The 70,262-nt window shown below is 51.5% G+C and overlaps 1 protein-coding gene across 1 annotated transcript; it reads right to left on the minus strand.

The window, feature by feature from the left end:
* Window positions 1-8,530: 8,530 nt before the first annotated feature.
* On the minus strand, window positions 8,531-45,007 carry TMPRSS4 (transmembrane serine protease 4). The gene is made up of 13 exons (XM_087868406.1): window positions 44,823-45,007; window positions 28,665-28,698; window positions 25,158-25,271; window positions 22,310-22,462; window positions 21,115-21,244; window positions 18,655-18,756; window positions 17,420-17,460; window positions 15,116-15,275; window positions 13,880-14,046; window positions 12,992-13,090; window positions 12,681-12,823; window positions 11,319-11,468; window positions 8,531-10,921 (listed from the first exon to the last, which is right to left on the minus strand). Exons 1-13 carry the CDS (start codon window positions 44,823-44,825, stop codon window positions 10,910-10,912), a joined length of 1,308 nt encoding a protein of 435 aa, XP_087724532.1. The 5' UTR covers window positions 44,826-45,007; the 3' UTR covers window positions 8,531-10,909.
* Window positions 45,008-70,262: the final 25,255 nt, after the last annotated feature.

The following is a 70,262-nucleotide window of genomic DNA, read 5'->3' on the forward strand; positions in this document are numbered from 1 at the left end:
ATTATGAATTTTGTACGTAAAGGACATCTTAAAAAATTACAAAAAAAATTGTACTTTTATTGCTCAGAACCTTTCAGTTTACCTTATTCCTCATAATTGCCCAGAAGGCTCTATTGTTCTGACCCTGTTGCCTTTTTTTTTTTTTTGAAGATTTTATTTATTTATTTCAAAAAGAGAGAGAGAGAGAGAGACTGCGAGCAGGGGTAGGGAGGCAGAGGGAGAGGGAGAAGCAGACTCCCAGCTGAGCCAGGAGCCTGATGTAGGGCTGGATCCCAGGACCCTGGGATCATGACCTGAGCTGAAGGCAGATGCTTAACTGACTGAGCCATCCAGGCACCCCCCTGTTGCCCCTTTGATATCTTCTTTTTCCTGCTAATGCAGCCTCGTTGTTCTCCTTGCTGAGCCTCAAACATCAGCCTCCTTTTGTCTCAGGACCTTTGCACGTGCTCTTCCCTTGGATACTCACAGGAATCATTCTTGTATTCTAATCACGTCTCTGCTCAAATGTCGTCTCCCCAGAGAAGATTTCCTTGGCTATCATATCTACAATAACATCTCCCACCAGTGCAGATACTTTTTCCTTATCCTGCTTTATTTCAAAGCATTTATCTCTAGCAGACATATATCTGTTTACTTATTTATCGTGTGTCTTCTGTAGGATGTAAATTTCATGGGAACAAGGGCTGTGTCTATTCTCTGGGGAAATCTAGATCCCACCCCCCCTTTCTTTGAAGGGATGGGATCTGCAGAGGCCTGGGGTCTCTAAGGATGTGCCAGTCCTGCCCAGAGGGAGGGCAGCCCCTTGGGGCCAGAGTGGACTTCGAGTTCAGTTGTCTGAGCCCTTGACAAGACAGAGCATCTGTGGATGGCTTTCAGGTGGGCCCTGGCTTCTTCAAGTGTGGTCTGCGGACCAGCAGCATGAGCAGTCCCAGTCAGCTTGTTAGAAAGGATTTCAGGTCCCACCTCCCATCTACTGAAGCAGAATTTGCTCTGTAGCAAGTTTCTCCGGTGATTTGTGTGCGCGTTCTACAAGTACGTCTCAAACTAGAGGCAGCTGTGGGTCCCTGGCCTGAACCAGCTTCTCTCCCTGGCTTTGCCTGCAGGAGGGTTAGAAAAGCAGGGCTTTGTCTTGCCATTGTTCTCCCTCGTCTTTGGCCCGAACCAGGAAGTGTGGAGGCCTCTGGGAGCAGGCAGGAGAGCCCCTAACGCTGTATAGTAATGACGCAGGCAAACATGAATTGAATCCCTAGCGTCCCAAGTCACCTTCCTGTAACATATCGAAGTCTCATTCTATTCCTGGAAGGCAAGTATAATTGTCCCCATTTTACTCGTGATAAAAGCAAAGCACTGAGAAGTTAAAAAAAAAAACACCCCAAAAAACAAAAAAAACCCCAAAAAACCTGAAACAGCTTCCTAAAGATGTAACTTAGGCAGCAGAGCTAGAATTTAAACCCCGTGCATTTTGTGAAACAAGTAAACAACCATTTATGGATGTTTGTAGATGCTAATATGCTAGTCGCTACCGTACACTGAGTGCTTGCTGGACTGGGCCCTTCTCCGAATATGTCACATGTATTCAGTCATTTAGCCCTCAGGGCACCCCTGCGGGGGATGAACTGTTATTGTTAGTCCCATTTTACAGATGAGGAAATGGAGACCCAGAGATGTTCAGTATTTGTAAAGAGTCTGGAAAGATACACATCCAGCTGAGATCAGTGGTTGCCTCTAGGAGGGAGGCTGGGGATTGAAGGGGGGATCGTTGACTCTGAATCTCCAGCATTGTTTAATTTATGTAATCCATTCACAGTAAACACACAGTTTTGAGTCGAGGTGTGCCTGCCTCTAAAGCCCAGATCCTCTTTGCTGCCAAGCCATCTTATAGCTCCTCTCGACTTCTTATTCTGTCCCCTCTCACTGTCCTTGGAGCATGGGGCTTCTCCCTGCCCTGCCTTTGTTGCCGCTGTCCCCCCCCCCCCCGCCCCTGCTGGATTCACCTAATTTGGCCGCTAGTTCTGTTTCAGATGCCGCTGTCCGTGGCATTTACACACACCTGGATTACAGTGCTCTGCACATCATGTGTGAATTCTCCCCTGAGCTCCCGCTACTGCACTGATGCTCTGGGCTGCCCCCCCCTTACCCGGCCCAGGGCGCAGGTTCACACTCTGGGCTCTGTCACGATCCCTGGGATGACTTGCTTTCACGGAGGGCTCTCTCGTGGAGATAGCTCTGGACCCGGAGCTGCGAGAGCCAAGCCCCTGCTCTGGCTTCAGGCTCATCTCTCTGGGATTCAGCTGGCTTCCTTCCTTGTGGAAGAGGAAGGAATCTTCTCTACCCACCAACTTCCTCTCCACACCCTCCCTTCCAGAGATGAGGAGGCTCTGCTGTGAGAGTCTCTGTGTTAGCCATGGTGTAATTCCCGGCTCCCTCTTGGCCTTCGCAATTGAATCACTTATGCTCTGACTCTGGAATGCAAAAGTAGGCCTGGCTCTGCACATGCCCAGGTTAGCTGCTGAATGTCACCCTAGAACATTCCGTGAATATATGCACATGGATAGCTATATCTGTCTATATATGTATATAATAGATGATATATTTTTGATCTATTTTAAGTAAACTTTAGAACTTTTTTGACCTATGAATTATTTAGAAGTCTTTTAAACATCACATTTGTATTTTATATTTTTATTTATTTATTTATTTATTTACTTATTTTTTAAAGATTTTACTTATTTATTTGACAGAGACAGAGACAGCCAGTGAGAGAGGGAACACAAGCAGGGGGAGTGGGAGAGGAAGAAGCAGGCTTATAACGGAGGAGCCTGATGTGGGGCTCGATCCCAGAATGCCGGGATCACGCCCTGAGCCGAAGGCAGACGCTTAACCGCTGTGCCACCCAGGCGCCCCTATATTTTTATTTATTTAAAGATTTTATTTATTTATTTGACAGAGAGAGACAGCCAGTTAGAGAGGGAACACAAGCAGGGGAAGTGGGAGAGGAAGATAGCGGGCTCCCAGTGGAGGAGCCTGATGTGGGGCTCGATCCCAGAATGCCGGGATCACGCCCTGAGCTGAAGGCAGACGCTTAACGACTGAGCCACCCAGGCGCCCCTATATATATTTATATATATTTTAAGATTTTATTTATTTATTTGAGAGAGAGAGCATATACGCGTTTGTGTGACTGAGTGTGGGGGGGAGGGAGGGGCAGAGGCGGAGGGACAAACGGTCGCCCCCCTGAGCGGGGAGCCTGACATAGGGCTCTATCCCAGGACCCTGAGATCGATACCTGAGCTGAAGTTGGACACTTAACTGACTGAGCCACCCAGGTGTTGTTTGCTCTTGCTTTAATAGCATACAGTCAGAGCGCTGAGTCTTAGCCTAGGTTTCTTAGAAAACTTGTCTAAATTAAAGGCACAACTTAACACTTTCTCATGGGGTTCCATCGCAGGGAAGCAGGAGTTGGGGGGAAAGGGCTGTGAGGCAGGGAGAGGGAGAAAGCCAGCACAAGGTGAGGTGTTCCTGAGCTGACCACAGCTCCATCAGCTGAATCACAGGACTGTCCCTGGGGAACTAGGGCTTCTCCGAATAGTTCCATCCTGGGAAGAAGGATGAGTAATTTATCTGCCGGCTCCGTCCTGTCTCCTGTCTTCCATTATTCAATGTTTGTCCTGTAGATAATAATTTCCATCTTATGTTACTCAGCCTATTCAGGCAGCCCTGGGGAAGCCAGAGCTCTGTGGGTGCAGTCTGCTGGCTCTGGGTGCCGGAGCTACTGTGGCTTCCAGCATGGTGGGTGAGATGAAGACCACCTAAGCCAAAGCCCAGCCCTGGCCCCAGGTGGGGAGGGTGGGACTGGTGTGGTGTTAGAAATGATGGCAGTTACCAGGGCTTTAGAACCATGGAAATGAAAGGGGCCAGAGCTGGGTCCATGCAAGGCAGGAAGCCAGGCTTAGAGGTGGGAGGATGGGGGACGTAGGCAAGGCTGGGTTGGAGATTGATGGGAGCACAAAACTGGGTCTGGTGGGTGCCCATACTACTTTGGAAATGTGTTGAGACTTACCTTACGGCCTAGTATATAGTCTAATTTTTACAAATGTGCTTGAGAAGGATATTTATTTTCTAAGTGTTTAGTGCAAGATTCTACAGCTATTAAGCACGCTAATCATATTATTCCATCTTCTCTACTGATATTTTACCTGCTCGACCTAAATCAATAATTGAGAGAAGTATGCTGCAGTCTTCCTCTGTGATGGTGGTTTTATCAGTTTCTCCTCGTAGTTCTGTTCGTTCTTTTAGGGCTATTGTATATTCTGTTTCTAGGAGTAAGAAAAACCTATTCACTGAGAAACATTTCAAATATATAGAAAAGTAGAAAGAATAGTAAACATCACTTCAATTTCATACTTGATGACATTTTGTCATATCTGCTTAACTGTTGTGTTTTTCCTGAAGTAAATTACAACTTCATGTCAGTTTGTCCCAAATATTTCTGCATGCATGTCTAAAATTAAGGATATTTTTATGAAGTATAATAAAATTGTCGGGGCGCCTGGGTGGCACAGCGGTTAAGCGTCTGCCTTCGGTGTGTGGGTGTGGATCCCGGCATTATGGGATCGAGCCCCACATCAGGCTCCTCCGCTATGAGCCTGCTTCTTCCTCTCCCACTCCCCCTGCTTGTGTTCCCTCTCTCGCTGGCTGTCTCTATCTCTGTCAAATAAATAAATAAAATCTTAAAAAATAAATAAATAAAATTGTCACGCATAATGAACGGTTCCTTACTCTCATTTAATCCCCAGATCCTACTCACATTTCCCCAGTTGCCCCTTTGCCCAGATGTCTTCTGCGGCTAATCTTTTCAATTCAAGACCCAATCAGAGAGCTGGTATTTTGTTACTATGCCTCTTAAGAGTATTTCGTGACTTTGACTTATGGAAGAGATTGGGTCACCTGTGTGGTTGAGTGTCTCACCTTCTGGATTTATCTGCTCGCTTCCAAGTGATGTCATTTAACTCCTTCTTCTAACTTATATATTTCCTATAAGCTGGAAATTAGATGTAAAGGTGTAGATTAAGCATTTTCGATAAGGGGTCTTGAAGTGGTGCAGAAGTCATACTTTATATTCACCTCGGGAGGCACACAGTATCTCATTATTCCACTGTTAGTGGCCAGAATGATGGCAACCTGATTCCTTGATTTTATTTTATTTTTTTTTTATTTTTATTTTTTTTAAAGATTTTATTTATTTATTCGACAGAGATAGAGACAGCCAGCGAGAGAGGGAACACAAGCAGGGGGAGTGGGAGAGGAAGAAGCAGGCTCACAGCGGAGGAGCCTGATGTGGGGCTCGATCCCATAACTCCGGGATCATGCCCTGAGCCGAAGGCAGACGCTTAACCGCTGTGCCACCCAGGCGCCCCTGATTCCTTGATTTTAAAGTTAGATTTTTCTCTTGAGATTAGAAAAGAATCTGGAGGGTGATACTCGGGCATTTAAGCAACTCTCCAGTTCTCCATAAACCTTTCGCTTAATGCTTTTCACCTCCAGTGATGATTCTTGCCTGAATCCATTATTTCATCAGAGGTTGCAAATTTTCTATCATTCACCCATCTTGATCAGCTATATTTTTTGTGTAAAGAAGAGCTTCTTCTCAATACCTTGAGCCACCTTGTTACCTGGAGGTAGATTTCTGTGGTGAAGCAGAATGTTGCTTATTCCCCCCCTCCCCCGCCCCATCTTTGAATGCTATTTCAGAGTAAGGACCTGGTATGACAGCCAACTCCAGTGGTGACAAAGGGATTGTGGTTTTTTTCCTTTCTTTTTTCTTTTTGTTTACAGGTTTTAACTTACTCTATCTTCCTGGTGAATTGATCCTTTTATGACTATCTAATGACTCTCTTTATCCTAAAGTCAGTTTTGTCTTTTTGTCCTAAATCCCTATTTTTAAAAAATGTTATATAGCTTTTCCAGCTTAAATTTGGTAAAGTGCTTGTGTTCTAGAACTTTTTCAATCTTTTTTATTTTTAATGGTCCCATAACCTAATGTTTTGGGTGTGTCTCTTACAGATAGCCATAGCTTGATTTTACATTTTTATCTCACTTGATTCACTCTATATATTAGTTGGTGAGTTTAACATTTATTGTGATTATTGATAACTCTTATTTTTACCATCTTACTTTGTACATTTTGTTCCATTTTTCTGTGCTTTCTCTCTTTTTCAGTCTTTTTGTCTTTCCTCCGAGATTATATTTTCTGTTTGCTTTTCCTTAAAATATTTCTTGTTTTTATTATCTTGGAAGCTAAACACTTTATTTCCATTCTTCTGGTGGTTTCTCTTCTGACCCCTTAAAATATAGTACACACACTTTCTGTAACATAACTTTATTCAATATTTAAACTTCTTGAACAATTTTAGAACTTTAGAATATTTTAACTCCCAGCTCTCTTGTCCTGACTTACCTGGTATTGTTATCCTGTATTTTAGTTAGGTTTAAAAAAATTAACCCACAAACTAGATGCTATTTTACGTAGACAAAGCTCGTTTAGATTTATGTACATTTTTACCAGGTGCTTCACTATGTCTTCTTGTATCTCCCTTCTTCCTAGGAGGATCGTTTTTCTTCTTTCTAAAGTACATACTTGAATTTACCCAAAGGACACAAAAATACTAATTTGAAGGAATACATGCACCCTGAGGTTTATAGCAGCATTATTTATGATAGCCAACATATGGAAACAGCCCAGTGTCCATCGATAAAGAAGATGTGTGTGTGTGTGTGTGTGTGTGTGTGTGTGTGTGTGTGTGTGTATAATGGAATATTAGCCATGAAAAAGAATGAAATCCTGCCATTTGCAACAACATGGGTGGAGCTAGAGAGTATTGTGCTAAGTGAAATAAGTTATTCAGAGAAAGACAAATACCATATGATTTCACTTATATGAGGAATTTAAGAAATGAGACAGATGAACAAAGGGGAAAAAGAGAGGCAAACGAAGCAACAGACTCTTAACTAGGGAGAACAAACTGATGGTTACCAGAGGGGAGGTGGGTGGAGGGATGGGTGAACTAGGTGATGGGGATTAAGGAGGACACTTGTGATGAGCACAGGGTGATATATGGAAGTGTTGAATCACTATATTGTACACCTGGAACTAATATCACACTCGATGTTAACTAACTGGAATTTGGAAAAAAGGTACATACTTGAGATTTTCCTTTAGAGAAGACCTGTTGGTAGTAAACGCTATTGTTTTCCTGAAAATGCCTTAAATCTAAAAGGCAGTTTTGTAGGATTCACAGTTCTCTATTATCTCGGCTCATGGAGATAGAGTCTTTTGGTTCCTTTACTGCTGTGGGGGAGTCTGCTGGCAGTCTAACTGTGGTGTCTTTTAATTTTTATTTATTTTTTTGTTTTGAGAGAGAGAGAGCAAGTGAGAGAGAGCACGAGTGGAGGGGCAGAGGGAGAGGAGAGAGAGAATCTCAAGCAAGCTCCATGCTCAGTGCAGAGCCTGATGAGGGGCTTGATCCCATGACCCCTAGACCACGACCGGAGCCAAAGCCAAGAGACGGATGCTCAACTGACTGAGCCACCCAGGTGCCCCTGACTATGGTATCTTTATGGTTGGAGGCAGTCTGGGTGGTTTCTCTGGCTGCTTTAAAGAGTTTCTGTTCATTTCTGGTGTTCTGAAGCTTCTCAGTCACGTGCCTAGGTGAGGATTTATTCGAATGTTTCCCCGTTGGTTGTATGCGTGTATACACTATAGTGGCAAATACTCTATGTGAGGAGTCACGCATCTAATGAGTTCTGGACATTCTCAGCTGTTATGTCTTTAGATGTTGTTTTTCCTTCATATTTCTCTTTTCTCCCTCTGAGGCTTTAACTGGATACGTTAGACCTTTTTATTCTAGCCTCCACTGTCCATAGCCTTGATTTTGTATATATATATTTAGAGATTTTATTTATTTGAGAGAGAGTGGGCGCACGTGAGTGCACACAGAGGGAGAGGGAGAAGCAGACTCCCTGCTGAGCAGGGAGCCCGATGCAGGGCTGGATCCCAGGACCCTGGGATCATGATCTGTGCCGAAGGCAGACCTTAACCAACTGAGCCACCCAGGCGCCCCCCTCTATACGTGTATTTTATCCCCTTATCTCTTTCTGCAGCAAACTTAGTAACTTCTTCAATCTACCTTACCTTTCTTAATCTATGTCTGAAATGCTATTTACTGCAAACATTCAGTTTTTTATTTTAATAATTATAGTTCTTGTTTCTAAGAGCTCTATTTGGTTCATTTTCAAATCTACCTGTCACATTTGCTTGATTATTAAAATACTTGTTTTTTTTTTTTTAACAGAAAATAAGCACTGGTGAGAATGTGGAGAAATTGGAACTGTTGTGCACTGTTGGTGGGACTGTAAAATGGTGTGATCCTTATGGAAAACAATAAAAAATTAAAAACAGATACCATGTGATCCAGCAATTCTACTTCTGGGTATACACCCAAAGGATCGAAAGCAGGGTCTTGAAGAGCTGTTTTTTTTTTTTTTTGTTTTTTTTTTTTTAAAGATTTTATTTATTTATTTGACAGAGAGAGAGACAGCCAGCGAGAGAGGGAACACAAGCAGGGGGAGTGGGAGAGGAAGAAGCAGGCTCATAGCAGAAGAGCCTGATGTGGGGCTCGATCCCAGATCGCCGGGATCACGCCCTGAGCCAAAGGCAGACGCTTAACCGCTGTGCCACCCAGGCGCCCCTTGAAGAGCTGTTTGTACAGTCACGCTCACAGCAGCATTATTCACAATAGCCAAAAGGTAGAAGCAACCCAGATGTCAGTTGATGGATGAATGAATAAACAAAATGTGGTATAAATAATGGAATATTATTCAGCCTTAAAAAGGAAGGAAAATCTGACACAAGCTACAACCGTGGATGAACCTTGAAGACACTATGCTAGGTGAAATAAGCCAGGCACAAAAAAGGCAAACACTATATGATTCCACTTAGAGGAGGTACCTAGAGTAGTCAGCTTCATAGAGACAGAAGGTAGACAGGTGGCTTCCAGTATTTCAGGGTAGGAAGAAATGGAGAGTTATTGTTTAATGGGTACAGAGTTCTGGAAGGGAAAAACAGCCTTGGAGATGGATGGTGGTGTTGGTTGCATAACAGTGTGAATGTCCTTAATACCATTGAACCGTATACTTATAAATGGTTGATAGTAAATTTTATGTGGGTTTTTAAATTAAAAGTATTTAAGAATATCTTAAAATGTGGAAAAGTACCCATTTCAAATTTATTTGAAGATTCGTAAATTACTGGCGGTCCTATAGTGTGATCGTTTATAGCGTGAACATTGGAGTCAGAATGCTCATGTTCACCTTACCCATATGTAACCTCAGGCAAGATACTTAGCCTCGTTGAGCCTTTGTTTTCTTACCCCGGAAATGGGGTTGGGGTATGAACGGCACCGCTCTTGTAGGTTTGTGTGAGTCTTAAATGACTCAGTCAGTACACTGTGAAGCACTTGGAATAGCGTCTGGCACATAGAAATATTCTACAGTATCAGTTTTTCTGATAATCTGATAATTCTAACGTCTAAGGTCCGTGGAGTTCTAAATTTGCCACTTTTGATGATTCCCACTCCTGGGGTTTTCTTTTTAAAAAATCTTGGCTGATCTTTGATGGTGAGCCCTGGGTCTGGGTTTAGTTCTGATCTCAACTTTCAAAAAGGTCTTGGTCCCTCGGACAACCCAAGATTTTAGTTTAGCTGTTGCTCCCAGATCTCTACTTTTATTTCAGCTCACGATTCTGATAGTTTTGTTTTGGTTATTTGCTTGTTTATTCATATTTTTATTTGGTCTTTGAGGATTTCTGTTATTTCCTGAGAACCTAGTAAAGCATTATCACGTATATTTAAGATCTGACCGAGTGTCCTCAGAATATCTGGGCCCCCATACAGTGGCCAGAGAAGTTCATGGGGCTTAATTCTGTGACCGTTTGAGTGCAGGACTTATGCTTATGTCCTCAGAACCCCACTTAGGGACCACGTCAGACTTCGCAGGTGATAAATGTCTTTTTTTTTTTTTTTTAAAGAATGAAAGCAACAACTCTTGGGCTCTCTAGGTGGAAGGGCTCAGAGGTGCAGTATCTCTTTCCAGCCACTGGGGGAGCCATGACTTACTGTCATCCTTGAGTACCTAAATCCTTTCCCTCCAGAGTCATAGGTGTACTCTCTGGACTTTGGGTCTCCTTTTCCCTTGTTTAAGAATCAGTCGTCTCCCCAAGATCTTTTCATAACCAGGCTCAAGAATGATACAGTAGGTCCTAGCTCAGTTCTTAGCATACAGCCCAGTCCTCCTGTGTCAAAGACTTCACACACCCGTTTAATAGCAGCAGCCATAGAGCTAATAGTCATAACAGCAAGTAATAGCAGTTGTGCCAATAGCAGGACAGTGCATTTTACATTACAACTGGTTTCTTGCTTGGGTGGGCTTGGGGATGGGTGGAGGAGAGGACTGGCTCAGACCCTTTTCTCCTTCCACTCCAGCCCTTGGTCATCTGGGTTCTCACTGGAGAGTCACCTTCCATTCAGCAGAGTAGGAAGTTGCTTCTTGGCTTAGCAATGTCTTCTGAGACCTTGGCTGGAAGTCTGGCCTGTTCAGTGGGCTGTGTCTTTCTCCTTGGGACGCCAGGAGCCCCAAGGGTGGTGGAGCTGGGGCTGCTGACTTCCTTTTGGGTGCCTGTGGGCTGTGAGGTCTTTTACAGGAACAGAGGCCCTTTGCTGCACCAAGAAATGCTGATGCTGTGGGCAGAGAGGTGTGCCCAAGGGGGCTCTTGCTCTGACTTCTGCAGGATCCCCAGGTAGGCAGGACAGGGGGAGGCAGTTTCCAGCAGTATGGAGGGGGCGGCAGCTATGAGTCACGGCTCAGACTACGACAAGAGACCAACAAAGAGATGATTTGAAAGTGGACAAGGTGGTGATGTGTGCAAAATTAGCCTGCCTTTCCTGAGGCTCTTTGCTCCTCCCTCTCTTCTCCGGGGAAGTTTCTTAAGCCTTTCTACCCTCCTTAACGGAGTCTGGAAACTGTGTGCCGGAGAACAGAGAATGATAAAGCTGGGTGTGTTCTATACTCTAAGGCGCTTGCATGGATTTGGAATCTCAGATCTAAGGAATTTCCCCTCTTCCTGTGGAATCTCAGGTTGTCACTGGTGGGGAAAATTATTTAGGAGGTAAGGGGTCATCTCAGAGCCATTTAAGTCAAAGCTAAGGATGGTTTGGTACCTTTAGGGTAGAGGAAGGGAGGGAGGGCACACAGGTGGGGCTTACCTTCCGGACACTGTAGATCCAATTAAGATAGGCTGTGACCTTGGTGTATACTCCTGGGGTACTGGGGCTCCCACAGCCGTGGCCCCAGCTCACGATGCCCACCACTTGCCACTGGTCAGAGTGATACATGAGGGGCCCACCGCTGTCACCCTGTGAGACACCAGAACGGGCTGCTGGGGAGGGCAGTCAGGGGTGGGGTGGGGGAGTGTGCTTCTCTCTCTTCCCTCCCTCGCATTGGCCAGTCAGTTCCTCTGTGCTCCCCCACTGCTCCCCAGTGCTCTGTGCTGTTCTGCCCTCACGGCCTCTGCTCATGCTGTCCCTGCAGCCTGGAAGGCCCTTCCATCTGGGGCAAAAGGGTTCTGTTTGTGGTCAAGTAAGTTGTTGGTGTGCCTTCCCTCAGATTCACAGGGCACGCTAGCAAACTGAAGGCTCTAAGGGGTTCTGCAGTGAGAAGCCTGATTATCTTTCTTTAATCCAGTACTTTCCAAATTTATTTAGCTGCTCACGGGATGCCTGTTGCATGTCAGGTACTGTTCTAGACAACTAGGGATTTGATCAATAAAAAAGAACAAAGATCCCTACCCTCGGGGAGCTTAGAGTTAAATGGAGAAGAGAGAGACGATAAACAGCACAGCAGACCAGAACGCGTCATCGTGAGAAGTGCACTTCTTTGGGTGTCAGTCCCAGCTCCTGTAGCCCCTGAGACTTCCTCCCTCAGAACCCAGTAACACCATAGCCTAACTGCCCCCTCGCCTGCCACCGTGAGCTCCCTGAGGGAAGACACTGTCCCCCAAACCTAGTATTTACCTGGCATTCAAGAGATGGCCAAGAGCTACCTCTTGAGTGGAGGAATTTAATGACTGAGAATGGGGGCAGAGGTAGGGTTAGGGACTTTAGTGAAAATGGCTCGGAAGATCCTCTGGGGGTGGAGGGAATGAAAATGTATTCAGGGACTGGTCAGTGGGGTTGAGGAGGGGAGGCATTGCACCAGGGCTCATCAGGCACGAGGTGGGTTTTCTCTAGTGTAGTTCAGCATCTTGGCAGTTCTAGAAAAAATAGACCTGGCGTTCCTGCCCGCACGTGACTCCTACTCCTGTGAGTGAGGGGAAGAGCGAGCAGGCAGGGTGGGTAGCACCATCGTTGTAGGTGAAATACACATTTGAAATCTTTCTGCTTGTCTCTGTCTAGCCTTCCATCCTTATCTGACTGTAATCCTTCTTTCCCTCCTTCTCTCCCTTCTTCCCTTCACCGCACATTGAGTGCCCACCATATGCAAGACTTCACATGAGGCCGTCGGCCTCTGTATCTACTTGTCTCTCCAGGACTAACATCCCTATCCAAGGAACTCCCTCATGATCCCACCTGGCAGGTGTCCACGCCGCCCTCCATGATGCCAGCGCACAGCATCTGCTCAGTAACTTCCCCCTGGTAGGCATCCTCCGCGTTGCACCGAGTGTGGTCAATGACCTGGACTGACGCCTGCCGCAGGGTGTCGGATATCTTTCCTGGGAATTTGAAAACACACGCATATTCCCGTGCTTGCCTCCTACCCCAGCCCACGATAATTCCCCTGGGTGCTTGGACTTCCAGGATGGGTTTTTCTCAAGGATGGTCCCTCCCATCACCTCAAAGAGCTGCTCCCTCAGCCCTGTGGTCCTGAGCCCAGGAGTTACCTCCATCCTGCTCCGTAAAGCCCCATCCGATGACCCAGAGTGGGGTGGCTGGAGTGAGCTCCTCATCAAAAAAGGGCAGGCAGATGGGCCTGACTGTGCCTGCCGGGAGCAGAGAGAAAGAGGGGAGAGCCTGGTGGCTAAGTGCTCTGAAAAGGTTGACACCAGGGTTTCTATGGCCTGTGTTCCTGGGGATGTTAACAAAAGTGGCATGAGAAAGTTCTGTGGTCAAATAAGTTGAGGAGATATGGTTTAAACATAATAAAAGCAAATTAAAAATTAAAAGTCTTGTCATAATTTTATATACTAATGTGCCCCAAGAAGAGAGCTCTAGTATAAAAATGTTTCCCAAACTTATTTGAGAATAGAACCCTTTTTTTCTCCAAGGGACCAGTATCCTGTGAAACTGACAGTTGGAATTGCTGATGTAAATACTATCCAAGCATGAGTCATCTAACAGAGCTGTTCAAAGATTTCATGGGCTGCCTTAAAGGTAATGAGCTCTCTGCCCCTGGAGGAGACCAAGTGGGCACATTAACCCCTGGGCAGAGATGCTGTGCAGGCTCTTGGCTTTTGTTGAGGGTGGAGGATGGACTAGAGGGTCCTTCAGTTCCCTTACAACCCCAAGATTGGATGAGTCTGTGATTCTCACTTGAGGTGCTCCACATGGAGAAAATAGACCTCAAAAGAATCTGGCGGGGTGAGGCGGGCTGTGAGCTGACAGCTCGAAGTGGCCTCGTGGACCCTCACTGATGTTAGGCTGGTATATTCACCAGAAACAAAGACACAGCTGAGGGCTTGAAGGAGGAGCAATGTGCCCAAGGCCAATCAGTGAGCTAGTGCAGGTCATAACCTGACCTAAGGGGGCTGTCCCCAGATGCCACCTCTCACCGGAGAATGTCAGTGGGAACTGCAGCTTCACGAGAGCAATATCCTTCTCTTTGGGGTACGTGGTGTTGAGCTCAATGAGGAAGATGCTGGCCACAGGCAGGGATGGGAAGTTGCCCAGTTTGTCTGAGCCAGCCCTCACCTTCCAGGTGGACACATCGTGATGCTTCCTAGGGGGGCAGAGACAGCGGGGTTCAGGCCTGAGCCAAGCATGTGCGGTCTTTGCCAAAAGCTGGGTCCCCAGGGCCCTGGGGATTGGGGTGCTGAATGTCCCTGCTTTAGAAGGTAATGGTGGTGAGGCCAGGGGTGGTAGAGAAGGAGCAGGTCTGAGGAATCCCTTACGAAAGGCCAAATTCTAAAAGGGGATTTGATCCTTTCTGCCAGTGAAACCTGCCCAAGGAAACTTCTAACTGGAGGGCTGGGGAAGGGGCTGTTCCAAGTACCTGCGCTCTGGGGTCCTGGCACTCTCCCCCCCAACGCTTTTTACTGCCCGTGTTACTCATGTGGTGCTCATATTGTCAGTTACGTTATGTACTTGTCTGTCTTCCTTCTGACTCCAGAGGCTCCTGCCTGCTTAGTATGCATGCGTGGTTTCCCAGGAAAGGACTGAGAGCTTTGTCAGATCTCAAGAAGGTTAGGAATCCCCGGCCTACACTGTGACGGATCTAATGCATATGGTTACATAATATAGTACTCATTAGATGTTGAACGAATGAAGGAAGGAAGGAAGGAAGGAATGAAAGCGAAGAGGGCCTGGGAATAGTCCTTCCCCGCAGTTATGGGCAGGCCTCTCTCTGCTGGCCTGTAAGGGAATCTGTGCTTTCTGCTTTTTTAAGTTTTTGGCTATAATGGGGTAGTGGCAGTGACTCTTGACCCTGGAACCACTCCGGAGAAGACTGGTAGAGGGAGAGCATTTTCAGGACTCCAGGGAGATCGATGGGAACAACTTCTGTGGAGTGAATGATAAGAGGCCAGACTGCGGACACAGGGTATCTGATTGCTTCTCGACTGGAAGAGGTCAAGCTTGGTGACCAGTACCCTCTGCTCAGATCCCGGGTGCCTAACACAGGACATCCTGTCCAGTGTCTCATTGGGTTGGCCACACCCAAGGACGTGGTCTGTAGAGGGAGGGCAAAGAGGGGTGAGGACATTGGAACATAAGTTGGGAGACAGGGGACCCAGACACTCAGGCCCCTCCACGCTTTGGGCCCCCAGGCTTCCCCGCGGCACAGGCCTTACCTGAAGCAGTGGGCTGCTGTGAGGATCCAGTGGGCGTCCAGGATGCTCCCCCCGCAGATGTGTTGTTTGTTGTACTGGATGCTGACCTGCCAAGGCCAAGAATCCACAGAGGCCGTCTCCCCGCCCACCACCCGAGGGGCCTTCAGGCTCTCCCCACAGGCTGGAGTCGGTAGGAAGGAGGGAAAAATCAGGAGTCAGGCTCTTGAGGGAGGGGACTACATCCCCTAGGAGCCCCGCGTCTGTCCCCTTAGAGCAGGGCCCTTATGACTGGGACCTGGAGGGGTGGGGAGGACCAGGTCCATTTTGAGTTAGTCCTGGGGAGAGGGTGTCGCAGACCAGAGACTTTCTCCAAACTCCCTCTCCTTTGTTGGGCTTTGGATGTGTTTATATTGTGAACGTGGGCGTGTCCATTGTGCTGGGAATTCATGGCCCTCAAACCAAATAGGTGATTCAGAATTTCGAAAGTCCTGCCCAGGTGGAGTGTCCTCAGCCGCTCCAGCGGAGTATCAGCTAACAGACGCCCACAAACTGCTCCGGGAGCCGGAAGTGGGAAGAAAGTTCCAGAAACTGGATCTTCCTATCCTAAACTCAATTCACCTTTCTCTAAGTCCTTACCCGTGTGATGAGTGAGTCTCCCAGTTTGACACCCTATGCTCTCTTCCATATACCACTCTCCTTGGTTTTCCGTCATGACCCTCAAGCTCTGGGAAAAGCCTCCCTTCCCACCTCCCTGCCCTCAGCCTCTCCAGTCCTCGCGGTCACGGCCGCAGTGGTGGTTCTCCCAGGAAAAGGCTGCCATCCTTTCTGGGCCTGTGCCAGCCAGGGGCTTTTCAGACACCTCTTATTCCAAACTCTGCTTTCTCCGTGTCCCCTCGCTCCCTCACAGCCCCGAGGCCTCTCTCTTTCTAGGGTAGAGTTTAAAGTCCTTCTGGCAGCTGCCCACTGTCCTTATCTAAAGTTTCTGTCTAGCCGAATCGATCTGCTTGTAGCTCCCTAAAAAGTCCTTCTGTTTTTGCTCGAGGAAGCCCCCATCCCTGAGGTGCTGTCCTCTTGGTATTTATCTAAAGCATTGATCCATTCACCAAATTTGTATTGAGTGCCTGCTGTGTTCAGGGATGCTGGAAAGAGAGCCGAGGACAAGACAGACAGACGTGGTGTCTCCCTTTGGGGAGCCTACAGCTCAGCGTTTAGTCTGGGCACCACCTCCCCGGGGGCCACCAAATCCCTGGGGACTTTCCCGTCTTGGAATTTCCATAGCCTTCCCCTGGTGTTGGCCTGCCTTTCATTTCCTTTGTGCTTTGGTCTTCTTGGTGAGACTGACAGCTCCTCAAGGGAGGGTCTGTGGCTTCAACCTCTCTGTGACGTCAGTGCCATTCAGTGCAGAGGCAGATCATGCGATGGTTCAGTCATTCACTGGCTAGCCACTGTGTGTCCGTCCCCACACACCAGGGATTGTGGGCATCACGTGATAATGACAAAAAGTCTTAACATCCAACAGGGAAGCATATATACTGCCCAATGGCAGAGGCAGTGACGATGGCCTTGTTCCACTTAGCCCGTCCAGTGTCTGGCCAGCCTGGCAGACTCTGGTCAGTTCTTCCACAAGGCTGGGAGGACAAGCTGGGTCACAGAGCTTGTTTTCTCTTCTGATCTCCTCTGTAAGAGCTGGATCCTCTGGGGCAGTTGGACGGAAGGCCTTCTTGGGAAGAGAAACCTTGGAAAGGTCAGGTGAATTATTCAAGTTCATGCTGGAAGCCAGTGGGACTGGTGCCTGGGTCTCTCTGCGGCAGGTCGGCTGTGAAGGCTACTCGGTCCAGCCCCTCCCACCTGTGACCTTGTGTCTCTCTCTCTGCTCTTTCTAAGTTCCTGAGAAGAGTGACCAGTTCTTGTGTGGTATTTTCTACTTCACACTAGTGTGCCTGATGGTGGTAGACACAGTCTAACTGTATTTTCACTAAACTGAGTGATCTGATCTTGGATAACTGAACACACTGTGACAGAGGAGGCCTTGCGGGCCTGACCAGGGTGGGAGGGCATGGAGGCCCAGTTCTGTCCTTTCCAGTTTTCTGTTCCCTGCCAGCTCTCTGCTTTGGTTGTGGGGTTGTGTATGGATGGTACTAAAGAGTTCTTAACATCCCCCACTTGAAGGAGCACTGCCCTACAAATCCAAGGCCCAAGGAAATAAGTTTGAGATAAAATGGAGAGAAACTTAGAATCTGAGAAATTTAAGAATGAGAATGAAGGTCTTTCTTCCTGCTCATTTCTGGCCTAGGGCCCAAACCCTCAGAGACGGGGCATACTCACCAAGGCAGTGCAGGGAGACCAGGGAGCCTGAGAGACAGGGTCTGGAGAGAAGACACAGGGCCTTGTGGTTTCTGTGGGAGGTGAGGACTCTGGTCCCCTGGCCCTGTTGACTCCAGTTCCCTCCCAACACCTGGGAAATCTGGAACCCATGTCATGGGGGACCGTTTAGAAACCGCATGACCATTTAGTTCAGTGTGATTCAATTTGTTTGAATTCAACACCCCTGCTGTTAAGCACCCACTGTGTGCTGGGCCCTGCCTGCATCAGAGCCCAGCCTGAGTCCTTGGCATCCTAGAGTGGAAGAGAGCAGAGCCTGGAACAGTGTCTGTTACACTGTGGGCTTTCTAAATGGACAAAAAGTGGGATTTCAGTGGAATTACAGGCACACAATCCTGCTACCATCTTGGTCTTTTTTAAGATTTACTCTTTGGGGGCGCCTGGGTGGCACAGCGGTTAAAGCATCTGCCTTCGGCTCAAGGCGTGATCCCGGCGTTCTGGGATCGAGCCCCACATCAGGCTCCTCCGCTATGAGTCTGCTTCTTCCTCTCCCACTCCCCCTGCTTGTGTTCCCTCTCTCGCTGGCTGTCTCTATCCTATCGAATGAATAAATAAAAAAAATCTTAAAAAAAAAAAAGATTTACTCTTTGATGAATAAGCCCACCACGTGAGGGGCCTTCAGGCTCTCCCCACAGCATCCCCAAATACTAGGGAGAGAGCATCCTCTTCGGGGCTCTCTGCTGCAGTGTGACCGCTTTTATCTAGATGCTGAGCCCTCATGCAGGGTGGGGAGGTGGAGGAACAGGCCGCTGCCAAAGGCCATGCAGCCTTTTCTCTGGAGAGCTGGGAACGTGAAGAGGCCTTCTCTGGCCTGGGTGAGTGGCTGGGAAGGACAAAGTGGCCTTTGGAATCTTGCCTATTGGGTTTAATCGGGAGCACAAAGCAGTAGGAAAATTTTTGGTTTTACTCTTGGATGAAAAGGCCACCAACATGTGGACAGCACACTTTGTCCAGCTGTCTGTTTTATATAAAAATGGAAGTCAACCCAGAAAACCTCTCAGAAATCTGATTCTCTAGCTCTTGGTATCTGACAGTCTGCATGGCCTGGAGTTCTTCCTGTGGTCTGGCTTGCATTCCGCTTGCTGCTGCACCTGCTCAGGATAGCTGCCTCCAGCCCTGATGGGGTTCAGCCTCCATATGTGAGCCTCTTGGGGGCCAGAAGGCGTCCTCCCACTTACCCACTTAGGTTTTGCACCTGAAGCTCTTGGCCGTTCTCTGTGATTCCAACAACATCCAGATCTTGATCTGGGCCAATCTCCACAGCTCTGAAGGTGGGTTTGCTGCTCACGTTGGGGGACAGAGATTGAGAGAGAGGGTGGGGGGAATCTGTGAGCTAGGGCAGGAAGTTAGAAGAAGATGGGGGGAGTAGCCCCCACTCCCAGGAGCTGCAGTGGGAAAGAATGTGTCCCAGGACTCTGGGCATGGTGCTGACGTGGTCTTGCTTCTCTAGAGCTCTGGACAAATGTTAGGGACATGCTTTCCTAACTCCCAGCTGTAATCCTATTTCATATGTCCTAGCACTTTTTTTTCTGGTTTACAGCCAGGGAACTGGAAGGTGGATATTTGGTTTTCCGAACAAGGCATCTGGGCTGAATTGGGTGGTGGGAGTACATTTACGGCTCCCTTGGAGATAGGACAGAACCAGATCAATCTTCACATGAGTCCAGAAGAGTCTCTCGCTTGGACCACCTTCCCTCTTTCTCTCCTCTAATCCATGTTTGTCTTCTTTCAAACCTTGGGTTTAAGTCTTTGCTCCTCCAGGAAGGCTCCCCTTCATCCCGTCGTTCTGATTGTCCCGTCCTTCCCCATCCAGCCATGCTAGTACTGGCTCTGTATGCAGGGCTCAGGTCGACTGAGGCACTGGCTGACTGGCCACTGATGCTCTCACATGCCGGGGCAGGGGCCCTGCACACCTGGTGGGTCCAGATGCACCTGGAAGGGCATGAGTGTGGCCGAGCTGGGTTCCAGAGCCCTGGAGATAGAGGCTCTTGTTCTCCCTCTGACACTAGCTTGATGTGTAACCTTGACAGGTCACGCCCTTCTCCGGGTTTCCTTAAGCCTCAGTTTCTCCCTCTGTAAAATGAGAGGTGGACCTGATGATCTCCAGAGCCCCTCCCACCTTGACCCATCTTGGGTTTTATGGTCCTGCGACAAGAGGGCTTTTTATTTAGGTGGAGGAAGGAAAGTGGAGACATCTGAGACCCGGAAGGAGGGACGGTGGTGGAAGCAGACAGTTCCCGGAAAGTTAAGCTCTGTTCATGAATTACATCCTAATGAATAATTCTGACCGGCTTTGATACTGTAGAATTCAAGAAGCCAGCTGGTTTGGAGCGTTAGTGCACTCTGGAAGGACAGAAACTCCAGGATCCTATTACCTTAAGCAGCCCCTGAGACACCTTGGTTGCGTAAGGCAGCCGCAGCCTGTAGTGCTGGGCACTGCTGATGCTGCAGTGGCTGGACTGCAGCGGGGAGGAGGGGCTGGCTGCAGGGGAGGCTGGGCCAGGCGGCTGCTGGAGGAGGGGGAAGAGCAGGGCCCAGGCCTGCCTTCCCAGCTCTCCTCAGAAATGAAGGAGGTGCAGGTGTCCTGTCCAGGGTGTGGCAAGGACTGTGCAGCAAAGACCTGATGACCTGAGAGCAGAGGGGGCCAAAAGGTCTGATGGGGCAGTAGTGCTGCCGGGAGCATTTATTGAAAAAGGACCTGGAGGCTGCTTTAGGGGTGGATGGGAGAGAGTTCTGTGATTGATTGATGGTGTCTGCCTAGCAGTTCTCACTTCTGCCTAGACTCTGGGTCCAGTTTCTTAGAGTCCTTAGGGGCCTGCCAGGAAGAGTCCTTGGGAACCTACCCCACTCTGCAGCTGAATAAATGGGTTCTTTCCCCTCCTCTCTGGTTAGGCTCTCTAAGTGATCAGGGGCCTCACCTCTGCTTCCTTGACAGGGAAGGGCTTGGGGAAGAGAGAATTACCCAAGCTGGAAACAGAGATGCTGCCAGAACTCCTGATGCCCAGGAATTAAGGGGTCTTGGGCACAAACCCCAGGCCTCTCCCTCCCAGCTCCTACCCAGCAAGTTACTATCTTCCCTGAACCTATTTTTAAAATAGATACGGTAATAACTACCTCTTTGGTTTTTGCCAAGATCAAATGACTATGAACACATCATGCAAATCATCCTTATGATTATATAACTTCATCCACTGAAGATTTGGAGCTGCTTTAGAAATTTGCTGAGAGAGCTGGGATTGCTGATGGGGCCCCAATGTAATCAGGTTTGTTTAAGCTGAATTTTAGCCAATGGGACCTTGAGTAAGTAAATATTATCCTCTGGGACAGGGCAGCTTCTTGCAGAGCTGTGCGGGAGTGAGGGTCTCGAGGAGCCAGAGCTGCGTGTTGGGGGTGCGTGGTGAGGCTTACGTTCTCTCCCTGCACCCATGATGTTGCCAGTACTTGCCTCAATTAACCTTGAGGAAACTGGGGCTTAGGAGATTGGACTTCATGCTGCTTTTATGTGAAAGTGCTCAGGTTCAAGAGACGTTTTGTCTGACTCCGGTATCTATATTTTTAGGAAGGGAGGAAGGAAAGGGGGAAGAAGGGAGGAGGTCATAGGGGCGAGGGGACAGCCTCTGGAGGCTGGGGCCGGGTACCTGTCATAGCCCATCTGCCCACAGGCTGTCTTGGCCAGAGCTTCTGTGAAGTTGTCGAAGCAGGCCGAGGCCCAGCTCCATGTGGCCGGGTCTAGCACCTGCAGGGTGGATCGGTCCTTGGAGAGGCGGACTGAGAGGGGAAGAACCTGGGTCAGTTGCAGGACAGGGGCCCGTCTGGCCCATCTCCCTCAGAATACATCATGGGACCAGCACGACCTCCCTACCCCCAGAACCTAGAGCATCGTAGAACACCAACGCTTTCTACCTCGGGGGAAGTTCTTCCATTTGGCTTTGCCCGATTGAGCCTCATTTTGATGGTAGCTAGGGTGACCAGATGTCCTGTGAACAACCTCCTTGTGGACCTGTTGTCCTGGCACAATCAACAGCTCTCCCTTTTATTCTTACAGATATCAGTTTTGGTGATCTATGGTGACTCTACCCATGGTCCACACAGCTTGTCTAGCCTGGAACTTCCCAGTGAGGAATGAAGTTCCTTTTCCACGTGAGGTCAGAGGGAGGAGATTGAGAGGGAAGTACTATTGGCAGTAGGATGGCAGGTGCCCATAGGCATTTGACTTCTGATTAAAAAAAAAAAAAGAGGATATACATAAGAAGTCACTTAGTCCTGCCTGTAGAATCCCCCTAACACCCATCTCCTGGGCTGTCCTTTCTCCCCGGAACCCAAGTACTAGGTAGATGGAGCTGGGCCAGCCCTGTCCAAGAAAGAACATGAGTTTTTGTCAGAAACCTCCCCTAGTCCCCTAGCTCAGTCTCGTTACATAGCAGGCTACAAAAAACATCTAATGAATAGGAGGATCAATAGCTAGTTAGCGGCTTGACACTCGCTTTTCTAGTCCCCTTGAAAGAACAGATTTCATAGAAAGAAGGGAACTCCCCAGGGTCATCCAGTCCAGCCGCCTGCCTCATTGCACCCAGGTGTAGCAGAACAGGGCAGGATATGTTACAATTTCCTGTCCCTTTGGTCCTCATTTGTTCATCAGATAGTCACCGAGTATTTGCTACCTGTTAAGTACTGGGGATCTAGTTGTCAGGACCTGGTCCTGTTCTTAAGCACCTCACAAGAGGGATGGAAACTGACAAGTCAGTTGGCAGATGCAATGCAATGGACCAAGGGGGACCTGAGCTGGTTTCCTGCTGTGCCCACTCCCCCAGTCCCTCCCGTCCCTGGGCTCACCTGCCACTGGGGACCCATCGGGGAAGGTCTTGACACAGTGCTGCTCGTCCTCGCCGGAGGCACAGTCTTGCTGGCCGTCACACACCTGCTGGCTTGGGATGAAGTGGAGAGGCTGTCCGCAGAGGAAGTAGTATTTGTCCAGAATCACCTTGACTGGAAGGCAGGGGCAGGGAGGGGGCAGAGAGGGCTGACCGTCAAGCAGGCAGCCCAGGGGGTGGGATAGGCTGTGTTTCCCTGAAAACATGCTGGGCTTCAGGACAGGCAGATGAGGGTTCCAGACCCAGTGATGCCACTTGGTAGCTGGTATACTTTGTCCTGAGCCTTAGTTTCCTTATCTTTAAAGAAACACCTGTCCCATACCTACAAGGTGGCTGAGGCATTAAGCGAGAGAAAGTGTGGGAGAAATTCAGAAACCAGCCCCCGCTGGCCTCATCCTCCCAGCGCCAGCACAGTGGCTCTGGTCGTTACCAGACATGGTAACATGGGGCCTGGAGCCCAAAGACAAGAGTTCTGGCCCTGCTGCCTCCCGTGTGACTTTAGACCCATCACGTCCCCTCCCGCAGCCTCAGTTTTCTCATCTGTACAGTGGGGTGAGGTTGGTGAGAACGTTTGGTGAGCTGGTGGCCATGAGTATCTTGTAACCACAGTGCAGCTCTAGAACTGGGTGTTTTTATCTGGGGCCGAAAGATCCATGAAGGGGTTGGTGTTTTGTTGTGTTTTGTCTTCTGCCTGTGACTTTCAAATTCTGTTGCTCCTTTGCTGCCTTGGGAATGAGTCTAGTGTTTGTGACTCCTCAGGGAACGGAGTTCACATTTCTGAAGTCTCCTTCCTGGTAGGAAGAGACCCTTCTGCCTAATTGAACCCTCCCCTGGCCCAAAGCTCCCTCCGGCCATCCAGTGTCACTCCTGGCCAGCCCTACAAGTGACATTGAGAAGTCTGACCGCGGCCTCACTGCTCGCTGCTCAGAGCTTTCCATGCACTGTCTTGTGTAATCCTGACAACAACCTGAGGAGGCAGGTTAATAATAATTAACTCACATTATAAGGGTGGGGGGCACTGAGGTTTACAGACCTGGGGTTTATTTCCCAAGGCCACACAGCACTTATGTGTAGAGCCAAGATTCCAACCAGGGTCTGTCTGACTCCAAAGCTCTTTGCTGCCTGTCCATGCCTTCCATGAGGGGCTTTGAGATGGGGGCTGCTGGCCCAGATGCCCCTGGTGTGAGGGAGCGCAGGAGAAGGCGCAGGCCGGATCCTTCCTAGACTTTGAGAGCTTGGTTCGTGGTCAGGAGCCAGGGTCAGGCAGGGTCACTCTAGCCTCTTGGGACAAAGCCAGGATGTAGTGTCACCAGTTGAGACCCCAGAAGCCAAAAAGTTGAGGGAGTCTTGCCTGGGATGGAGGCTCTGATGACCTCCTCTGGTTGCAGAACCTGGGGGCCCTGGCATGGAAGCCACACAGGGCTTTGTGGGATGGGGAGACCCCAGTTCTAGATCGCACACCACTGCCTGCCCAGGCATGCCCTGGATGAATCTGGCCCCTTCTCTCCAGTGTGGCAGGGCACATGCTTGGAGAAAGCAGGCTCTCCTTCGTATTAGCCTAAATCGAACAGGCTTAGGATGGCAGCTCTGCTTATGCTGCTGCAAGCCCAGGGCCAAGGGCCAGCCAAGGTCAGGAAGAAACCTGCCTCTCCCTGCTCAGTAGGGCTCTCGGGGGTCTGGGTGGTATTTGTGTCGTGCATCTGCATTTCCAGTGCCACAGATGGAAAGGGACTTGTTCAGTCTGCGTCCCTGGGGTCCCGTCCCAGCTGTCTCTAACTGCAACGCCTCGGCCTCTCTGAGCCTAGGTACTCAGGTGGAAGAGGAGGGTTTGGGCCCAGTGATCTCTGGGTGGCGGTGGCCGCTGCTGGTGGAAATGCCACCGTGGTTACACGTGCAGGCTCCTGAAGGGCCCGTACTACCTGGGTTAGCAAACACGTGCCTCTGCACCCTGAATGATGACCCACACTTTTATACAACCTGATTTTCATCCAGGTGTTTTACCCACATTATCTCCCACATCCCTCTGGGGGAGACAGGATGTTTTACAGATGAGGGGACTGAAGTTGAGAGAGGTCAAAGGACTTACTCAAGGTCACACGGCAGCAAGGGGTGAGCTGACTCCTAGCCTGTTCTGCTATGCCCTGCTTCCCACCCTGAGAGCACAGTCAGCATGCTGTGACTATGGGGGAGGGGAAGGCAAGGACAGTCACAGGAGTGGAAGCAGAGACCAGATCTGGGCATGGCGGGTCATTCAGTTCCTTCTTTGTCACGGAGCGGCCTGCCTGTTGGGTCTCAAGCACTGGTGAGAGGAAGACAGAGCACAGGCAGAGTGTGTGTGTGTGTGTCTGTGTGTGCACACGTGCTATCAGCCTGGGTGGCTTCCCCTGTGCCTCCTGTCTGTGCCTCTGCCTCCCAGGTGGAAAGGCTCCCTGCTTCTAGTCGGTAGGGCTGCTCAGGTGTCTGCAGGCACCTGACTAAGGAGGCAGGGGTGTGGCTGCCCTGGCCGCTTGCCTGCGTGGGTTGTACTCTGTGCTGCTGTGCTTTCCCTGTGCCAGAGATCATCCGGGGTAGGTGGAGGCTGTGTTCACCTCCCCCTTTCACTCCTGGAGGAAGGCTCCCTTCAGAGCAGGGGTGGATGCGTGTCACACAAAGCTTCATGCAGATCACCTGTCTATGGCTGCTGGGTGGAAGGGTGGAGGGTGAGGTGGTGCTTAGAGGGGCGGTGGGAGCTGCTGTTTACTTTCGGGGGTGAGGGTGGAGGTGGGAGCAGTAATGAGGGGGTGAGGGCAGGGGTGGGGGCTGCCACTTACTAAGGACAGCCACGATGATGATGGTCGCCAGGCTCAGCAGTGCTGCGATGATGGGGACCCCCACCTTTTTGAAGGTTTCCAGGGGAGTGCGGGGTTTGCGCAGGGGGGTGACATCTGTGAGGTGGAGGGAGAGAGCCTGCAGTCAGCCCTTGGAGACCACCCCTGCCAAGGCCCATAGCCTCCCTGCCCTCTGGCCCTGGTGCTGAGCCGCAGAATGCTTTGGGGACAGTTTTGCTTAGCACTGGGGTTTTATTCCTGCAGACAGGGCTTAGCTTCAACAGTGCATGGTCAGCCCTCCTCCTTCGCTTACCCAGGCTTATCCATCTTTCACTTGCGCCCCTCAAGGGAGCCTCCAGACCGTGGCATCTTCTCCTTGTCTTCACTTAGCCTATTCTGGGATGTTTTACCCTGTCCGGTCTGCCCTGCATCTGCCCCAGGAGAGGCAAGTACTCATTTACTTCACTATCATTTATCCTCTTTTCTGACTTATCTTTTGATTAAGCTGTAAGCTTGAGGAGAGCAGGGACCTCCAAGCATTACCTGCTCCGTAGAGCCCTGATAAATGCTTGTCATGAGTGCCTCCTAACGGCCTCCATCTCCAACTCATCTCAACAGATGGTGAGTCCGCAAAACAGCCCTTGTCTTTAAGGAGATGCCAGTTTGGGGGAAGAAGCACACAGGGACAGAGTTGCCCGTACCGCCAGACACCATCACAGCACTTAAATGGGCCTCCGTAGTGGCGATGGGGTGAGGGGGCTGGACCAGCTGGGCGAAGGCCTGGGGGTGTCGACTGTGAGCTCCTCACATGCCCGGGACGTAGCATGGGCCAGTGCGTGTTGTGGGGGCGGGACTGGCCATGTCAGTCTGCCGAGAGTCTTGAACACCATGCCAGGAATTTGGATTTTATCATGAAGGCAACATGGAGCCATGGAAAGCTTTGAACAGCAGAGAGATGTGATCACATTTGTACTTAGAAAGGTGAACCTTTCATCAGGAAGGACGTGGATGGGAACAAGAGTTTGGGGTTAGGAAGCAGGTGGGAGCCTAGAAATGCCTAAAACAGAGGTAATAATAACTCTATTGTCCATTTCGTATGGTTCTTCAAGGAGATGGTAGCAGGGCCAGGATTTGAAAAGCTAAATTCTCAGGAAGTATCTGAGATAGGTCCTCTTGCATCCCCTCTCCTTGCAGGCAATAAGCTGGGGCAGGTGCATGGGACTTCTCCTCCAGGGCGAGCTAGGGCAGGAGGTATGGCAGCCTTGAGTCCCCGGAAGGCAATAGCTCAGCTCTCTTCCCCTCACCTCCCCAGGTTTGGTCTGTCACCTTCCTTGTGAGGCCTTCGTGACCTCCTTTTTGGAATGGTAATCTTCCAACATTTCCTGTCCTCCTTCCCCATTTTTAAAAACACTCATCAGCTCTTAACATACTCTATATTTTACATATTATATATATTTTCCGTCCCCTCCCATCTCTTTCTGAAATGAAGACTCTATGAAGATAAGGAATTCTTTTTCTTTTTCTTCTTCTTTTTTTTTTTCTTCATCACTGCTGAGTCCCAGGTGCCTCAGCAGGTATTTGCCAAGTGAATACGTACATTGCTCTTGGCTTGATCTCTTAAGCACAGCATTTCCATCTTTGTTACAGGTCTCAGTTCCTAGCTTGAATGAGGGCTGGTTATATGTTTGCCTCGATCTCTCTCCTCAGCTCTTCAAAAGCAGAGAATGGCATCCAGCCAGAGACTGGCGCTCAGAAGGGCTGATATCATTGAATCTGTTGAAAGGGAAAGCGTAGGAAACGTTGCGTTTCCTCAGAAGGAGCGTTTAAGCCTCAGACACAGAGCTCAGGCCCGGGGGTGTGTGCTGGTGTTACCTGTTGGGAGCTGGTACCAGGGAGCTTCTCAGTCTTAGCAGGTATCGTTTGAAGGTTCCAGCAGTCAGTGTGCAGAGCTGTCCTCGGGCCATGGACACGGCGACATTCTGTTCATCTGTCCTCCACGTGTGATTTGTTTATTGAGCACCTCCCACTGGGGACACGAGGTGGGCTTGTTTTCTCAGAGGTGCGCCATCTATCTCTTGGGAGCCCCTTGATAGGTTCCCCTGTCCAGGTCCCGATGTCTCTGTCTCCCTGATGTTCTCAGGGAGAACATCATCAGGAGGGGTAGAGTTTTCTTGGTTTACATTTCATACTTGAAGTTGACAAAGCCGCCATGAGCTATGAAGAGCCTCCTGGCCTGTCACTGTTCCTTCCTCCAGCCGGTCCTACCTACTGCTGCGGGACAGAGCCTCCCAGCATCTTGCTGTCATCCTGTCACATCCCTGCCCGAGAACCCTCCGTGACTTCCGTATCTAGACCATGCTCTTCTCCAGACTTGCAAAGCCAGTGTGACCTGGGGCCATATGGACTTCCCACTGCTAATCCTCACCAGTCCTCAGTGCCACATGGGGAGCTTCTGCCCTGATCCTTGCGCACCTGCCTTCATTCCTGCTCTGAAACTTTGCTCCTGCTTCCCTTCACTACTGAAACCCTCATCACTTCTTTCTGTTTTGTGGTAGTTCACTCCTGTAGGGACTCTGTCAAAGCTCGCCTGACCCATGACACTATTATCTCTGATTGCTTGGCACTGATCGCTCCTTCTCGAGCTCCCTTCACCTGGGTATTAGTAGCAAATCTAACTTGTTTTTTGGTTTGGTGGTTCTTGGGCCTTACTCAGGTGGTGGAGTTTTCTGGAGACACGGGGGTCTATTGGTCTGTCGAATTCCCGAGTATAAACTAGGCACCATCTTACCTGGGGAAGACTACATTGTTTATGATCATTATTAACATGGGGCCCTGAAATTGTTGAAGTAAGTGGGATCAGTTATTTCCTTGTTGATCTGTCGTATTATTTTGTTCTTTGCTCACTTCTTTTGCTGATCCAGTAGGCTATTGGGAGTAGCTCTCAATGGTTTAACAAAATAGATTGGGAGGGGGGAAAAAACCCTTAAATTTGGAAACACTTTATCTCTTAAATTATCCTTCTCCTGTAAATCAGGCAAACACTATTATTTTCTAGTTTACCAGGGAAAATACCTCTGTCCAGCTTGTTCTGTGGTAGCAGGTCAGACTGGCAACTCCGTGAGAGCAGGGACTCTGGCTGTCTTAGTTCTTGTTTGAGTCCAGCGTCTAGCCCAGAACCTGGCACGTGGCAGGCACTCACAGAGTTGTTGAATGAATAAGAAGGTGAGTAACTGAGTGAATGAGTTGGAGAATCACTGTTCTTGGGGTTTAGGTTTGTTGGTCCTATTTCCCTGGAGACCATGCTTCCTACTTCTAGAATTACCCTGGACCTTACAGTTGCTTCATACATTTTTGTTGAATGATGAATGGGTGGGTGGATAGAGATCTTCCACAGCATTTAGCCCTTGGTGGTGGTGGTGAGGGCCATGCAAGAGGGGGTTAGTATCTATTTGGTAACTGGTTGAAACTTGGAGGCTGAGGTGGGCAAGGCATAACTGGACCTGAACTTACCAAGGCTGTTCAGGGGTCGATCGCTGTCAGGATCCTGTAATTGAAGGAAAAACAGTCAGTGCGTTGAGTGAGGGAACCTCTCAGGCTGGGGCTAAGGGCCCAGGGGAGGCTCTTGGTTCTTATTTGCATTCCCTTCTCTCTGCTGAATCTAAGTTGGGGGGCTCAGTGATATCTCACTGAATACACAATTCAGGTATGCGTCTATATTACTTGGTACAACTAGCTTACTGATTGTAGCAGTTAGTTAGCAGTTGTGGAAATGGCAGGTTGCTGGGTTGTTGTATTGCTGAGTTTCTTAGGATGATTCTGCTCTGCCATCTGTTTGGGTCAACCATTTGTCTACATTGATAGGATGTAGTTCTGTAAAAACTTGGACACTTCACAAAGGGGGATACTTTAGTGGCCAATCAGTGCCAAAAGATGCTCATTATCATTTTTTTTTTTAAGATTTTATTTATTTATTCGACAGAGATAGAAACAGCCAGTGAGAGAGGGAACACAAGCAGGGGGAGTGGGAGAGGAAGAAGCAGGCTCATAGCGGAAGAGCCTGATGTGGGGCTCGATCCCATAACGCCAGGATCACGCCCTGAGCCGAAGGCAGGCGCTTAACCGCTGTGCCACCCAGGCGCCCCTCATTATCATTTTTTTTTTTTAAAGATTTTATTTATTTATTTGACAGAGAGAGAGACAGCCAGCGAGAGAGGGAACACAAGCAGGGGGAGTGGGAGAGGAAGAAGCAGGCTCCCAGCGGAGGAGCCTGATGTGGGGCTCGATCCCAGGACCCCGGGATCACGCCCTGAGCCGAAGGCAGATGCTTAACGACTGAGCCACCCAGGCGCCCCTCATTATCATTTCTTATTAGGCAAATGCAAGTTCACATGCAATGAGCTATCTCTGCATAGAAACCAGAATGGCTAAAATTAAAAAGGCTGACAGTACTAAGTGTTGATGAGGATGTGGAATATTGGAGCTCTTACACACTGTTGTTGCGAGTATAAATTAGTACAGATACTTTGGGAAATGGCTTGGCTGGATCTGCTAAATCTAACTATAGGATTCTATGACTCAGGAATTAGCCGGGAGAAATGAGTGCGTGTGTCTAGCGAAGTATCTGTACATGAATGTTTGTAGTAACTGCATTCATAATAGCTAAAAATTGGAAAAACCCAAATGTCCGTTACTGATGGAATAGATAAATAAATTGTGGTATATTCATATGATGGAATATATTTCAGCAACAGACAAGCATAACCTAGTGCTAAGGGCAATGACCTACGGATGAATCTCATAGACATAATAATGAAGGAGAGAAACTAGACACAAAAAAGTATACTCTGTATAATTTCATATATATTTAGATTTTAAAAGGTAAAATTAATCTATGGTGATACAAGTCAGAATGGTGATTACCACTGGCTGGGGAAGTGGGACAGTAATTAGAAGGAGCACAATGGAAACTTCTGGAATGTTGGAAAACTTAAATAGATTTTGATCTAAGTCTTGGTTACATTGGGGGTACATATGTTTAATATTCACTGGGGGGTACACTTTCGATTCGAGTACTTTACTGAATGTATGTTGTTCTTAACAGAGCAAACAAAGACAAAACACTACCAGAGCACTGTGGTACTTCTGCAAGTGTACTTTTAGGTCACCGTGGACACACATACACAAACACAAGCCTCTGTTCTTCCAGTCACACCACTGCATGTGTGCACTTAGCACACTCACAGCCACATAGGGTCATACACAGGAGCCGTGCACACAAGGCTCACAGATGAAGTCCATACACCCCTTTTCCTTCAAAGCAAAGGGTAAGGGGAGGGGACTGCCGGGGCTCATGCCTCTCTCTCATGCCTCCCAGAAAGCTCTCTTCTCTATGCGCCCTTTTCAGCTGGTACAGGAGCTGGAGTCCTGGGGCTGGGTGAGCGGCAGGCCTGACTGGGGTCTGGGTCTCCATCCCGGGGCTTGTCTGCCTGTGGTGCTGAGGTCACGGCGGTTCCACTAGTAGGTGGAGGGGCTGCAGGGCTCTGAACATTTCCATCTGGGAATTTTTCGAGTCCCATTTGGGGGTCACAGGACTTCTAACCCCTGGGTGGGTGTCCCAGATTAGGTCTGGTTGGTGGCGGGAGTGGGGTGGGGGGCATCTCTGGGTATTTGCTTCCATGGCTGAGTGTGGCAGAGAAGTCATTGGGAGAAGGAGCTCCTTCCTTTTCTCCCAAACTCTCTCATCTGCTGGAGGGACGCGCCTGGCGTTGCCTTTAGGTGGCACGAGGCCTTGGGCGGCTGGGGGATGTAGCAGAGACAGCAGGCTCTGGAGTCTGCGGGGGCTGAGTTGGAATATAGGTTCTGCGTCTTATTAATTGCAAGTTTTGGTTGTGAGATAGTTAACCTCTCTGAGCTTCATGTTCCCCCTCTGTAAAGTGGGGGAGATGGCACCTCCTTCAAAGTGCTGCTGTGAGGTTTAAGTGAGCTATGTAGTGGGAGGGCCTGACTCACACAGGCGAGTTCCCTTCCCTCCCGGGCCCCCCAGCATTTGCTGCAGAACTTTCCCACCGGGCAGTCACCCTTGTTTCTTATGGCCTTTGTGCCCTCAGAGGTTTCCACAGGGCTTGTACCCAGGAAAGACCAGATAGATGCTGTTAAATGGAACTGGACTCTGGGCTCTGCCCTGTGGATCATCCTTAGCCACCTGCCCTCTGCCATCTCCAGGGCCTGGAAGGGGGGACTGTTTCCAGGGTAAAGATGAGAACAAGTCCTACAACACTGCGTTGCTGTGGCTGTCGAGTTGGGTAATAAGAGTATCAACAGTACTTAATCTATATACAGTCATCGTGGAAGAGTTTGCAAAATTCTTTTGTCTGACTCAGTCAGGTTCATGGCTGAAAAGGATCCCAATTGTCTGATAACCAGTCTGGTTAGCATTAAGTAATTAAGTATTCAATGAGCTATTTGATAAGGCCCTGCTCTAGGAGCTGTGGATTCAAAGACAAATAGGAACTAAGTACTGTAGGATGGCAGAGTTGCCCAGACAGGCCAGGCCAGGCTCTGCCCTCACCTCTGGCGGGTGGGGAGTTGGGGGAAGGAGGGGAGGACAGGTGTGAACAGATAAAGCCAGAGCGATGAGTGTCATGAAGAGCGAAGTGGGTGATGGGAGCTGGTGCCTGGTGGCTACTTAGAGCCAGAGGCCTAGGGAAGGGGCCAGGGTGGTTAGGGACAGCCCCTGGGCTGAGATCTGAATGCCGGGGGGAAGGAGCAGGTTTGGTGTTGGAGGGACAGAACAAAGATCAGCAAGGACAAGAGGAAGGAGAAGGAGGCTGGTGGTGGGGAAAGATACCCGTGCTTGGAAGGTCAAAGCAGCAGGCCTCACCAGCGGATTGGGTGCTCTTGGGTCTTCAGGGAGCGGGTAGGAGGGAACTTGCTGACATGTGCAGGCTGCAGGAGGGGCAGGTTGGAGGGGTGTCAGGAACATCCACTGAGTGGCCCTTCCCCGTCAATTCATTCTTTCTCACTGAGTCTGCCTGTTCTCACATGCCTGCATTAGTTGAGGTAAGTAGGGCAAGTCTCCTGTTTATTATTAATTCAACAAATATTGACTGTATGCCTTTGATGGGCCCAGCATTGTGCTGGAGGCCGAGACACAGAGGGAACAAAGGAGGCTTACAGCCTGCACTTTCTTGATTCCTCATCTGTGAACAGAAGTGACCTCAGTACCCCTTTAGCTGATGTTTTCGATTGCGATCCACAGAATAGTGCTTATACAGAAAACATCCCACACCTTTTTGAAAACAGAGAAAATAAACTAATTTAAAACTACAAGCTAGAATGACAGACTGTGACTAATCGGTAATTAGGGTGTCCCTGGTGTCTCCTACAATGCCTGGCATAGAGTGGGTATTTATTTTTAAAAAGATTTTATTTATTTGAGAGAGAGAGAGTGAGCATGAGCATGAGTAGGGGGGAGGGTCAAAGGGACAGGGAGAAGCAGACTCCCCGCCGAGCAGGGAGCCTGACGCGGGACTCCATCCTGGGACCCGATCCCAGGACCCTGAGATCATGACCTGAGCCAAAGGCAGACGCTTAACCGACTGAGCTGCCCAGGCCCCCCTAGAGTAGGTATTTAATATTTGTTGAGTGAAAGAATTAAGGAAAATATCTTGTTTTCAGGGCTCAGTCCCAGGCCAGCCTTGAAGAAGCTGACTCTGGTACATTCACATGTTGGAATATTATGCTGTAGTCAAAACAAATGAACTACGGCACCACACCATCACCTGGATGGCTTTAATAATTTAACATTAAAGGAAAAAAGTAAATCCCCCAAAGATTACATGTAACACAGAATCTTCATAAGGAAGGAAGGAAATGATAAACGTAGGATTTGGGGTGAGGCTTACTTTCTAGGGGGCTTCTAGCACATTTCCTGGCCTGGCAGAGATGTAGAATCAGTATTTGTTGAATGACTAAACCTAAGACTTTCCCGGCTGCCTCGGCAGGGGGAGGGAATGCAGGAGTGAGGGCAGGGGGTCTCCTGGTTAGATGCAGCGTTTGTTTCGGGTGGTGAATTACGGAGGCTTACTACATTGTTAAAAGCATCTAGCTAGCTGGAGAGTTACAAGGGGGCCCTACATGGGCCAACAGTGGAAAATGTCATGGATCCAGGATGACGATTCATCCAGTGATGCGCACCTGAGGTTCAAAGAGAAAATACAAAAGCAGTCTCCCAGCTGCGCTGAGGGGTCCAAGGAGTCAAGCTTCTATCCTCCCATCCTCCCATGCTCTACTCTGACTCATGCTGCCTGAGTTCTTCTGTCAAGTGGCCTGCCCCTTGACTTTCTTGAAGCCTCTCTGACAAACATCTCCAACACAGTGAGATCAGAGTTGCTGGGTTGCCAAACTTCTGGGAAGGGGAGCTGCGGAAGGTCATAAGCATCCAGGATAATGGGCAGGGATGTGGGCACATTGAGGGTTATGAGCGGTAACTGGAGAATATCAATGTCAGTTACCTTCCCGAGCAGGGTGGAGACGGAAATTCATAGCAGCCGTGTTGCCTTTCAGCCCAGAATCCACCCTGAGTTGCAGGGGGGGGGGGGTGGTGGTGGGGGAGATGGGGCTGAGACATGAGGTAAGAATCTTACCAGGTAAGATTCAGGAACCTGGCCAACCCCCATCACTGGGTGAGTCCATGCCGTGATCACAGGATGCAAAGCTGAAAAGGTCTCTGGGGACCATTCCAGGCAACTCCCTGGTTTCCTACACTAGGAAAAGGTCTAACCCTGGAGTTGGTGGAATGAAGGTGCTTGAGAGGCCACAAAACACCAACTGTGCTGCCTTCTGCTTTGCTGGAGGTCTCTCAGTTTATCCCTAGCTTGAACTTAGCCCCTGGCCACAGCTGCCACAGCCCAGGCTCAGCCCAGGCCCAGCAAAGGCAGCAGCCTTTCCTGTGTTGTTGGGTTGCTGGCTGGGGCAGGTCCACTGTGGGGCCCTGACTCATGGGCCCAGCCCAACCAGTGTCTGACCCAGGGGTTCATCTGGGAAGGAAGCTCCTGGATTACAATGGGAGGGCAGAAATGCCTGGGTCCCCAGAGCCCAAAAGGGCCCAGCTGGAGGAGGTGGGGGTGGGGTGGGGAAGAGGAAGTTAGAAGGCTGAAAATCACCTACTGATCGCCTGACTCAGAGAATCCTCTTTCCCTGCTTTTCAGTGGGTCGCTGGTCACAGAAAGACATTAATCCAAGACCCATATGTAGAGGCAGAACAATTAACTCCTGCATTGGGGATTAGCACAGAGTTTACAATATCTTACATAAATGTTGTCCCATTTAATCTTCAGAATCACCCTGAGAAATTATCCCCATTTTCTGGAAGAGAAGACCAAGCCTCCTGTAGATTAAATGGCCTCAGAGCAAGTCAGGAACAGATCCAGCTCTTGGGGGCCAGGGTTTTGGACTCCCTGGACTATTGTTTTCATCTCCTCCTGCCCCCTCCCCATTGATATGCAGCAATTACACCCCATCTCCCCACCCCCTCCCCATTGATATGCAGAGATTACCCCCAGCATCTCCCCAGCCCTCCCCAGCTCCCCAGGCAAACCCATCTCTGCTTGGTTCCTGGCTCTGCCAATTCTTCCATCAGCAAGGGTAAGTACTTGGGCCTCCCAGAGTCTGTCTGGGAAAGGGCCTACGGCAGGGCTGGGCCTAGCTGGGGCTTCGTTGTTATTAGCATCCCTTCTTCCTCCCTCTTCCATTAGATGTGCACGTTTCTCATCTCTTCCTCCTCCTTCCTTTATTTACCCTCAGGCCCTGGTGTTTCAGATTTTGGAGAATCCTGGCTGGATTTAGAGCAGCTTTAACCTTCTAGCTCAGAGGTGATGAACCCAGGCACCAGGCAGCTCTTATTTTTAAATGAGGATGAGGATTAAGTGTGCTGCAGAGAAGACACAAAGAACCAGGCTGGGGAGTGTAAGTTCTCATATTGCCTTGCCTTTTGACTTGCTGGGTGCTTTCGGGCACACGCTTCAACCTCTCTGAACTTCAAGCTTCCTAGGGTAATTGGAAACTCTCAGAGATGGTAGAGCAGATAAGAGGGTTAATAACCACACACTGAAACAGGCAGGTGCTCCACCAGGCTAGTAATGAGGTGAAGAAGAGGTGGCAGCTCACAGAGGCCAACGGAACAGAAAGCCTGGCCAGCTCTTCTGTCTGCTTTCCTTGCCAAGGAGCCTGCCCCTGGGCCTTATTTTTCTCTTCCTCTCTGCATTGCTGACTCTGAGCGTCCTTGTTCTGGAAAGGAGTCAGTAGGGGCAGAGCTCGGATGATTGGGGTGCAGAGCAAGGGAGAAAAGCGGGGGCTCGCAGTAAGGGGACTTTCTGGCTCTGCTCTGCTGTGTGGCAGTTTCAGGCCCCTTTGGGGTCTTCCCATGGTCCCTCAGGGAAAACCTAGACGCAGAGATGCTACCGTTGCTAGGTGATGGGACAAACAGGTCCTTTGTGGCTCTGGCAGGTGGCAGCTAGGTTGCGTAGGCCAGGGACACGGCAGGGGGGAAGCCCAGGGGAGTGGGTGGGGGAAGTTCTCTGTTGAGCCAGGAGACCCAGAGGCTGCTCCTAGTGGGTGCTCAGAGCAGAGCTTGGCCACTGGCTGGCTCAGGCTCTCAGGGGCTGCTCTGAGGGTGCTTCCCACTGCTCTCTGACCCTGAACCTGCATTCCACTCTCCCGACCCAATAGCAGGTGGCTGTGCGCTCTTCACCTGCAGCGGGGATAGGGTGGTTTGATGCGTTTACCAGGCTGGGGCAAGTACCCTCTGTCTTGGGTGCTTCAGCCATGACAGGTAAGGTGAGGAGAGGTGCATGAGGGCTGGGTGGTTGTGAGTCAGCAGAGCAGAGGGTATGAGTTTCCCCGAGATGGGCCTGGCTGTGATGCGGCAGCCCTGAGTGCATGGAAAGTTCTCGGAGATGGCAAATCATGCTGGCCCTCAAGGATGCTCTGAATGATTAGCCTGTCTCCGGACAGGTCCCCCTGCCCGGGCCATGCACAGGTGGGGGCCCCAGCTCTCACATGCTGGGGCCTCAGCGAATGCAAGTGTTCGCCCTTGCTCTGCTTTGTGCGAGGCATCCGTACGGCAGCACGTTTTCCTTCAGGACTGACCTCAGCCTCGGCTGCTACATTAGAAACCACTGGGCCTCGTTCTGAGCCACATAGGTGCTGACCTGTTGGCAATTTGAGCTGAGCACCTAGACCCCCGTCACAGGACACAATGGCTCCAGGGCGGGGCCTGGGGCAGCAGGGAGGTGTCAGGTGTCTTGCCATTGTCCCGCTGCCAGCCTGGTGTTCAGCTGCCCTCCGGTGAGGATCAGCCTTTGTGTCCAGGCATAGCTCTCCACTCCAGGTAGGGCCACTGGAGAGGGCACAGGTGTAACTCTGCCTATTTCACAAATGGGGAAAATGAGGCACAGAGTTGCCATGCTCTCTCCCCCCAGGTCACATGGCAAGACAATGTGAAGGGCAGGAGTGCGGTTTTAGTACATGGCCGTTGGGTTGAGTTAAACTTGCCTCCAGGTGACACTTCTGTTAACTGTAACTCCTACAGATCCCTCAGACGTCCTTCTTTTGGTGCCTGGGGGAAACAGCCCATTCTCTACAACCTGAGTTCTCCACAATTCTACTTCACTCAACTTTCTCTCTGCCCTAGGGTGGTGGGTCGATGCAGCCCCCTCCCTCCCAGGAGGGTCTGTTGGAAGGGAAGGTGCTCCCACCTTTGCACAGCTGAGGGTGCAAAGGGGCTGAAGGGGATACGAGAGAGCCATCGGGAGTCAGGCCACTTGGACCGAGGGCGACCCATAAGGGTTTGCCTGACAGGGACTCTCGCAGGTTTAGGAGGAGCTGATGGATCTTAAAGCGTGGGGAGGCAGGTGTTCTCTAAACACTGCGATTTACCTGCACTAAAGAGCTGCCACCCAAGGCATGGTCCGATGTTTATAAAAGAATCCCACAGAGTGTCCTGCCTTCAAAAAATCATGCTCTCTTTTGTTTGGTCTGAATTGTCCTTTAAACTTTGAGGAGGGAGGTGGTGCAGAGAGAAGAGGGGCTCTGGTGTTCTCAAGTCGAACTCTATAATTTACCTGCTGAGCAGCCTTGGGCAAATCAACTTAACATCCCTGGGACCCAGTTTCTGCCTTTGGCAGTGGGTGTGATAAGTCCATGATAAAACCAGAGTGAGAAGGGTTCGGGGAGGGGCTCCAGCTGCCAGGCCACAGGAACCCTGTCTGGTCCTCTCCTGATTTTACAGATTTGTCCCCCTTGGTTGGTCTTCGAGGTTCGAGGGGTCTCAGCTGCTCTGGTCAGATACGGGTTGCCCCTGTCCCTCCCTCTTCCTTCTGAGCTCTGTGGCAGGAGCTCTGGCCTGACTCCAGCTCTGCCCCTTATGAGCCACGTGTTTCTAGGCAAGTGACTTAGTTTCATCATCTGTAAAATGGGTAGAGTGTGATCTACCTCTTGGGGTCATGGGTGCTCTTGAACTAGATGACGCACTTGGTGCCCCTGACTCGGTGCTTGGCATGGAGAGGAGTTGAGTACTCGAACATTCGTGCCTTCAGCTCCAGTTACCCTGGAGGCTTGGGGAGCAGAGCTCTACACAGCGTTAAAGGAGGGTGTGTGTGGCAGTGCTGTTCAAGGGCAGGACTGAGGATTCTCACTTGTTCCCGACGCTCCCGGGGAAGCAGCCTCTGGGGCGCTGGCTTGGCTGCAGCAGTGATGAGCCACCATCTCCAGGCAAGTGTCCACAGTGACTCCCGGGTCTCTCCTGTGAACTCGGAACTCAGGATCCCGTAAGGAGTGCTACCGCCGTGTCCGGTGGTCCCCTGCAGCTAGCGCTGGCCTGGTACATCACTGAAGCTCCCTTTACCACTTTTCCTGCCCACTCAGTAACTCCGTGAGGCTGTGCAGGGTCTTCCTCTCCAGGTTGGCTAGGGACGGCTGTGGACGGAGCACAGGCCTTAGGCCAGGTGTTCAACCACTGGGAGCCTCAGTTTCCTCTGTGTATGTGTGTGTGTGTGTGTGTGTGTGTGTGTGTGTGTGAGAGAGAGAGAGAGAGAGAGAGAGATTGATTCTAAGTCTTCTTAATGAGACCAGAATATGCATAGCCTCTAGCACATTGCCTGGTATACAGTAAGAATGCACTAAATGCCAATAATAAAAACGACAACAATAACAATAATAATAGGACTGTTTTATCCATTTGGCGAAGCCCTGTTCTGGGGGCTGGTTATATAGCAGTAAATGACAAGGCAAAGTCCTTGTGCCCATGAAGCATATACGCTACTATTTCTTAGTAGTGATTAATAGCTATGACTATAGAACCTAGCAAGTGCTTGGCATAGCACATACTCAAAAATCCTTTGTTATCCGTGGAAGGAGTCTGGCAGAGGGCCTCCCACGTGTGTACCTGGTACTGCACAAGTGGCCATTGCTGCGATTCCCTGGGGGCCAGGGGCCTGCCATCAGGAGGGAATTGGGCCCTGGAGCTCATGGGGCAGAAAGGGGCCAGGGCAGTTAGGGGTTCTGAGATGATGTCACAACTTCTGTGAACTCTCTATGAACAAAGGGAGGAGGCTGCAGGGCAGAGAAGCAAAGACCTTCGGTAGCACAAACGTGGTCCTTTAAAATGGGTAGGGACATCTCAAGGAAGTGGCAAAGGGGATGCTTAGGATTAATGGGGACATTACAGAAAGACCTCTCGCTCTCAGTGAAGGGAAGGTCATCTAAGCAACAGAAAGTGTGTGAGTAGAAGCTGGATGGTGTAGATTTCCACAGTAGACCAGGGCAAGGCCAGAGAAGGGCTCTCTGGCATCCCAGGGGACTTGGTGGAGACCCCTGAGGTTGCTGCAAGAGGAGGGAGGCAGGGCAGGAGTGGGTGGGGGTCCCAGGCTGTTTTCCACGTGGGGATTCTATGTTAGATTGGGCTCTGAGGCTAAAACAGATCTGGTGAAAACACCAACCTCTACTTAGAGAAGACCTCTAACTCCTTTCCTGAGGGGCTACCCCCCCACCCCCCCGCGACCCGTGGAGGAGACTAGTCCTAGGCCTGATTTAGTTATCATTTCCTCTCTCTAAATCAGTTTTTTTTTAAAGATTTTTTTAATTTATTTATTCGGCAGAGATAGAGACAGCCAGCGAGAGAGGGAACACAAGCAGGGGGAGTGGGAGAGGAAGAAGCAGGCTCATAGCGGAGGAGCCTGACGTGGGGCTCGATCCCATAACGCCGGGATCACGCCCTGAGCTGAAGGCAGACGCTTAACCGCTGTGTCACCCAGGCACCCCTCTAAATCAGTTTTCTATCCTTGATGATCTCATGGCAACTTGGGTTGTTTTCCCTAAGCAGCACTGAGTATGAAACTTCCTCTCAATCTTCTTGAGAAAAATCTAAGTTAATTCTGCCCACTGGTTTCCCTTGTCTGTGTGTTCACTTCCTCCTCGTGACCTTTGGTAGGGTGGTGAGGGCTGAAGTCTCCTGGCAGAAAGGACATCATCTTTCCACCGCTTGGCTGTGTCAGCCGATACAGTCTTCACTCAACGCACACTTTATATTATAAAGTAGATCAGCTTCTAGGTAGGGAGGTGGTTCTGCAGTTACCTAGTGCAAGTTCAAGTTCAAGGTCTAGTCTCCAGTTCAGGTCTGTGGGCTCACATCTTGGAGGAGGAGGAGGAGGGCAAAATGGAAAATCTGGGCACTTGATATTGAAGTCCCAGAGATTAGAGATCCTGCTCTGACTCTTTTTGATCGAGTGACCCTTTCAAGTCCTCAAGCTCTTGAGCCTTGGGATTTCCCAATCTGTAGAATGAGGATCACGGCGTCTCCAAGGGTTGGTGCAAGATTCAAGGAGATTCTGGATGTGGATGTGCTTCTCAAGCTGCAAAATGCTGCACTTGTGCATTCAGGTAGGGACGAGATGTTGCTGTTGTCATTCTCTTTAGACGGCCGGGGAGCCCTACCCACCAAGACAGGTGCTCCCGACAGCCTGGCTGTGCCTCCTCCCTGGCGATCAGAGATGTGATTATGAACGAAGGCCCCAGTGTTAGGGTGGGAATGGGATGAAGGCAAGGAGGGGTGACCTCAGCTGCATTACCGTCTTCGTGTGGACATCCGTGGGCGAACAAGTGGCCTGCTCTGCCCCGGGGTGGGGGAAGTACTTTACCCTGACTCTGTTCCATCTGTGGAGTATACGGAACTGAGAGCTTTGATTATGCATATCCTTCTCTGAATCTTCAGGCGTCTTGCCAATGCCTAGCATGTAGTTTATGCTTAAGGAACACATGCTGAGTGAATGAGCAAATGCATATTATAAAGGAAGAAATCCGGGACCACAGTAAATGCCTGAAGTGATAGTGGGCTCGGCCAGACCCATGTGCAGGCCATGTCGTGATGGGACACTGCCGCCCTGGATGGCTGCCACCTCAGTCTCTTGCCCTCTCCCTCCAGCGTTCCATTCACCTGCTACCCTGTGAGAGTTTCAGGTTGCATGAAGATTAGGCGGGGGAACTGGAAGCTGCTTTGGGAGGGAGTGGGATGGGAGGGGTGTTGCGGTTTTGAGCCTTGTTTACAAATTTCTGTGCTGCGATTGTGATAGAGCTGCAGGCTGGGAGGTGGTGTGAAGCACGTCGCAAAGAGATTGCGACATTGGTTCTCCTCAGACTCTCTCTCCCTCTCCCTCTCCTCTCCCTCTCCAGTCCCTGGGGTTTCCAGGCAGGCTCGGGCCTGTCCCTTCCTCACCCCAGCCCCAACTGGGATGGAGACACCTTGGTAACACCTCTGATAGAATCTGGCATCTCTTCCAGTTGGACTTGGCTGACTTTGTTATCAGTGTCAGATAAATCGGCTGGTTATGGGAATTCAGTCTTTCGTCATTTTTGGTCATTCACCCACGAACATGTATCCTCTGCCTGCTGTTCAGGCCCTGTGCTAGGTTTGGGGCCAACAGGCGGAAGAGACCCGGCCCTCAAGAAGCTCAGCGTCTGGCGGCAGCAGGTTTAAACAGAACTGTGGCAGACGAACACATTTTAGGTTGTGAGGGGATTCGCTGTCTTGGGGAACTGCTGTGTGGGATGAGGGGTTTTACTGAGTAGGTGTTTTCATCCGAGTAAGAAGAAAGGCTGGGGGGAAGCTGCCAGGAACTCTGAAATGCAGATTCTCGGGCCTGGGAGCATCTGTCTCCTCCATTCCCAGGTTGGAAAGTTTGTTCAGAGTTTCTGAGTCCTATTTTTCATTTCTTTCCCTATCTTCCCCCTTACTCCATGCCTTCCCTTCCTGCTCCCTTTGGAATCACTCCTCCGATCCTCTTAGGCTGTGTCAAAGGACCAGGCTGGGGAGTGTAGGGTGGTTGCTGCCGTGACTGCTGGCCTTCTCAGCCGTGCACAAGGAAGACTGGAGGGAGAGAGGCCAGGGGCATGGAGGAGACCTGAGTTCTAGATGCTTCTCTCTGTCAGGAGCCCCGGGAGGTGCAAGGGGGCCTGGGGGATGTGCTTCCACATTTGCATCTGCTGTTCCTTCTGCCCGGAACGGCCCCTTCTCCCCACCCTTCCAGCTCCTGTGCGGCCCAGGCTCCCCGACCCCTGGTGAGGCCACGTCCCTGCCCAAGCTCTTACAGCTCCTGGTGTGTTTCAACACACCACGTGTATCAGTTGTTAGTTAACCGAGAGTTTCTGTGACTGTCCCTTCCTGCTGTCCACCCCCTCTGGACTCTGAGCTCCATGAGGGCAGGAACCCAGTCTGCTTTCTGTCCCCAGCAAGGCTAGTTCCAGCACAGAGGAGGCCCACTGCCCATTTTGTGGCATGAATGAATGGGGCTGGATGCCTGCCGCCCTGTCTGGTGGGGAAGGGTGGCCTGTACCAACTTCTGGACGTGGCTCGGCAGTGTCAGCCTCCGGCAGCTGCTGGGGCACCTTCCCTGTCCCGGCCCCACTGAGCTCCATGGCTTAGTGGGGACCCTGAACCCAAGCTCATGTCGGGGTCTGCATGACCACCCTGGGGGATCCAGCCTTCAGCTGTGTTCCGCTCTGCCGCCTGTGCCTGTCGCTCCAGCCACAGCGCCCTCCGCCCCCACGCTGTCACTCTTACTGTTCGCATGCCATTCCTTCTGCCTGGAATACCCTTCCTGCCATCTCTGCCCAGAGAGAGCCTGCTCATCCTTCAAGGTCCAGTGCAAATACTGTTTCTTCTGGGACAGCTTCCCGACTGCCCTCGAGAGAATTCCCTGTCTACTCTGCTCCAGGGCTACCTTGTAGTTCCCTTTGGTATTGGACTTGCCACATTCTCTCATGATCCTTTGCTTAAGGAGCTATCCTTCCTCTGCATTTTGGAAAGCTGCAGGGCAGAACATAGGCATTGGACACTTTTGCCCCCCTTTGTGCCATCTGGAGGCTGGCCAATTATAGGGGCTGAGTCAGTGGTTAGGTGGATAGAGCCGCTTTGGGGATCACAGCATCAAGCCCCTAGCCCAGGTAGTGAGGGGACCTGGGGAGCAGACAGGGACCTAGCCTTTCCTTGCCTGTCTTGCCCTCTAGGGTCTTTCCAGAGCCAAGTGGGCTGCCGACTCAGCCTGTCTGTGGTGGGCCCGCCCGTGCTCCCAGACCCCCCACGGCCACAGGCAGTCCTGCTGACCTGCCACGTTCCTGAGCCCCAGTCAAGCCTAGCAAACCCCTTGGGCTGAACCAGCTGGCAAGGAAAGGGGGAGAGGGTAAGGAGCTTCCTCTGGGTAGCTGGCCAGGACTGACCTCAGGTGTTTAACATTCTGCTCTGGTGGCTCATGGTATGTTTGGGGCCTCGTGGGCAGTAAGGAGTCAAGACCAGGATGGCCTGTCCCAGGGTCACAGGCTTCCCTCTGGGGCTCAGCTGCAGCCAAGATAACAAGGGACACATTCCCCTTGGGGACAGAGCTTGGGCTCAGACTTCTGCCCAGGGCCTTCCTCGGCTCCTGCTTTCACTGGGCCCACCCAGTCATGCCCAGTTTTCAAGGGAGAACCACTGCTATGAGGTAGCAACCACACAGGACTGGAGTCTGTCCAGGGTGGGGCTGGCAGGGGTGAGAGGAGGCAGGGAGGGGCAGGGGAAGGGAGGGCCGGGCCTGGGCATGTGTTGTTTCACTGCTCCCCAGGGCTGGGAGCTGTGGTTGTCCCAGCCTCATTAGAGGGAATGACTGGGTTATTAGGCACAGGTGGTTTAATGGCTAGCTCAGGGGCCAGAAGCTCCCTGGGCCTTCCGGGGATCCTGGCCACACTGCTGCCTTGCCTTTGGGGCCTCAGGCCTGGCCCCCCAGCACAGTGTGCCCACGTGCCCTGCCTTGTTCCCTGGCTGGTGAAGCTCCGTGTTGGCCTTGCCCCCCACATGTCATTTCCTGGAATGGATTCCTCTTGAGTCCCATGTCCTTACACTTGGATGGGGCTTCACGTTATTAGCCCATTCAGTCTTTCCGCAAACTGTGTGCGTGCCCAGGGGTGGCATGGATAATGTTTCCATTTTACAGAGGAAGAAAACAAGTCTGAGGAAGAGCAAAGTCTCAAGAATAATATGCTCAGAAAGGAGCCAGCCATTCGACCTTCCGATTCTGTAGTTTGTGCTCTAGTTAACTGCCTTAGAAACTCCCTCCTCCTAGGTCACTCCCTCAGGAGACACCCAGGCCGCCCCAGTGCCACCAGCAAGCAGCCCACGGCCGGGCAGCAGGATGGAGCGTCTCTACATGCAGGCTCGGCTTCTAGGTGCTTCCTTGGATGGGGATGGGGGAAGCTGGTGCTTCAGTCCTGGCAGAATCACAGATGAGAGCAGGCAAGCCCTTCCCCTTCCTGACCCTCAGCTACCCCAGCACTGGGGCTAGAGCTCGGCTAGACTTTTCAGAGAAGCATCATCGGAAGTGCTCGGGCTGGGAGTCAGGAGACTGCCATGTGTGGGACTTCAGCCTGTCCCCTGTGTTCCCCTTGGACAGAAAGCTCCCACTTTCTTTCCCTTCCCTCCCCTTTCATTTTTGTGTTGGTTTTCTGGCAGCTGCAGCATCTTCGCCTGGACTCAGAGAAGGATGATTCCCCGAGTTCCACCTCAGACCCAGATGTTATTGCTTCCCCTCCCTATCCTCAGTTGTCCTCGAAATATGGGATTGATTCTGTTTGTCCCAAGACAGTGAAGAAGCTCTAGGTATTCAGCGGAGGAAGAGAGAGGGCAGGGCCCAGAAAGAGACCAAGTGCGTCTCCACAAACACCTTGGATTGTTTTGAGGCAGCTGTCCATTGTTTGCTTTAAGAAGAAAAGCAGTCCGTTTCCCCAGGGAGATGGCAGAGGGCCGTCATAACAGCCCCTTGCCCTTGGCAAAATAGTGCCTGCCTCCAGCCAACTGACCAGGAGACCTTGGACGAAAGAGCAGGCAGTATTTAGGAGGGGGATAGTCAGAGACGGGGGCCTGGCCTCTGTGTCCCAGCTTCCTTGGCGCTGGTGCAGGGGCTATTGGCCAAAGGGGGGAAAGGAAGGCAGGTGGGTACTGAGACTTTTAAAGGCTGGAATGTGGGGGTGATGCGGTGTGACCTCTTTGTTAACCGGGAAGGGGTTACAAAATTCTCAGGCTAAAGGGCCCTTTATGGGGAGACCTGCCCTCCCCCAGAATTCGGAGTAGAGGACCCCCACACTCACCATGCTGGCTCGGCGATCTTCCAGATTTCTCTACGGGCTGGAGCTGAGGTTGGCGACCCGTCAGGAGGTGGGTCTCCTTGGATCAGGCCTTGGCTGGCTAGCGGGTCAGAGGCCTAAGTGCAGGGCAGGGCTTGGTCCCGCATGTCCGGCATCCCTCTCCCCTTAGCGCCCTGGCCACCTCCACCGCTGTATTCCAGGAGTGATTTGGGGACTGTGGGGCCAGTTGATTAAAACCACAGCACGGGTGAAGTTGCCAAACTGGAATGATTATGTGTCTTGTAACCTGACACCCGTCCTAGGGGCTGGCACACACCTGGAGTCATTCATGGCCCTTTGGCCTCAGAAGAGGGGACACGCCTAAGATGTTGCAAAAGCAGCCTTCCCGCCTGAATGGCTTCTGCCCAGCCAGAGATGTCAGGAGGCTCTCTCTCTCTCCTCACTGCGGGACTTCGCAGTGGTGGCTGCTTCTGATTGGGGCTGTGGAAAGGTGGGGGAGTTCGGGGAGCTCCGTAGAACTAGTTTGTTGCATGTGGGGAGCACAGGATTGGAAAGCTCATGAAACGGTTTCTGCCCTTGAGAAGGTGAGCTACGTGCCCTCCCCCGGCTCCCTGGTGTGGAGCTGGTGGGTGCAGGGCTCACGGTGCACCTGCCAGCATCCCTTCCAAGGGTTTCTTGCCTGTCCTTCCTGGTGATTACAGATTTGAATACCTTGGCCCAAGTGCCCCCTGGCCAGGGAATGTACAAGGTGACACCCTGAAGCCCAGAACCAGAGAGCTGGAAGGAACCTGGGTAACTGTCTTCTCCCATTCCTTCATGTTGTGGGTGAGGAAATGAAATTCCAGAGAGGCAAAGCCACGTACCCAAGATCACACAGTGCATTTGTGTCAGCTTCGGAACAAATCCACATCTTCAGTTCCTTGGCTTTGACCCTCCTGGAGACCGTGCCTGCCATCTCTTTGATTCCTGTGCAACCGCATGAGGAAACATTTTGTTCCCATTGGACAGTTGAGGAAATCAGAGCTGGCAGAGTTGGGACTTGAATCTGGCTCTCCTTGTGAACAGGCTGAATGCAGCACAAGTGTGTGGAGCCCCAGGTCCATGGTCTGGGGAAATACAGCCCATGGAAGACTGGAAGGGGGATAAGATTGAACTGATGGTTGGCCCCGTCTCAGCTACTCAGTGGGCTGTGGCCTTGGACTTGTCTCTGAGCAACAGAGACCTGAGGCGGGTCTGGAGGCTCTCTTGAGCCAACATGGTACCAGCCCTTACCCCCCTGTAGGGCAGTGGGCTTTAGAACGGGGAGTCTGGGCCAGAGTGAGGTGCCTATGATGTCAGAACAGGTGAGTTCGGGGGACAGGCTGCAATGACCTAGGCAGGTACTTACGGCCTTTTAAGGAGAACGCCCCCAGTCAGACAGAGGCCAGTGGACCACCCTGCACTGGCCTGTCCCTAGCTTTGGTTCCTCTCTGTGCCCCAGGTTTAAATTTCCTCACAGGGCACTCAGGTGATGAACCAAGGAAGAGAGGTACCTGCCTCCACAAAGTGCTGTGGGTGGGCCATGTTGGAGGGATGATTCCTTGACCCTTCTGGCTCAGCTCTGGGCCGGGCTCAGGTGGGTCTGGGAGCCTGGGGAGAGGCAGGGGCCGCTGTAGTGCCTGGGTAAGAGGCTGCAGAGTCTACAGGTGGAGGCACAGAGGGCCCACACCTCCCGGGGGCCAGGTTAGAGCTACTGCGGGGCTCCCCATTCATCCTGGGGCTCCCTTAGCTCCCCACTCAACCTCCTTCTGTCCCCCCTCTGACCACTCTGTCTCTCTTCCACCCATCTCTTTAGAGTCCCATCCTGGTTCCCCCCCTTCCTTTTGCTTTTCTCTGATCTCTTCCTCTGTCTTCCTCTTCCTTTCCCTCTCATATCCAGAACGTGGGTCAAGGTTAGAGGCAGTTTTGCCATGAAGCTAACACAGCCTGAGCTGTAGATGTCCAACCCCCATTTGCCGCCCCCGGCTGCCTCCTCCCTTGCATAGCCTGTCCCAGACCAGGAAGGGTCCCAGCCATTTGTCCACATGGACGTAGGTTATTGGAAATTGTGCAGCAGTTTTCTGGTATGCTTTTTCTGAGAAAGGGCTCATTGAAAAGCATCAGGCCTCACAAAATGTGGCTCTCCCTTGGTCAAGAGCACAGGCTCCGGGAGCCTGGGGTCCTGCCTCCTCATCCCAACCACTGACTGGGTGACTGGCCATTTTATCCAGTCCCCCTGAGCTTCATGTTCCTCCACTGTGAAGTGCAGATGGTGATAGGACTGACCTCATGAGGTTGTTACGACGTTTAAAGGAGATAATCTCCATCTGGCACCTAAAAAAAAAAAAAGCTTCATAAATGGAGCAGTTATCCTTATTTGTTTCACAAAATACATATTTGTGGAGCTCCTGCGAGAGCTGGCTCTTGTGCTAGGCACCAGGGATTCGGAGATGAGAGACACGGGCCAAGCACACACCTCTGGGAGGGGGTACGAGGCATCTGTCAATCATACCGACTTACACAGGTGTCCTAGTGAAGGTAGAAAGAAGACTCTTGGGGGGTTCAGAGATCCTTTTTCATCATTTACTGCCTTCCCCTTAATTTCCTTCTTTCCTTCCTTCCCTCTTCGTTCATTTCCCCCCCAGGACATTTTTACTTAGCTATGTCATTTTTAGGACAGTGTATTAATTGCCAGTTCTGATTGTACACTTGATGTTGATATCAGCAACCATCTGCTCCTCCACCCAACAATTAATTTTCTGTGGTGTTAAAAGGCACGTTGATGGAGCACCTGGGTGGCTCAGTTGGTTAAGCGCCTGACTTTGATTCGGGTCATGGTCTCAGGGTCCTGGGATCGAGCCCGACCTAGGGCTCCCTGCTCAGCGAGGAGTCTGCTTCTCCCTCTCCCTCAGTCGTCCCCCCCATTCATGCTCTCTTGCTCTCTCTCTCTCAAATAAATAAATAAAATTGTCACAAAAACAAAGGCACTGTGGTTAGAACTGTGGTTGGAAAAAATAAATAGCTTGTGTCTTGGAGAACCCAGTCTGCCCACGTATTACATTTCTCCTATGAAAGCGGGAGCTTCTGAGGGCAGCAAGCCTTCTAGATCCTTCTGCTCAAGGTGTGTCTGTGGAGCTCCCAGCATCTGTGTATTACCCGGGAGCTTGTTAGAAATGGAAAAATCTCAGCACATTTGCCCCGACAGACCTACTGAATCAGAATCTGTATTACCAGATCCCTGGGTGATGCGTATGTACCTCAAAGTTTCAGAAATGCTGTTCTAGATCTTTTCCCACGCTCAGGAGTGGGTAGAGGCTGTTATTTCTGGAGTGAGCTGAATTTAGAGACTGGAGCTTGCCATAGATGAACCTTTGGGGTTCTTTCCAGCCAGCAGAGTCTATGGTTCCTTCCTCTGAGCCCAAGTAATTTGAGCTCAGTTTCAATGACAGACCCTTCTGTCGGGGCCTCTCCCCAGAAGTTCCAAGGAGAAGGATGCAGACGGCGGCCACCAGCTGGCAACAGCCTGTACCACCCCAGCCAACGACTCTTAAACGCAGGGTGTAGGGAATGCAGTGCGTGTCTGGGGGGACAGAAGGGGCGCCTTGGCTCACTGTGAGGTGTGCAAGTGTAGCTCTCTGTTAATTCGATGATTTTCTGGAGAGGATTTTCACTGCTAACCAACCCTTCTCCCAAGACATGGTTTAGGCCCTGAAGCTGTGGCATCAAGCCTCCCATATCTGTACCGAAGGGGACCTGGGGATGTTGAGAATCCCTGATCCTGGTGGATCTCTGTCAGGTGGGGGCTGACCTTCCTTTTGTGGCCCTCGCTGGGGTGAATCACTCTCAGGCTGGGAATGGGGGGTGAGGGCAGACAGACATATCTGACAGAACGACGGGAGACGTTTGCTTCAATAGGGCCATAGAAGTGAAACCTTGCTGACACATTGAATGGTTCCTGTGTGCCAAGCTTTTGTGTCTGTGCTAAGAAATGCATTACCTCAGACCTCAAGGCCCCCCTAGGATGTGGGTGGTGCCATTACCTCCGTTTACAAAGGGGGAAACTGAGGCTGAGAGAGTGCTGGGCCCCAGGTTTGTGTAACCTAGGATGCCTGGGCCTTTTCTGCTTCATCGGGCGTGGGTGCATCGCGCATGGAGAGGGTCCACAGTGGCCTCTGCAGTCCTCCAGACACCTCGAAAGGCCACTCAGGCCCCCCTCACACCAGAGCTCTGTGTGGGCCTGCCTGGGCCCGGGGGCAGTTTCCATATTGCCCGTGTAATTTGAAATTGGTCTCAGAAAAATACCTTGTCATTCAGCCTTCTCCCCGCAAATTAGGCGAAGAATGAAGTTCAGATTATTGCTGAGTCTTTCTTTCCATCTGTCTCCAGAAGACGCTCTGGAGCAGCAGGCGGTTGAAAGAAATGGGGAGGGGCAGTGGGGCTAGGAGACATTGCCTTTCCGCTAACTGTGCTGTAGATCGGAGACCATGAGCATATAGGACTTTGATGATTTTTTTTTTTTAAGCATCTGGCTAGAAATTAAATTGTATAGATGAACTGTTTATTACATTTGTATTCCCAGGATCAATAGCTGGTACATGGCATAATCAGCGTGCACAGCTTTAAATCTGGAGTATAAGGGCTCTGTCACTTACCGGCTGTGTCACCCTGGGCACATTGATTAACCTCTCTCTGCCTCGCTTTTCTCATCTGTAAGATGGGCGACAGTAAAAAGTCCCACCTTCTAGGGCTGTTGTGAGGATCAAGTGACTTAACATTTGGAGAGTGCTTATGGAAATATTGCCAGTAAGGTGAAAATGAGTATTTCGGTCGCAGGTTAAATGAATCATTACCTTCAGAATGTGTTTTTGGAGTACTGTGTGCCACGTATTCTGTGCATGTCATTCATTCTTTACTGCTTCGTCAGCACTGCGTGTTTGTAATTCCAGTTCCAGCCCCGTCTTTTCAGTTTTTTTTTTTTGAAGATTATTTATTTATTTATTTATTTGACAGTGAGAGAGCCAGCGAGAGAGGGAACACAAGCAGGGGGAGTGGGAGAGGAAGAAGCAGGCTCCCAGCGGAGCAGGGAGCCCGATGCGGGGCTCAATCCCAGGACTCTGGTATCGCGCCCTGAGCCGAAGGCAGACGCTTAACGACTGAGCCACCCAGGTGCCCCTGCAGCCCTGTCTTTTGCCAGTCGTGTGGTTGAGGGCAGGACCCTTACCCTTTTGGGCCTCTGTGACCTGCAGGGTAAAAAGAGCTGCACAGTCTGCCCCATGGAGTGGCTGGGAGCATGGGGGATGACCGTCGGGGGAGGCTCTGCCCTCCCCCAGAGCGCTGTCAAGGTAAGGGGCCAGCTGCTGCTTGCAGATCAGGACTTGCGAGAATTCCGAGGGCCCAGATGTCATCCCTCCACCTGCTCTGGTAAGGGCTGGACCATCCTGCACCTGCGCTCCTTTTTGGTTCTTAGAGCTGCACTGAGTTCTGTTCATCACGTGCTGGGCTTATTCTGTTGGCTTGTTCTGCATCTCACGACCCTTGCAGGAGAGGTCCAGCCCCCACGTCTCATTTCCAACACTCTACTTTTGCCCCTCTCCAGGGAGGGGATTGCAGACTGATCCCTGGAGAGACGCAGAAGCAGAGTGCCTGGTGCAAGCAGGGGCCCAAACTAGCAAAGAAGGTGAGCCAGTCAGAGGCTTACAGGACAACACCCCCCCACCACCCCGTTCCCTCTGGCCCAGCTACTTAAGGGGGCTGTCTAATGGTCATAAATCACAAAATGATCCAGCTTTGACTTTCTGCAGAGGTGCGTGGGCGAATGCTTGTTGATGTGATCAGGGCAGCTCCCTGTTCACCCAGGGAGCCCACAGGGGACTAGTGTGCTAGGCCTCACAGCTGCAGGGGGCGTTGCAGCAGAAACCGTGGGTCCAGCAAGGAGGCAGTGAGAGTATCACGTCTTCTCTGGTGTTGTGGAAGGAGAACATGCATGAACTGGTGAGGAAACATCACACGTGTCTACGTACAGGACTTTACAGCAACAAAGCACTTCTTCTTCTGCGATCTTCAAAATGACTTTGTGCAGTTGACCCAAAGAACCGAGGTTCAGGGAGGCTGAGTGACTTGTCCAGGGTTCTGCAGCTACTGAGATATTTGCCTGGAAGTGACCAGTCCCCAACCCCTTCACATGGTACTTTCTTCTACCTTCGTTTGACAACTGGGCAGGACAGCTTTCTGCTGGGTGGTAGGTGTTTATACTGAGTTGAATAGCACCTTCTAAGAATTCATAGTCACCTGAATTCTCAGGCTGTGACCTTACTTGGAAACAGGGTCGGCATAGATGTAGTTAAGATTAGGTCATTTTGGAATAGGATGGGCCCTTCATCCAACAGGACTGGGAAGGTGAGGCAGGGATGGACACACAAACAGGAGGGACGATGTGAAGACCCAGAGGTAGTCGTGACTGTGCGAAGATGGGGACAGAGACGGAAGCCAAGGAACCCCTGGGGTGACCAGAAGCTGGACGAGGCAAGGCAGGATTCCCCCCCTGGAGGCTTCAGAGCGAGCCTGGCCCTGCCAGCACCTGGATTTCAGACCTCCAGCCCCCAGAACTGTGGGACAATAGGTCTCTGCTGTCTAAACCACCTAGTTTGTGGGCTTTTGTCACTGTAGCCCCAGGAAACGAAGGTAGTGGCACTGCCCCAGGTTCTGTCTTACTCTTCTCTGTGTTCTTTCTCTTTCCTCTCGAGTTGCCCTGTCCTTCTCCCTCCTTGATGGTTATACACACGGAGTTCCTAAGTCCTGGCAGCTCGTGCCCGGTGTAGACGAGAGTTTTGATCCTTGACCTTGATTATATTTATTGTGGCAGTTTCCCTTGTCTACTCCTGTTTGGCTCTGGCTTTTTTTCAGAGTCCCTTCTACCCCTCAGCTACACCAAAGGTGCCCTGTTGTGCAGCCTGGTGTGATGGTGTCTGGGAAGGGAGGTAGGAGGCAACGTGGCCATCGTGTGTTGGGAATGGGTTTTCTTTTCCTTGCAGCCTGGGACTGGTGGTCTCAGGCTGGAAGCGTGGGGTCATGCTGGATCTTGCTCTTGGCCTTCCAGTTCAGGCCGGACCAACACTGCCCAAGCAGGCTGGATGGAAGCCTGGCGCAGTGGGCTGGTGTCTCGTGGGGGTGGAGATGCTGGGTTTCCTGCTTTTGTGTGAGGATCTGATCTTGCTCAGGCTGCCACCTACAGGGAAATATTGAGCAGGGAAGTGAGCACAGACCCCCCCCCCCCGCCCCCGCCCGCCATCCCCCAAAGGCACTTCCTCCACCAGAGCCACGAGCCAGATGGTTGGAGATGTTTGAGTCTTGACGTTCGCCTGGTTAGTGTTTCTTTCACTGTCCCCTGGACAGTCTTTTTATGCCGGGATTTCCTGCCACCAGTCCTTGTGCTGAAGGTGACTGGGAAAGAAGATGGGGTGGTGAACTGGAAAGACCAGTGGTTCAGTTCGAGTCCCAGCTTAGTGACCTTCTAGCTAAAATAGCCTGAAGTACTTATGGACCCTGTGCTGGGCTTCCTGGGAGGGACCCCATTTTTCTCTCTATCTGCACCCCACTGCAGTACCTGCCAGACAAAAGGTGCTTAAACGTTGCTTGGGTAAATGTAGTTTAAAACACAGCTCCTGCTGCAGGGGAAGATGGTCGTGGCAGCGGTGCAGGGTAGAGGACGGAGACAGGGAAGAAGCATTTGCAGTGGTTCAGGTGAAGGATGGAGAAGGCCTTAATCAGTGTGGTCCACAGGGCTGGGGAGGATGAAGAAAAGGAAGAGACATGTTTCTCTCTGACTTTCTGCTCTGTGTTGTCCAGTGCTACCTGCTGGGTGTACTGTCACTGCTTCTGTCCTAATAGCCTTGCAGACTCAGTCTTCCTGTTCCCATGATGGCTGTGGGAACAGCGGTAACTGGTCCAGGTTCCCACAGCCTGTACTGGGCAGGGTGACCTGGAATACAAGCTGGTGCAGGATGCTGGGCAGTGGAGTTTGGACACTGCAGACACAGAACCGAAAGCGCCCACTGAGGAAGAGATTGGGGGTGGCTGAGGCTTCTCTGTGGGTGGTGGTGTTGACGGCGGGCCATTAACAAATGAGTTCATTGGGTTGACCCCGTTGGAAGAGGGAAGGCTTTTAGATCGTCAGTGTCCAGGCCTTGCCAAATCCCACGGATGATCATTTATTCATAATGCTGGTGCCTCTCGCTTGACTGGGTGCTTTTGGCCATGGAGTGAAGCTTGGGGAGAGGTGGCTTGGCTCCTTGAGGCTACTCAGCCTCCCTGGGGTTGCTGGGATGCCAACACTACTGTCGTGTGCTGGGAGCTCACTCCCTCACCTGGGGCCTTGCTCCTCCTCCGAGTAGACTTCTTTCTGGCCTGAAAGACCACCAGTGAGCAGCAGTTTGCGAATTTCAGCATGTAGACATGGTCCTGGGGACCCCTTACACCATCTCCCATGGCCTTCATCCTCTCCCTGCCCGTTACTCTGAACGAAAGTTCTTGAGCCTGATAGTCTGTGGCCCAGACCATCCCTTGACCTCATTCCTGGCTCTGTGAATCTCTGATTCATCAGACATTTACTGAATACCTACAGGGTGCTGGGGACACACAGATGAATGAAGTGTCTTCCTTGCCTCTGCAGCTCTTTGGTGTGTGGGGGGGTGGCAGGGTTGGTGGGGGTCACCTGGCCCAGACATCACACTCTGATCTCCTGGTAGGTGCTGCACTGAAAGAGCAAACAGAGCCAGAGGTCAGGGCAGCCTCCCCAGAGGAGGTAACATTTGAACTGAGCTTACGAGGATGAACCAGACTTGCTCAGGTGGAGAAGTAGGGGCCCTAAGGGGAAAAAAACACAGCACAGAGAGGAGGCTGAGTGTGTTTGGGGAGCCAGCTATTAATTCCACAAATATTTACTGAACACCCGCTCCATGCCAGCCTCGTGCTGGACCTGGGAGCATAAATAATACATGTCCTCGAATATGAGACATTTACCAGACATCTTCTTTTGTGGGACCTGCACACAGAATGAGGAATTTGGACACAGACACTGTGTACACACTAGAAGTTCCCAAGCTAGGATTCTTGAGCCCTGGGATTATGCAAGATGATCCATTGGGATAGGAGAAAAAATATCTAAACCTTTGTTTGTGTGAATTTTTTAAACTTAAAACAGAAATTTGCGCTTCTCTAATATTTACCATATGGCTTGACCCTGGTGCCTGCCCTTAACCCCCATGTCACGCATGTTGCCGGGGACAGAGAGGGTCTGAGGGGTTCCATGAAACGGGCAGGGGCACCTCGCCTTGTGATTCAGTTTTAGCGAATTGCAACATATTTACACCTGCTCCTGCAGTGGGTTTATGGGTGATCTGATCTGGCTTTAACCAGACTGACCCTCATACGATGGACAAGGGCTCAGCGAGTGGAAGGACACTCGGGGGCTGGAGAGAAGGTGGGTGACGTAAGCACAAGTGGACAGCAAGAACATGGCAAGGTGGTCGCTCCCCTACTCTTAAAGGGCTCCTTGTTATCTTTCCATCTTGAGTTGAAAATGGTAACAATCTGATTGTAATCAGTGGAAGCTGACCAGAAATATTCCCAATTACCAAGGTAATTTTGCAACATAGATTGAAATCTCCTGATGTCAGTAATATTATTTCTCTGAAGGTTTATTGTCTTTGAGATATTGGTTAATGGTGGTGGTACATGGAAACATAGTATACACATAAATAATTAAAATACATATGTTAGGGATGGGGACAGGCATTTGATTGGTTACAGACAGTGATCAAGGAGGTTTGGACATCCTAGCTCTAGGCAATCAGGAGCTGGTGGAAGGTGTTAAAGCAGGAGGGTGACTTGTTATTTTCAGAATCCCTTCGCTGGCGGTCGTGGAGTGAGAGGCTGGGGTACAGAGAATAGTAGAGGCATCTGCAGAAGTCCAGGTGAGCGAGGATGAGGTCCTGAACGCAGGTTAGGGGGACAGGAGAGGGGAGAGCAACTTTATACATGAAATTAGACTCGGCAACTAATAAATTTGGAAAACAAGGCAGGGGCAGGATCCAGGGCGAGTCCCTGTTCTCCGAACGACTGAGCAGATAGTGGTAGTTTTTACCACGGCGGCCGATGAAGTGACAGGTGGGTTTGGGGAGGGAGATGAAGAGTCTGAATTTGAGCAGGTTGAGTCAGAGATGTCAGGGAGAGCCTTGGGTGCAGCCATCCTGCATGGTCAGGCGTCTGGAGGTCTTAGGCTGCAGGTACCCCTTCCCCAGGCAGCGCCTCAGTGAGTGAGTGCTCGAAGGAAATGAAGTGAGTTACTACGTCATCAGTGGTGTCTTCTGTCCAGTTTTGTTGCCTTCCCAGGGATCAGACCCAGACCGCTCCCCATATCGCACTTCTGGGAACCACCCAACATGCGGGTACCCCTTGTTTTCTTCCTCCTCTGAGCCATTTTGGGTTGTGATCAGGCTCCTTACTCACGGGACTTCAGGCCAGAGTAATTGGGAAAGTGTGATGAGGCCCCGCGTGTCCTTGCTCTCATCTTCCTGTGCTAAGATAAGTCAGTTGGGGGGGGGGGGGGCGCTGCGTGGGGCAGGATGGGGTGTGGGTGCTGTGCAGACGCTGAGGCTGGGACCGGTGTTGGATCGCTAAGGCTCCACGGGGAGCTGTGCTCTAGCACAGAAATACTGCTTTCTGTCCTGGTCTGGTCATTTCTGAGTTGAAATTTCCACGCTGCCCCAGTTCAGGATGTGCCGGTCTGAGAGTCCACCTGGGGCTTGACGTGGATCAGGCAAGCAGTTTTATCCGTGACGCCTCTGAAGATGGCACCTGGAACCACCAGTGTGGCCCTCTGGTGGGATCCTGGGCTCTGTGTGTGTGTGTGTGGGGGGGGCAGTGGGGCAGGGCGTGTGACACTCTTGGGAGGCTGGTGGCTATCTTCTCCCATTTTAGTATTTTTCTTTGGAAGGGAAAAGAAGAGAGAGACCACCAAAAACAAAAAGCAAAACCCAAATTTAAGAGAATGGAATAGATTTAGAAATAAAGACAGAAAAATGATGCTGAGAAAGAGGAGAGACAGAAAACAGGAGAGAAGCAAGGTGTCTAGAGAATCACCTGCTGGAAGAAACGGGAGAGTGGGATTGAGACCGGCGACAGGAAAACAGACAGAGGGCATGAGGAGGCAGAAACTCAGAGATGTCGGGGAGGTAGAGGGCAGGGGGCTCAGGGGTGTGAGACCTGCTTAGATGAAGCTCTCGCCCCACCTTCCTTCTTTCCCCACCCATCGGCCCTGTTTCCCTATTGCAGAATCCAAGGGGACAGAGCTGGGCTGCTCACAGATCCCCAGCAAACTGCCTGCCTCTGTTCCTGATGCCCAGCTGGGCTGCAGGAGGAGGTCAGAGGCAGCATCACCTTTGCTGCTGCTGGGGGCGGGGAGCCTTCCAGCAGGGTCTGGAGAGGAGCCCCGCTGACCTGTGCTCCTGGCCCCCCTGAACTGAGAGGGGGCCTGTCTCGATGTCGAAGCTGTGGCTGCTTCTCTTGACTTGCTTTTCGTTGCCACTGAACAGAATTGAAAGACCGTGTGACCGGTGGTCACACAGGACCTTACAGTTCAGGGAGGAGGACAGGGTCGTCCTAAACCAGGCCTGAGGCGGTACGTGGGGCGGAAGTGCTTTGTAACTGTCACACTCTGCATGGTGAGCGGCGTGCTTGCACGCCGACAGCCAGGCCTTGGGCTGCAGAAGCGGGAAACCTGTGTAGTAAGGGTTGATTTTTTGAAGTTGACGCATCATAGGAAGAGAAATGGCATCTCAGAGGCTCAGAGAATAGGGGCCTGACTCTGTCTTAGTCAGTGACACTCACAGGTCTAGGCAAAGAAAGTGTCATCAGAAGGGGGATCCTGGGTGTAGAGGAAGCAAGCTGCATAGATCCAGACAAGCCCAGGTCAGAGGCCAGGGCCTGGGGGTGGTGGAGGTACTAGCAGGTGCCTTGTGGAGAGGTACCCTAGTGAACATGGCCTAGTGGAGTTCGTGGGGTCTTTTCAGAGTGCAGGTGACATTGTCCCTCCCACCTTCCCACTTCCCTTGATCTGATTGTGTGTTCATTTGGTACCTAGTCACTGATTTGGCTTCCATGGGACATTGATGCCAGGAAGAAGACAACCTGGGGTGCGCACTCGCCACGCTGGTCCCTGAAATAGTTTACTATTAAAAAAATCAATACGTTGGCATAATAGCAGCAAGAAATGCCACTTACAGAGTGAGCACTTACCAGACTCTGCTAAATGTTTTACGTGAATGTGTCATCCGATGCTGCCAACCAGCCCGGGAGGTGGGCATTCTTTCCTCCACTTCATAGATGGGAAGACAGGCCCAGTTCTAGGGTTTGCAGCAAGCTCTCAGAGGCTAAAGCCTGGTCTCGTCACCCTTCTCTTCTTGGAGCAGCTGGGGGTGGGGGTGATGCTGGGCTCCGAGCCCAGGCCCAGTGCAGCCTGAGTCATCCCCCCCGAATGTGGGCATCGTGTGTCTGCCCCCGAGAAAGTGGTGCAGGGAGCCCCATCTCTGGACACGCAGGGCTGGGGCCAGATGCTGGAACCAGTGACTCAGCAGGAGCGGCCTCTCTTGGAGGCTCTGCTGGCCCCGGGGCCTCCCCATGGGAGTCACCCAAATCTGCAGCCAGGACCACTGTGATGGCAGGACATGGGGTTGGATTTGCAGCACAAGGTGCTTACACCGTCCCTTAATCTTGGATCAATAAGGGAAAAATTAAGGGCCAGCATGAGTGTCTGCCTAGGGATCCGAAGAACGAAGGCCGCTCAGCAGAAGGGGAGGTCATGTGAGGTCTAGTGGCTGTCCTCAGGGCTGGCTAGAAAGAGATTTGGCAGCCAGATTGGAGGCAGCATTCCAGGGGGCTTGGAGCTGGCAGGCAACCAGAGAAGAGAGGGGAGAAGAGGATTGCTAGAGGTAAAGAAAATAGGGGCCCCTGTAGACTCTGGCTGTGTAGACAGGGGCTCCAGGCAGCCCGTGGCAGCTGCTTTTGCTCCTGGGACGCAGGGGCACATGGGATCCTAAGCTGGGAAGGGAAGTGGGGCAGCCAGCTCTGGATTTCTACCACGAATCCTTCCCGGCGCACCTGCTCCCTGTCCAGCCTCCACCGGCGTCCAGGGAAGGGAAATTGGTGATGGCATTGGCTGCAGCAGAACCCTGACTCATGCCTTCCAGAGCCAACAGATCTTATTTTCGAATTTCCCAAGGCTGTCATCGGCACCCAGGGTTCATTGCAAGAGGGCTGTGGGGGAGGTAGGCGAGGGCGTTCACAATCAGAGCACAGAAAGGGGCTGGGACTTGCTGGAGGAACACACCTCAGCCTTCCTCCGCACCCTGCTCACCAGGGCGGTTGTGAGAGGAGTTGTTGTCTAGGCTCCGGGTGGAGACTCCAGGCAGGCTCCCCGGGGAGAGGCTTTCGTGTGGGGGGGCAGCCCTGGCGGCCTGCGAGGGCCCCCACCGCCCCTCCTCCTTGTCCCACACAGGTGGGTGTGCAGGTGTGTCTGCCGGGGCCGGGTGGCCTCCACCGCTCCCCAGGCTCCCAGGCTCGGGGCACAGAGATAGAATGCTAATCAAATTCTCCTTCTGAGCCTGGAGGATCTTAGCTTGCTCCCCACAGCAAGTATTCTCCTTCTACGCTCCCCGCCATACAGGGAGTATGTGTGGGGGGGGCACCGATCCTCTTATCTAGCAGGGGTTGAACCTCACCTTGTGCCCCCACACCTGGGGGCTCCCAACAGCACTCCAAGGTTTCATCTGCGCCCAGAGCGAGTAGGGGAATCCAGACTGTGTTTCCAGGCAAAGCAGCAAACGAATGGAGACAGAGCTCCATCTAGAAGGCCTGCTGAGGCTTGGGGATCCTGATGGGCCCCAGTCGACCCAAAGGCCCGTCATGTTGCTTGTCTTGGCCATGGAGCTCCCACGACCTTTTTTTTTTTTTTTTTTTTTTGTATTTTTATCAATGGCAGCAAACATTGGTGTAGTGCTTTGCAGTGGGCAAAATTCTTGCTTGGGTTTTCTGCTTGAACCCTTACAGCGATCTGTGAGGTAGCTCTAATAAGGCTGCTCATTACCCCACATGAGGGAGGTGACCCCTTGGTAAGTGCCCAAGCCAGGACCCAAACAGGTCTGAGGGCCCCACCTGGGAGGACCCCACCTCTGCAGATAGGGGCCGGGCCTGCTGGGAAGAGCCGGTGGCCCCCCGGGCCTGAGAGCAGCCTCACCCCAGCTATGCCATGGGCTCGGTGACATGTCTGTTCAATTGTAACGTGCCCTATTTTGACCTCTCCTGCTTCCCTAGAGTTACCAGTGAACCCTCAGAAGCTCAGTGCTCTGCTCGAGGAACAGGGGAGGGACAGGGAAGTAGGGGAGATATTCTGAAACCCTTGCCGTCCCCTCTGCAGAAGGCTGCCTCCCACCCCCTTTCTGTCCCAAGTCCCCAAGCCTGGGCTCTTGGGCAGATCCCAGAGCCATCTTGCCTGGAGGTGTGGGACATACTCAGAACTCCTGCCCTGGAGGCTGGGGTAGAACCAGCCTTGCCCATTCTCGGCTCCCCAGCTCGCTTTGGTAGACATGCCTGCACCTCGGTTTCTTAAGGTCTAAGTTTTCTCACGTTCTTGCAAGTGGGTCTCTGGTTTGGTCCCTAGTCCAAGCCCTGCTTCTAGGACCCTGCACTCAAGCCCACCCTGATCCCTTACATGTGCCTCTCACCCACCTGCTGGGCACCCCATCCTGAGGTCCATTGTTTCTCCTTGTGCCCAGCCCCCACAGCTGCCCAGGCCTGCGTCGCCCTCTCCCTGGGTCCCTTTCCAGCTCCAGCCCCTTCCCGGCAAGCCTAGCCCTGGGGTGAACACTGAACCCGAGACTGGGCTAGGAGGAGAGAGAGCTGAGTGGAAGGAAGGACAGACCAAGGAAAGGGAGACAGTGGACCACTTTGGGGGCTGCGGGGAAGCCCTGAAAGGGACCCAGCAGCTGAAGTGAGCCCGTGACGGCGGCCCCTCTGCTTCTGGAGCCCTGCTCACCTGGCCTCCAACATAACAGCAGTCCCCATAGCATCAGTGCCTGACATATTTAAAAAAAAAAAATTACAAAAGTTCTAATTAGAACCAGCTCCCAGCTAGGTCCTAGGGTCCCTGGTTGAATCCCCGGTCTGTTATGACTCTGTTCTTCTGGCCAGCTGTCAGATCATAGTCTTGGATCAACTGAAAATGGAATCTTAATTATTTATTTTTAAAGCATTCACGTTTAATTCACAAAAATTGCACCATGAAGCAGACCTTATGGGGGATGACTAGAAAAAGGGAAATTGGAGTGACTTCGGGCTGATTCACATTTGACTCCTGTCCAACAGGTTGGCCCCTTCCAATGGACTGTTGGTGTTAATGCATATGGCTTCCACACCAATGGATTCCTGCTTGCATAAGCCTTGCCTTTAAGACGTAGGTACTTCAGGTCTCTGTGCTTGGAGCAGTTGTAAGTCAGGCAGGAGGCCTTAGCCCTGTGCGTGGCTGTGGTGAGTGCTCGGCACGCTTTTCCTCGTTACCGTTAATCATTCTAGTGATTGCATCCCCTCAGACTGCTGGGAAGGAAGGGGGTGGGGAGAGGTTGGTGCCAAGCAGATTGCAGTGTATGTGTGTATGTGCATGTGTGTGCGTGCCTGAGATTGGGTGGGGAAGAATAAGGTGGAGAGGAGATTCCATGCAACTTGGAGGTTGTTGGAGAGTGACTGGAAGACAGGTCTCTAGGATGGACAAGCCAGCTGGGCAGCAGCTGCTCTTCCTGGAGAGGCCTGGGCAGCCCCAGGCACTTCATCTGCTGCTCTTTTGTGACTCTAGGTATGGGGGGGGGGGCTGCAACCTGGCTGGTCCTGTGACCTGGGACTGGGATTTCTTGGGGAGATGAATGCTATATCTTACTCACATTCAGTTTAGAAGCCCATGGGAAGGGTGTGCTGTCTGGCCGGCATGCCCAGGCCTCTGTCCCCAGGGACCTCAGTCTGTTCTGAAGTTAGAGTGCTGGGTAGGCCCCCCCCTCCCGTCACGGTCAGCAACACTGAAGTGCTAGATGCAAGCGGACTCCTGCTCTTTTCTCTCCATTCTGCTCGGAACTTCTCATCCCTTTCCTCCTCCTCTCCAGGGCTCCCGCTCTGGGAGAAAAGACTCCTCTGTGTTCTCAACATGAGTCCGAAAGGCCTCTTTCCTTTCCTAAACCCAAACCCGAGGATCCTTGGATTCTTTTCACCCGCAGCAGAAGCTGGTTCGTCTTCCACAGCCCGTGTGAGAGCAGGTAGGAGGGAAGAGGAGGGGGGCAGTATGACTTCAGCTGACCATTGTCACTGCCTAAACAGTCCACCTCCAGGGTCACTTGAAAGACAATCCTCTCACTTCTGGGACTCGAGCCTTTGGGCAGTACCCTCTGTGACCCCCCCCCATTGTGTTTCTTACTGCTGACCCTGTCATTCTTCCAAGGAGAAGTCTGGCACCTCCTGTAAGTCTAGCCCCCTGCCCTGGGTGACTGGAACACATGTTCCTTGACCAACACCTTAATTTCCTATTTCTTGAGCAGCATTCTCCCAGGCCCCAGCCCAGCTGCCCAGCCCGCTGTCCATGGATTGGTGTCCTCCCGGCCTTATAAAACTCTGGCTCCGGCTGTTCCTCCTCCAGCCATGCTCTCCTGTCCTCCCACCTTCCCACTCCCTTGCCTTCGGCACGCCTGCTCCTCAGCGTCCTAAAGATCTGGCTCCCGGACCAGCCAGTTTCTCTCCATCCAGCAGCCCCTTCTTGGCTTTGCCCTCTGTCCTCTTCCACCCAGCCCCCAGGCCAGTGCCCTCAGCACACCTCTCTCTCGCCAACACCTTGTCTTTGTTCTTCTGTTGCACCTGGCCAGCCAAACGCCAACCCTCCAGCTACCCACGCCTGCACCTGGGTGCTGGAAAACTCCTTCAGCCTCAAGGCTGTGATCCCAGCAACGGCATTGTCTCCGACCCCCAGCTGACCTGTCCCCACCCCCTCATGCTCCCTCTATGTGTCCATGGTCAGCGCTCTCCCCGCATTCCCTGCTCCCCACATGGCCTGGCTCTGCTCCCTTCCTTTTGCACGGACCACTCCTGTCGCAGCCTGGTGTCCTTGGTGTTGCGCCCCACTGCCGAGTGTTCGATGGCCTCACGGGACTTCTCCACAGGGTTTGCCCATCTCCCTGGAGCCTTTCTGCCACCGTGATTGCCGCCACCTCCTGGTTGCTGCTTCTCTGTCCCTTCCACCTATGGTCGGCATTCCTTGGGGCTCCCTCTGTGGCCCTCTCTTTTTCTTATATTCTCTCCCTGGGAACTTCATCCACTTCCAAGTTTGCACCTGTCACCTGGGGGCTTCAATCTCCCAAATGAAGTTGTCTAGTCCAGAGAACTCTTCAAGTGATAAATCTGTATTTCCCTTGCCCGGGAAACGTCTCCTCTGGAGAGTCCAAAGGTACCTCAGATCCAACAGGACAAAACAAAGTTGCCTTCTCCCGTGACCTCCTTTGGCTTGGCGGCACCGCCATCCACCCTGTTGCCGTGTCAGCATCCCAGGAGTCAGCAGGGTCCCCCCTTCCTAACTCGGTGCTTGTAGCCAATCGCCAGACCGTGCTGCCTCCCCAGCACCCCTGCCTCACACTGGGCTCCCAGCATCCATCTTCATGGTGGCACTGCTGGCTCCTAAGGGTCTTCTTAGCTGGCCTTGCTCCTTACCAGTGTGTCCCCACACTGTGGCTACAGTGACCCTTCTGAGCAGCCAGTGTGATCATGGTCTTCTTGATAAGCAGCAAGGCCCCGGGGACCTGCCCTTAACTACCACTTGACATTCAAAGCCTCTGACAGCATGGAACCCTCAGTGCCGGCTCTCCTGCCTCTCCTTGCCTTCAGCCCAGAGCGCCCTTTTCCTTGAGCACCTTCTCTGCACACAACTGACTACCTAGTCATCTTTTGCAACTCAATGCACATGTCCCCTCATCCAGGAACACTTGTGTGACACCACTCTCAGATTTGGGGTCTGTGCAGGCCCCAGTGCTTTCAGAGCCCCCACGCTCACCTCTTAAAGCACCTGTTGCCCTATAATAATCACTGTAATAATATCTCAGCTCCTCTGACTCCCCCCACCAGAGGTCTGGGGCTTGTATGCATGGCCTGTTCATCAAAACTATGCCATGTGGTTGTTGAATAAATAATCAAGGTGGACTTCCTAGGAGAGGCAATTATTAAGTGGCATTTTGTAGTCAGCTATGAAGTGGTGTGAAAAGGCAGATGTGAATGAATGAGTAGAGTGGGGGTGAGGGTGGTCTTTGATTTCTTCAGGAGTAGGGGGGAACAGGGAAATGACTATATTTAGGAAGGGGCAGGGGACAGCAGCAGAAGGCATGCCTCACTGACAGACATCACAGCACAGGCTGAACTCTCCCGGATTCCAGGCGGCAGGGCTTGGGGCACTGTGTGCTACGGAGGGAGGAAGGCAGTTGAAGTAGAGTAGCAGGTATGCTCCTTTAGAGACCCAGAGTTAGGGTGTGACTTTGCTGTGCTGACGGTCCCCATAGCTCATCCTGGCCCTGGCACCAGTCCCAGGCGTCTCGGAAGGCCCAAGGATTTGAGGGGCTCACTCACAGGCTGCCAGGCCGGCGTTGGAAGCCACAGGTGGGAATGTCGGGCCAGAGACACAGGAAGCAGGGACGGCCTTCCCTTTTCTCTGAGGTCTGAACAGATGTGGAGACTCCCAACCATCCCTGTAAGGGGAACCAGGCCTGGAGTGGAGTGTATGAAACCATGGGTGAGATGAGTCATCCTAGTCCCTTCCAGGCCAAGGAATTATGGACTTGAGCCTCCACGTGAATAAGACCCTGGTTAAACACGGTGATCTGGGTGGGCCTCAAACATCTGTGCAGGATGTGTGGGGACTGTTGCGTCTGGTTCTGGGGGAAGGGGCCGGTGACTGTTTCAGCCACATGAGGGCGCACAGGCTCCAGGAATGGTTTCTCAGGGCTGGGCTTCCTGGCAGGGGCTGAGTAAGGTATCCCGGGAATGGTGGCCAGAACGTGAGAGCAATGGCTGCCGGTGGCTCACCAGGACCGCACTCTGACCTTGCAAAATCACTCTGTCATTGTCCCCAGCACTAGGGCCATTCACTGATTCATTTATTTATTTTTTAAAGATTATTTATTTATTTATTTGACAGAGATAGACAGCCAGCGAGAGAGGGAACACAAGCAGAGGGAGTGGGAGAGGAAGGAGCAGGCTCCCAGTGGAGGAGCCCGATGCGGGACTCGATCCTGAAACGCCGGGATCACGCCCTGAGCCGAATTCAGACGCCTAACGACTGCGCTACCCAGGCGCCCCTGATTTATTTATTTTTACATAGGCTCCACGCCTAGTGTGGAGCCCCATGTGGGGCTTGAACTCACAACCCTGAGATCAAGACCTGAGCTGAGATCAAGACCTGAGCTGAGATCAAGACCTGAGCTGAGATCAAGAGTTGGACACTTAACTGACTGAGCCACCCAGGCGCCCCTCATCAATTCATTTATTTAAGAAACATTTTCCCAACACCTGGGAGGGGCCAGCTCTGAGCTGGCAGGCTCCGTGGATACAGAATCAGATAAGCCCACTGGGATATTGGGGGAGCACACAGCCTGGCAGGGAAGCTGACCCTCCAAGCTGAAGTTTCCAGGTGACATATTTGTGCTGTGAGGGGCACCCATGAGGGAGTGTTGATTCTGCTTAGGACTTGGGAAAAGGCTTCCTAACTGTCGGGACTATTTGCTGTGGGTTTTGCAGAGTGAATAGGAGCTCAGTAGGCCAAAAAGTTGGAGAAGAGGCATTCCCATCAGAGGAATGAACTGAGTCCAGGCCTGGAGGCAGGAACCCACTGGCCTGTCCAAGCTGGCTAGACAGGTGACTGTCCGGTGGGAGGAGGCTGGCTGGCTGAGGGTGTTGGCTATCGGATTGAGGGGACAGATGGGGAGAGAGGAGTCAGGGCCAATCCAGGTTTTATGAGGCTGGAAACTTCTAAGGTTTTGGAGGCTTCTTAGAACGAGAATACAAAACGAGGTAGAGGGGCTTAGAAGGGTCCATGTAAGTGGGAGGCCTGAAGCTTCAGCTTATTAGCTGCCTGGAAACCCCCCTGTGCGTGGGAGACACATCTTTCACATCTTCTCTCCTTCCTTTTAGATTTCCTGTGGCCCTTCAGCAGCTAGCTTCCCATGGGCAGCAGAGAGCTTCTGCTTTCTCCTTCCCCACCCGGGTGCCCTGGAGTCCCAGGCAGTGGTACGAGGCTGGATTCAGGGAACTGGAGTCCAGGTCTCTTCTGGAGGCAGGGAGGCAGCGCTGTTTGGCTGGGGGTGGGGGCCGGGAGGTGGTTGGGGATGACTTTTCACACTGAGTCTATGCAAATAGTGGCCTGCCATTTTTCCACGGGGGGCCTGTGAATTTGTCCAGCCACTGCTGTGAACACCTGAAATAATTCACAGGTGCAGAGGATTTTCTGTTTGTCAAGCACTTTTCACACCTCACCACATCCCAGTGAGGCAGGTAGACTGCCCCCTCTCCACAGAAGGCTCATGATTGGCCCCCGGGTACCTGGCATGCTGAACCATGGCAGGTGGACTTCACACTTCGTTGTCTCCCCGGTTCACCCAGCTGCCCCTTGTTCGCTGTCAGCCCGACAATATTTCAACCCAAGACGGCCTTCCTTGGGCATCTGCATGGGGCCGTGATTCACCATAGAAGTGAAACCACCAAATGATGTGGCTGGCTTTGATACCCTCCCATCCTGCAGTGTGTTCTGATGGTAAAGGCAGATGCAGGTAGGGTGGTGCTGTTGGCCTTTTGACCCTGTCTGTGTCTACATGTGGCGAGAGAGAGTTCTCACCTTTACACCCTTCCTGGGCTGATGCGAGAGCTCACACCTGGGTAAAATCCTCATCTCAGGCTATCACCTGTGCAGTGGATTTCTGAGACCCAGCACTGATTGGCAGGATCTTCTAGGTTGTGTGCAGCCTGTGTTTAATTTGGACGTGTCAGCCAGGGCAGCGGGAAGAGAGGGGGGCCGCTAATTGCAGCAGCTTTAATCGAGTAAGCAGTACCGCGCATCTGCTGTGCTAGACACTGGGCTAGCTCCGTAAGGTTAGAGCTGAATCAGCCATGCCCTTGGCCTTGTGGCTTCCTCCAGCATCGACCTGTGCCAGGCCTGGAGCTGGGCGGGGACGTGTGGAGCTAGATGAGCGTCTGGGGGCCTGGGCATGAGAAGCTCAGAGTGTCTTTCAGGATATCAGCAGAGAACAGGAAAAGGCGTAACAGCCTGTACAAAATTGGGAAGGACGATTTCTCTGCTTTTCATACCACCAGCTTTAGTGAAAAGCAATGGCCTTGACCTCTCTTGATTCTTTCTTGGCCCCAGACACAGGCAAAGATGAGCCTCCTGCCATCCTCACAGAAGCGTGCAGTAGACCCTCCTCTCTCTCCTGCTTCCCCTAATGGCAAGAATCAGATGTGGGAGAGAGCACTGAGTCAAAGCATGTTTCTGTTCCTGGAGAAGTTCTTTTGTAGGGACTTGGAGGAGATACATGGGATGGAAATGGATTGGGGAGGTCAGTGGAGACATTTCCTTCAACAGGTACACAAAGCTTTGGGAGCCTCTGGTCTGGGGTTCAGTACACATCAGGGTGATGAGGGCAACAAGGGAGAGAAAAGGGGAGAATCACCCAGGGATTCAGGTGTTTCTAGATGCAGCAAGGCCAGATCCAGAAAACCCCAAGCCTCTGAACCTGCAGCTGTACAAACAGCCCTGGTCTGTCATGTTTTCTACAATATGTGCGAATCAGCCTGCGCTGCAGCCAGAAAGCAGAGGCTTGGGTGAAAAGGATGCTGTGAAGCAGGAGGACCCCGGGGGTGCTCAGAACAAGTACCTGCCACTGGATGGGTGTGTGCACGCATGCGCATGCCGCCTCCCCTCCTCCCTTTCTGCCCCTAAAGATCTGGCAGGTATAACAAGAAGAGTCAAAGAGTGGAAGCCTCCTTGCCCCTGAACTTCCCACCAGCTATAGGAGCCTGGAGACAGCGTGGGTGGCTGATGGTTGGTGGGGTGGTTGGGAGCCACCTGGGCCATGCATGACTTCTGATCTACTTGAGCAGAGGCCTGGTTTTGTCTGGGCAGGGGCCTCAGCACAGGTATTCCTGGCTGGCCCTGGGGCACCTGTTCTTGCCAGGCTTTGGAGCTTTGGAGATTTGGAGCCTCTGGGGCCACCCCACGCCTGGAACATTACCTGGGAGAAGGTAGATGCTCTGTGATTCCCCAAAGCCCTTTTGTCTTACCTCGAGTGAGTCTCACAACGGTGCCATAAGGTGTATATCATTCATTAGCTCTTTGTTTGACAGAAGATGAGCTTGAAGTTCAGAATGGCCCACCCAAGATTGCACAGCTGGTGTGTGCTAGGACTGGGGCTCCAGGTTACGTTCCTCTGAAGGCAAGCCCTGTGCTCCTTCTGAATAGACTTTACAAAGCCTCCCTGTACCCTCTCCTCCCAAGAAGCCTGGGCCCTCCAGCCCCTAGAAACCCTGATGCAGCATGAGGTGGGATGAACTCAGTGACACAGGTGCCTCCAGCAACCCCTCGAAGCTTCCTCCCTCAGCATCTAGTGGGGGCGGTACAGTTTACCCAGAGTGAGTGTTGGCGGCCATCCGGGCAGGTGTAGTTACTGACTAACGTAGAGCTGTAGTTGCCAAACTTTCTGGATCCTGCCTGCCATCCATAAACAATTTTGAGTGCACACTCTGATATCTGTGTATTTATAAATTGTATTTGTATTGTGTTCTAGTGTAGATGACCATTAATAAGACACACATAAGAGGAGAAGGAGGGAATGAACGTGCAAGAATACAGGAACACAGCTTTTGAAACACTCCCACGTGGTGTCTGAGCTTCTCTCTCTGGACCAGCCCTCTTGGCCACCCCTTGGCAGAGCCGTCCCCCATCTCTGGCTCACGGTGACACTGTCCCCCATTGCTGCTGGTGTCAGAGCAGTGGTCATTCTGCTGCCCTTGGGGGAGGGCCCTCATGCCTGCAGACCTCTCATGTCCGTGTCAAGGGGCCACTGTCTCCTGTTGCTATGACAGCTCATGCTTGCCATGTCCCATGGAAAGTTTTGTGAAATAACACTTTTTTTTTTTAGCTAAAATATATTTGTTGCAAAAGTATCGTGTTAGGATTATTGACAAAGCTGTTGTGGTTTTTACTTGTTCTTTTTTTGCAGCTCTTCAGTTTGGCGGTAGGCATGAGGTTGTGGGCGGAAGGAAATATGAGGGGTGGTTTCCCTTCTTCCCCCCGTCCCCGGCTCAGGGCCCCTGGCATTTTGTTCCTTTAGGACATTTTCCTTTCCAGAAGGCATCTCTGTCTCTTCTGGGATGGCCCGGTGTTCGGCTGATACTCATATGCTTAATCCAGACCTGTGTTCCCCGCTCTTTTATGACCTGTGCCTCACCCCCATACCAAGTGTACTATTATTTACTATTTTTCTTAAACCTGAGTCACTTCTTGAAATTAAATCTCTTGTTTCTTTACACTTGTCCTAAGCAATGAAGTCCACAAAATCCAGATGCTATGTACTAATTGTTCTTCTTAAACACATTGAAATAAGTGCATGACTATTGAACAGAAACAGAGCTCCCCACTATAATCACCTCCCGATTACCAGCAGGTGTACCCATGCTCTGGGGAACACTGGTGTGGAGGGCTGGACGGAGAGCTCTTGGCCAGGTTCCATCTGAGCCTTAAGGCCACCTCCTAATAGACCATTGATAAGACTTGAAACACTCAGGGATGCTTTCTCCATTCCACACCTGCCGAGAGACAGACCCTGTCCAGCAAACCGTAGGCACTCAAACTGGTGCTCTGGGGTGGGGGCAGCCACTTGCTTAAGCTGATGTAAAGGAAACTTGGCTTGACTCCCCTCAGGTGAGTGACTACAACTTACACTCCAAACTGGTGGCAGCTGAAGTGTTTTTATTTGCTTCCCCTGTTCATGGGGGCTGGGCCCAACGCTTGGTATCTGAGGAGGACAGTCTAAGGCTGGGATTTCTGGGATGGCTGGGACTGGCTGCGGGATGTACTATCTATGCCTCCCCCTGGATGATGTCTTGGCTCTACTGGGATACCACCAACGCTCTGTTCAGGGAATTAGAGCTTCTGGGTGTTATCTGCCAGGAAGACCCTAGAATGCTAGCCTCAGCACCCCAACTCAGAGCCAGGTCTCAGTCTTCGTAGGTTTTCTCTGTCGTCAGACACCCGTTGATTGGATCACTTCCCTCAAGATCACCACAGTAAGGGGGGGCGGCCAACACTCAGCAGTCAATTTACTCCTGAGGCTCACTTATTAGAAATGAGGTTGCTTCTAATTTTCTCATTGACCTTATCTTGCTCAGAGGAGTATTAAAATGGAGTATTCTTGGGACTGGAATCTACCAAGAAATCTAAAATGTTTGTTTATCTTCAAGTCTTACTCAAAACAATACATTTCCAAACCTAAACATCTTTGTGTCTAACTTGAGGTATATTCACTATGACTCTTACCTTCTTCCTCTTTAGTGTAGATAACCGGAACTATTTCTTTGGGAAACTCCCTATAATGACTCTCCTAGAATAGACTTTGGTGGACCCATTGCCCTGACCTGCAGACCCAGTGGTGGCAGTCTGGCTGTAAGAGAGTCCCCTTGGGGGCTTATTGAAAATTACAGATTCCTGGGCTCCCACTCTGCAGAGTTGGAGGAGACAGATCTGGAAGGGGTTCCAGGTAGCCCCATTCTTGGAGAGATCCTTAGGGGGGCTCTGAAGTATTTGGGACCACCTGGTCTGCCGCTGTTCCAACTTGCCTAAATTACAGGGAAAACATGACTCAAGCTGGGGCCTGTGATAGGTGTGTGTTGAGGCCCAGGGCTGAGTAGGTAGGGAAGCAGCTGATGTTGAGATTGTGCCGTTTCTGCCTGGGCTGTCGGTTGCCAGGACCAAGAGGTTCTTGAGGGCTCCTACACCGTAAGCCCTGCCATGAGCTGAAGCGCGATGCTTATCTTCCTGTGTAGAGAGACTGCATCCATCTAATCTAAAAGTGCCATCAGGCCCTGTGGCTTCACTTAAAGAGCAAGGGGCCCAACACAGCCTTGTTTTCTGTCATGTGCACTCGTGATCTACGTGCAGCCCGTTCCTGCCCACCCTCATTCCGACATCAGGATCAAAGGCAGACTTGTGAACAGGGTGGGCTCACGTGGCTCGGTGCCTAGCTAATTTCTGTCCTGAGGGGTGGGGGGCGGTAAAGGCTGCTGATAGATCAGTGCAGACCTGCCAGTGCT

Source organism: Ursus americanus, chromosome 16 (genome assembly GCF_024610735.1).
Source record: "Ursus americanus isolate L20-20 chromosome 16, mUrsAme1.1.p, whole genome shotgun sequence".
NCBI lineage: Eukaryota > Metazoa > Chordata > Mammalia > Carnivora > Ursidae > Ursus > Ursus americanus.

What these genes read in the sequence shown, in the direction of transcription:
- TMPRSS4 (XM_087868406.1), bottom strand. An exon ending in TCGACCCCTGAACAGCCTTG is followed by an intron (nt 25,272 to 28,664) that starts GTAAGTTCAGGT and finishes TCCACCTCACAG; the next exon opens with ATGTCACCCCCCTGCGCAAA. An exon ending in ACAGCAGCCCACTGCTTCAG is followed by an intron (nt 14,047 to 15,115) that starts GTAAGGCCTGTG and finishes CTGCCCCCCTAG; the next exon opens with GAAGCATCACGATGTGTCCA.